The sequence below is a fragment of the Macaca thibetana genome, chromosome 11 (assembly GCF_024542745.1).
Source record: "Macaca thibetana thibetana isolate TM-01 chromosome 11, ASM2454274v1, whole genome shotgun sequence".
Lineage (NCBI taxonomy): Eukaryota > Metazoa > Chordata > Mammalia > Primates > Cercopithecidae > Macaca > Macaca thibetana.
Genome location: NC_065588.1, coordinates 27224256 through 27296344, shown reverse-complemented (window position 1 = coordinate 27296344; position 72089 = coordinate 27224256). Strand labels below are relative to the sequence as shown.

The 72089-nt window shown below is 38.4% G+C and overlaps 1 pseudogene; it reads right to left on the bottom strand.

Moving 5' to 3' along the window:
* Positions 1 to 23244: 23244 nt before the first annotated feature.
* LOC126930073 (liprin-beta-1-like) lies at positions 23245 to 61872 on the bottom strand (annotated as a pseudogene).
* Positions 61873 to 72089: the final 10217 nt, after the last annotated feature.

Here is a 72089-nt window from a genome sequence, read left to right as displayed (position 1 = left end):
GGGGAGGGATAGCATTAGGAGAAATACCTAATGCAGATGACAGGTTGATGGGTGCAGCAAACCACCATGGCCTATGTATACCTATGTAACAAACCTGCATATTCTGCACATGTATCCCAGAACTTAAAGTATAATAAAAACCAAAACGAAACAAACAAACAAAACATAGCCACAATATGGAAACATCCAGAGTATCCATCAACAGATGAGTGAGTTTTAAAATGTGGTATATATACACAATAGAATACTGTTCACCCTAAAAAAAAAAAAAAGGAAATTCTGTCATTTGCAACAACGTGGATGAACTAGAGGACATTATGCTTAGTAAAATAATCCAGGCACAAAAAGACAAATACCATATGATCTTGCCTATTTGTGGAGTCTAAAATAAATCAAACTCATAGAAGTAGAGGGTAAGGCCAGGGGCGGTGACTCACACCTGTAATCCCAGCACTTTGGGAGGCTGAGGCAGGCAGACCACTTGAGGCTGGGAGTTCAATGCCAGTAATCCCAGCTACTCGGGAGGCTGAGGCACAAGAATCACTTGAACCCAGGAGACGGAGGTTGCAGTGAGCCAAGATCTCACTAGAGGCCAGTGGGGGTGGAGGTGGTGGGGAAAGGGGTGGGGTTGGTCAAGTGGTACGAAGTTTCAGTTAGGAATAATAAGTTCTAGTAATCCATTATTGCATAGCCTGGTAACCATAGTTAGTAATACTTTATTATATATTTCAAAACAGCTTAAAAAAAGAGGATTTTTAATGTTCTCACCATGAATGAAAAATGTTTACAATACATAAAATGTTTACAATACAAAAGATACTTTTTCTTAAAGCAAAAAATACTTTACTTACTGTACTTCCCATTTTTCAAAAAATAGATGCATAAACAATAGTCTAGAAAGCTATGTCCAGATAGTAGGATCTTGCTTGATTCTTTCTCTGAAGTGCCTACATGTGTTTTCTGATTTTGGTACAACAACGTATAAATTCTATACATAAAAGTGCCACACCAAGCTCACAGTGTAGATGCGGAAACTAGATCTCACAACAGGGGCTTTATTTGGTAAGTGATCTCAAGGAATAGGAGAGGGGAGGTGGAAAAGTGACACTGGACTGGAAGGAAAGCCAAATCAAGGGTGGGTTATAAAGCTGACCACCACTATGGGTAACTGAGGTGTTCTTTCTAGAAATCCTTCCAAAGAGCCATGTAGAATGAACCTCATCATTATCTGCCTGAGGGAGATAAGATGGAAGGATTTATCCACGGCTTCCCTCCCCGCTGGTCAAGGGTGTTCAGTTCCTCCTATTTCCAGGTTTGCATATTTGACAGAAGGGCTAAGAAGCCTGCTGCCGGTGTCCCACTGACTACAGCAGAGAAGCCTCAGGGCAGAAAACAGCTTGACAGAGCAGCTGGAGTGAGCTGCTGGAACGTAACTGAAGCGAAAAGGAGGAGGCGAGAGGGTGAGTATACATGCACCTTATATAATATAATGCTGTGTAACTTTAGAGATGGAAATATCTAGTTTTTCCAGCTGTGACTTTCTTGTTAATTCAATGTTATAAGACCCATGAGTAAGAGCAATTGTAACAGAAAAGGCCAAATGGAAGCCCCTGAAACTGCCAAACCCCCATCCAGCCAAGACAGTAAATAAAAAGCATATCACATCTCCAAGGGGCATAAAAGAGATGACAGCCACCCTCAAAGATTTAAAGGATGCAAGGGTAGTGGTTCCCATTGAGTTACCATTCTGGCGTCTATAAAAACCAGATGGTAAATGAATGTGTGCTTTTTTAGTTTAACAAAGGAGTAGTCCCAATTGCAGCTACTGCCCTGGGTGTGATATCTTTACTAGAGAAGATTAACACAGCCTCGAGTATGTAGTATGCCATCATTGATCTGATGAAAATAGTCTTTTCATACCAATCAAAAAAGAGGATCAAGGCAGTTTGCATTAGCAGGAAATGACAATGGTATAAATTCACAGGATTGCTCCAGGACTATATTAGTTCTTCTCTTATTTTCTGTCATAGGGATCTATACTATTCAGTCATTTCACAACAATTACATTGGTCTACTATTTTGAGGATACATGATAATGAGCCAGCTGTGGCATGTACTGTAGATGCCTTAATAGATATGTATAATCCAGAGGGCACAACATTCACACTATGAAGACCCAGAGGCCTGCCAGATTAGGACAGGACATGTACTGATGGCCCCTTCAAAGTAAAAAGTAGTTTGCTGCATATTTCACTGCCTACTTGTAAGAAAGAAGCACACCACTTGTTAGGCTCCTTTGGTTTTGCTTGCAGAACATTCCACACTGGTGGAATGCAGTTCGTGGCAGGCCACTGGGCCCCTATAGGCTGAGTACCTCACCACGGGACACCAAGTGGCCGTGTGGCCAGACAGCTCATCATGAGCCAGATGATCTCAAAGCCCCAAGTTATAAGGATAGGTGGGTTCAGCCGGAATCTACTGTAAGAGAGTACATAGGAGAGTGTATTTGAACAGGTACATGAGGCACAGATAAGCTGCAGGACAGGTGGCCAGGCCTCCCCAATTCCCCTGCTGTGTCACTGACTGACATCTCTTCCTTGGCTCTCACCCATGACCTCATGGTGGTTTTTCTATGTCTAGCTAACAGAGGAGAGGAACTCAAGCTTGATTCATAGATAGGTCAGCTTGGTGAAGTTGGTAGGGGTTGATAATGGACTAATGCCCACAACACTCCCATTCACAAGTGACTTTGAAAGATAATGGTGTGGGCAAAGACAGCAGTGAGGCAAATCCTCTCAATGGAAAAGCCATTTTAAAAAAAAATATTAAATTGCCTTTGTATATATTTATGTATTAACCTTCTTATGTGTACTATCTCTACTTACAGATTTATATGGGGCTTATAAATATTTTTATTGAGTATTGTTTAAGTGATCTGGATTTAAATCACATCATCAGTTTGAAAAAATAGGCATTTTGATGTTATTATTAACAATGTTGGCTGGGTGTAGTGACTTACACCTGTAATCCCAGCACTTTGGGAAGCTGGGAAGTTGGGAGGATCTCTGGAGCCCAGGAGTTTGAGACCAGCCTAGGCAACATAGCGAGACCTAGTCTGTACAAAAAAAATTTAAAAATTAGCCAGGTGTGATGGTGTAAGCCTGTAGTCCCAGCCACTTGGGAGGCTGAGGTGGGAGGATTGCTTCAGCTAGGGAGGTTAAGGCTACAGTGGGCCGTAATCACACCACTGCACTCCAGCCTGGGCAACAGAGTGAGACCTTGTCTCAGAAAACAAACAAACAAACAAACAAAAACAACGTTAGTAGGAGAGAACAGAAGGAGAAGACTTCTAAGACCATATGGAAATCATGCATAAGAAATAATAGGCTCTTAGGGAATTCTATTATTATTGCCTCAGCAAGAGGAGATTTGGTAAATCTTGACAAAACAAGAAGGAAAATTGAAATAGGAGAAAGACAACAACATTTCAGAAACAAACAAATGCAGCTTTGAGTCAAGGCTCTGTCACTTCCTGAGAATTGAGTTTGGAAAAGTTATTTAACCTCTCTGGACCTTAGTTTCCTCCTTTGTAAAATGAGACTGATGATACTTTAACTAAGTTCTTGACAGGCATGCCAGGTACAGTTGTACAGCCTGTGAACAAAGGAACCTAGTGGAACAGGTGAGAAGGGACTAGCATCTCAGCTGGGCTCAGATCACTGGGCAGCATCTACCTCACAGAAATTCTGTTTCTAGTTTGCACAAGGCCTCTATAGGTTACCTCTTGCCTAGTTGTTCTAAGGATTTAAGAGACATCACATTTATAAAGCACTTAGTAAGGAGCAATCAATGGTAGCTGCTATTGTATTCTGTCAGTTACTGAAAACCTACACTGCAAATAGAAGTCAGGACCCAGCCCTGTGTGATAGAGACGGCCACAACAGGAAGGGCAGGTCTCTGACAGAGTCTGCTTCCCCAGGGACTCTAAAGGACAGAAGGGCAGGGACCTGTCTTACTCACCTCTGATGTTCCGGGCAGTTAGCAGACAATAAACTTTTGTTGAGTGATTGAGTAAATAGAAGGATCCTCTTCCTTTTTGTTTTTGAAAAAGTAACAGTAATAAAAGCATCTTTGAAAATACTATCTTGGATGTGTTCTTGAACACCTTCTTCTCCTACGTTGGTTTTCAGTTGGCCAGTTCTCAGACTGAGTTTTCTCGTTTTGAGGCCACTTACAGGGTAAATTTAGGTCTGTGTTCAGAGTAAGTCACTTCACTGTCTTACATTTAGAAAGAGAATCCTCCAATAACGAAACCAAGCGATAACAACTCCAGAGATTCTCTAAGCTTGTTCTTTGTCGTGTTTGCCATGTAATCAAACTTTCAGCCCCACAGAAGTGGAACTAAACCACCCATTATGTTATATTGATCAAACTTAAGTCTGATTTCTTTAGTCTTTCAGCTGACGCTTGTTGTCTCTTCCTTTCTTTTAGATTACTGAATGAGTCCGGCTCTTTAAATTACGCTTACTGAACTCTGTGATTGCCAAGGACAGCAACTAGGACTGGAAGAAACTGTCGGTCGAGATAAGTGGTAGAAGAGCTCTCTCATGGTCCCACCCAGACTCTTCCTCATCTTCCAATGTGCAGTGGAGACTCAAACCACACCATGACCCCGTTAGCAGCACAGGGAGGTTCCAGAATGGTCCTCTTCAGTGATAAAGAGGGGATGCATCTGAGGTATCATCGAAACTGTCTTCCCCTAAACAAAACTAGAAATAGAATCTAGCAAAATAATCTTTTCAGTTTAACAAATTTAATTTTTCTATAGCTGCCTCTGAGTTAGGCAACTAGCTCTAAAATACGACGTGATGCAATAAAATGCAATATGGCTTGCTAATATGGATCATTTATTCTGTGTGTGTCCTACCCCTGTTCCATTGCTGGGCTGAATCCCTTACCTTCTCTTAGTTCACCAGTGACTAGGCTCATTAACTTGTCAGAATTAAACTTTACGTGTTGTGCTGCTAGTTTTTTTTTTTTTTTTCTTTAACACAAAACTATTTTTATTTCTCTTTAAAAATTTCAACTTTGACTTTAGACGTATGGGGTACATGTGCAGGCTTGTTACACTGATATATTGCGTGATGCTGAGGTGTGGGGTACGATTGACCCCTTCACCCAGGTAGTGAGGATAGTACCCAATAGGTAGTTTTCCAGCCCTTGCCCCTCTCCCTTCTTCCCCATTCTTGGAGTTTCCAGTATCTGTTGTCCTTATGTTTGTATCCATGTGTACCCAATATTTAGCTCCCACTTATAAGTAAGAGCATGTGGTATTTGGTTTTCTGTTCCTGCGTTAATTCTCTTAGAATAATGGCCTCCAGCTGCATCCTTGTTGCTACAAAGGATATAATTTTGTTCTTTTCGTGGCTGCATAGTATTCCATGGTGTATAAGTACCACATTTTCTTTATCCAATCCACCATGGATGGGCACCTAGGTTCATTTCAAGTCTTTGCTATTGTGAATAGTGCTGTGATGGACATACAAGTGCATGTGTCTTTTTGGTAGAATGATTTCTTTTCCTTTGGGTATATACTCAGGAATGGGATTTCTGGGTTGAATGGTAGCTCTGTTTTAAGTTCTTTGAGAAATCTCCAAACTGCTTCTCATAGTGGCTGAACTAATTTATTAATACATTCCTACCAGCAAGGTGTAAGTGTTCCTTTTTCTCTGAAGCCTTGTCAGCATCCATTATTTTTTTGCTTTTTTAATAGCCATTCCAACTAGTGTGAGATGGCATTTATTGTGGTTTTTGACTTGCATTTCTTTGATGATTAGTCATGATGAGCATTTTTTAACGTTTGTTGGCTACCTGTATGTCTTCTTTTGAGAAGTGTCTGTTTATGTCCTTTGCTCATTTTTTAATGGAGTTGTTTTTTTGCTTGTTGACATGTTTAAGTTCCTTATAGATTCTGGATATTAGACCTTTGTTGGATGCATAGTTTGTGAAAATTTTCTCCCATTTCTGTAGGTTGTCTGTTTACTCTGTTGATAGTTTATTTTGCTGGGCAGAAGCTCTTTAGTTTAATTAGGTCCCACTTGTTAATTTTTGGTTTTGTGATTGCTTTTGAGGTCTTAGCCATAAATTATTAGCCAAGGCTGATGTCCAGAATGGTATTTCCTAGATTTTTTCTGGGATTTTTATAGTTTGAGTTCTAATATTTAAATATTTGACCAGTCTTGAGTTCATTTTTATACATGGTGACAGGTAGGGATCTACTTTTATTCTTCTGCATATGACTAGTCAGTTATCCTAGCATCATTTATTGAAAAGGGAGTCCTTTCCCCATTGCTTATTTTTGTCAGCTTTGTCAAAGATCAATTGGTTATAGGTGTATGATTTTATTTCTGGGTTCTCTATTCTGTTCCATTGGTCTGTGTGTTTGTTTGTACCAGTGCCATGCTGTTTTGGTTACTGTAGCCTTATAGAATAATTTGCAGTCAGGTAATGTGATGCTTCTGGCTTTGTTCTTTTTGCTTAGGATTGCTTTGGCAATTCAGGATCTTTTTTGGTTCCATGTGAATTTTAGGATAGTTTTTTCTAATTCTTTGAAAAATGACATTGGTAGTTTGATAGGAATAGTGTTGACTCTGTAGATTGATTTGGGCAATATGGCCACTTTAACAATATTGATTCTACCAATTTATGAGCAAGAAAGCTTTTTCCATTTGTTTGTGTCATCTCTGATTTCTTTCAGCAGTGTTTTGTAGGTCTCCTTATAGAGATCTTTCACCTCCTTGGTTAAAGCTGTATTCCTACGTATTTTATTTTTTGCGGCTATTGTAAATGGGATTGCATTTTTGATTTGGCTTGAACATTATTGGTGTATAAAAATACTAGTGATTTTTGTACATTGGTTTTGTATCCAGAACCTTCACTGAAGTTGTTTATCAGTTTCAGGAGCCTTTTGGCAGAGTCTTCAGGGTTTTCTAGGTATAGAATCATATCGTCAGAGAAGAGAAATAGTTTAACTTCTTTTCCTATTTGGATGCCTTTTATTTCTTTCTCTTGCTTGATTGCTCCAGCTAGGACTTCCAGTACTATGTTGAATAGGGGTGGTGACAGTGGGCATTTTTGTCTTGTTCTAGTTCTTAAGAGGAATGCTTCTGGCTTTTGCACACTCAGAATGATATTGGCTGTAGGTCTGTCATGGATGGCTCTTATTATTTTTAGGTATGTTCCTTTGATAGTGCTGCTTGTTTCAAACACTGTTGAGAATTCCAGTCCCTGTAACTAACAGTAAAATTTTCCACAGAAGAGCAGCCTCAGTGAGCATAAGAAGGGGCCTTTGTTCTTCCTCAAAACAACTAATCCGTCTTGTAAATAGGCCTGCCATCCAACCCCGGAGACTTCTAAAGAGTTTTGTCCTTGGAGCTTTCTTTAGTTCCTCTGAGCATGTTTCATTGTAACAGTGGGCTAGGTCTTCCGCTGGTTTGAACCGCCTGTTTTGAGGCTGCTTTTAGGACAGCTGCTTTTAAGTTAATCTTTACATTCACTGACTTTGATGGAAAACAAACAGTATAATGTTGTTGCTTCTATATGAGCACAGGATTTCTTAGGATTAACTCTATTCAAGCCTAAATAGCAAACTTTTGGGCAAACGTTTAAGAGAGTACATCACTGTAAATGCAGTTTATAATTTTTTTCTCATTAAATGAATTATATTCAGCAGATTTTCTTTACAGGAAAATGTTAGAAGAAAGTTTAAAAATTACATTCTGCACAATCACTATATTTTCGAATGCTGCATTCGAAAATCACAAAAGATTTGAAAAGAGAAGGATACCAATCCTCAGGTATGATTTTCTGTTTTTGATTCTAATAAAATAATGCCAGGTGTTCTGTTCCTGATCTATGGAGAAGTTCTAGGTTCTTTTAATATCAAAATCCTTCCCAATGCCTATCAAGTTATCTTTCTGAGATACCCCCCAGGTTTCCCAATTAACTTCACAAACCCCACTTCACAGATTACCCAAAATAACAGAAAGAGGCCTTGTAAGGGAATGATTAAGAGCATGAGCCTGATGTGAGACTAGCTCTACTCCTTACTACCTATATGACAATGAGCAAGTTGCCTAAACTCTGTGCCTCATTTTCCCATCGTCAAATGGGAATAGGAACAATACATGCCTCAGAGAGTTATCAGGATTAAATGAGTTAATATTTCTAAAGGGGTTAGAATAGTGCTTGGCAGGAATTACTACATAAATGTTGTTAAATTAAATTTTACCTAAGTCTAATCCTGACTTGCTTTTTCTCTCCAAAATCAGAAGGATTTATATCCCATAAATTTAGTGGAAAAAATTGTTAGTAATTTTTAATGCTGTTTATATAAATTACATATGTAATAAGTATCTTCAGGCTGGGTGTGGTGGCTCACACCTGTAATCCCAGCACTTTGAGAGGCTGAGATGGGCGCATTACTTGAGGCCAGGAGTTTGAGACCAGTCTGGCCAACATGGTGAAACCCCGTCTCTACTAAAAATACAAAAATCAGCCAGACATGGTAGTGTGCACCTGTAGTCCCAGCAGCTAGGAAGGCTGAGGCAGAAGAATTGCTCGAACCCAAGATATGGAGGTTGCAATGAGCCAAGTCGTGCCACTGCACTCCAGCCTGGGCAACAGAGTGAAACTCTGTCTCCAAAATAAATAAATAAATAAAGTAATAATAATAAGTATCTTCGTTATAGATTATAAACAATCTAGATATCCAACAATAAACAAATTGTTAAATATTAAGATATTTAATTTTAAAAAGTAAAATACAAATTTATTTTCAATATGTGTTTAAGTGGAAAAAGCAGGTTACATAAAATAATGTACATTATGGTTCAATTTTTATTAAAACAATATGTATTATAGAAGAAGTCAAAAGAAAAGTCTAAACAGATAGATACCAAAATGCTCCCAGTGTTATTTTGGGTGATTAAATGATGTGTGGTTCTTATTTTCTCCTTCTTTTTTTCTTTTTCTAATCTAGATCTTCTAAATTGTCTCCAAAAACATTCGTGATTTATGAATAAAAAGAACTTAAGAATTTTAATAAAAACATAGATTTATGATTGTGGAAATTTATTTTCTCTCCATGGAAATCTCTTAAGGAAAATGAAGAAATATACTGAATTCCTCTAATTAAATATAATCACAATTTTCATGAACCTCAATGTTATCAAGGAAGAGTTATTTTAACCCATTGCCTTAGATATCATAAGATATAAAAGGTATTTTAAACAATTTTGCATTTATCAGCTTGTATGTTTTAATCATTTGTTCTCATTTTTATCATACATTAGTTGTGGAGAAGTAGTGTAGTGTTGGTTTGTCTTATGTAATCTGACTTTTAAAACAACTCATTACACTAAATTTGAGAATTGAGGTAGATATTTTACCGATAAAATAATTTTTAATTATGTTTTTTCAATCTAGCAAGTAACAGAAATAAAAAGTTTTAAGGGATTATTTGTGAGGCAAGAGATAGATAACCACTTAAATTGGATAAATTTTCCAGGAGTCAGAGAGAAAAGTTATATATAATACCATCTTACCATTACTGTTATTAGGGAGATTTTATTAGGTCACTTCTGATTTTTGCCCTTCTTCAAGTGTGACTTTGTTTATTCTCAAACGGACTTGTTGGTTTCTTCCAATCTCATGTCAAGCTTAAGTAAAATCTTTGCGTGTTCCTCCTTTTTTTTTTTTTTTTTTTACTATGTTGAAGATTATCCTTCCTCTCTCATACTAAGAATCATAAACCTAAAAGCCAAAATACAGTACACCAGGAAACTAATAATTTGATATATTTAAAATGTATAGATTTGAGAAATGTCAACTGATTTTTGTTCCCCAGCAGAACTGAAAAAAAAAACCCATTTCTGCCTCTCGTTGAATCAACTGTTAACCTTCTAACTCACACATTTTTTAAGTATTAGAAATACCCGTTTTAACCTTGCTAAGTCTGTGCAATCATCTTTTCTAGCTATCTTGCTTCTTTGTTCCTAAGAGGAATTCCCACTGGATTATTGAAAACTTTCTGCCTTGCTTTCCTTAAATCTGTTCTCAGGTTTAGAAAAAAAGGTTCTGAAAAGAAGATGACCCAGTTTTCTACAGTGAATAAAACTTTTTTCACCATAGTAGAAATCTTACAGTATTTTTTTCAAAGTTGTAAGATGGTGAGGAAAGGGTATTTTTTTTCTTCTTATTAGAGGTACTGAATAAAACATATATAATGTCAAAATCTCACTTAGAAAATCTACAAACCAAAAATCTGCACAGACAGCCCAGAAAACTACAAGGAGGTTAAAAAAAAAAGAAAAAAGTGAGGCAAAGCCTCTTTCTCTTGTAATCTAGCTTCTCTATGTATTGAAAGACTGAATGTGGCTTTCTATTTCAAATCTTACACTATAAAGACATTTGATTAACCAGCGATATTAGGTTAATAAAATATTTTACTCAAGAAAACAGCCCTCTTATACCATATAAAAAGGGAAAAAATATTCAAATAGAACTCAGAATAGAAAGTACTAAACTCTTTTACTCTATGTAAGGAAATTACCAGTTTTTTTTCTGTAAGATTGGTAGTTTTTCATATTCTTTCTCATATGCAGTTCCCCTTAAATTTATTGCCCTTTTATCTTCTGCTAAATCCACAAGAGACATTTTAAAGATGTTCTCTTACAGTACCTAAAAAGTTAACTAAGTTTTTTTTACTGTCTCCATCCAGGAATCCATTCCAATTACTTACTTTAAAATTTTTAATTCATCCATTTATTGATTGATTCACAAATACTTAAGGAGTGCCCACGATGTTTCAGTGACTGGGTTAGGCTCTAGGGATACCATGCATGGTGAGCATGAACAGGCACAGCTCACACGCTTATGGAGCTGATAGGCAAATGAGGTATTCAGGTATGAATCAAATGATCACACTAGTTAGTGGAGGCAGAATTACAAGCTGAGGTTCATGTTCTGAAAAAAAGAACCGTGTCTCAGAAAGTGGACCCTCACTTAGAGTAGGAGACAGGGAGAGCTTCCCTGGGGAAACAAAACCAAATGAGGGCATCAAACCAAAATGAGGCTGAGCCTAAGATTTAATTTCTTTTCATAAAAACATTGCAGGAAGCCAACCAGACTATTAATTCTAAAGGTGAGCAGAACAAAATTTCATCTGAACCCATTTTCTGACCAAAAGTATTTCTTCTTTTCTCATAGGAAATGCTTAGCATATCTCATCAGAGCATTATACACAGTAGTTTTTTGTTCTCAGTCTGTTTCCATATATCTAAGTAAGAAAAAGAGTGAAAAAAATTCTCAGCATTTTTTTCACCATTTTGTTTCTCTGTCAAATAAATTATCTTTTGGAAATATTTTCTATATTAAAAAAAAGATGTTTCATGGATTCTTATTTGCAAATCTATTCCACAATATTGCTATTACAGATTCCAATTTATTCTTTCTCACCCTCTTAGGAAACCTGTAACTATATATCAAATTACTACTCACTTATGTTTCATTAAGTGGAACAACTTAGATAATTTTTATTTCTACTTGTTGCTTTATTACTATTTTAAATCATTGTGAAGAAGACACTTTTATTTTAATTTACTGTTTGAGACAGGGTCTCATTCTGTCACCCAGGCTGGAGTGCAGTGGTGTGATCTCAGCTCACTGCAGCCTCCACCTCCCAGGTTCAGGCAATCATCCCACCTCAGCCTCCCGAGTAGCTGGATCCACAGTCACGCACCACCACACCCGGCTAATTTTTTGTATTTTTTGTAGAGACGGGATGTCGCCACGTTGCCCAGGCTGGTCTTGAACTCCTAAGCTCAAGCGATCTGCCTGCCTCGGCCTCCCAGGGTGCTGGTCTTATGGGTGTTAGCCACATGCCCAGCCAGAAGATACTTTTACATCAGACTTTCTCTAAAACTCCAAATATATCTGATCCCTTTTTACCTGGTTACTTTTATCTGTTGTTTTTATTTTTAATTTCTTTTGAAACAGGGTCTCACTCTGTCGCTCAGGTTGGAGTGCAGTGGCGCAAATCATAGCTCACTGCAGCCTTCAGCTTCTGGGCTCAAGCAATCCTCCCACCTCAGCCTTCTGAATACCTGGAACTACTGATGCATGCTCCATGCCCAGCCAAATTTTAAATTTTTTGTGTAGATGGGAGTCTCGTTTTGTCCCTAAGGCCAGTCTTGAACCCTTGGCCTTAAGCAATCCTCCAGCCTTGGCCTCCCAAAGTGCTGAGATTATAGGCATCAGACACCGTGCCTAGCCTCTTTTTATTTTTTTAAAGTTTATTCTTATTACAAAGCAAATACATGTCCTACAGAGAAAATAATATTTTTAGTAGTAAAACACAATAAAACTTACCTATCCTGAACCAGAGATAATCACCATTAATATTTTGTTGTATGCCTACATATAACTTTATTTTTATAAAATTTGCTGTGTTTTCTCAGGATTTTCATGAGGTAGTTGAGTAAGCAAAAATGACAGCACTTTTTTTCTTGGTTATAATGATCTATTTATGGATTTTGTTTGTTTGTTTGTTTGAGATGGAGTCTTGCTCTATCACTCAGGCTGGAGTGCAATGGTGTGATCTCAGCTCACTGCAACCTCCGCCTCCTGGGTTCAAGCAATTCTCCTGTCTCAGCCTCCTGAATAGCTGGGATTACAGGCGTGTGCCACCACGCCCAGCTAATTTTTGTATTTTTAGTAGAGACGAGGTTTTGCTGTGTTCACCAGACTAGTCTTGAATTCCTGACCTCAAGTGATCTTCTGGCCTCGGCCTCCCAAAGTGCTGGGATTACAGGCATGAGGCACTGCCCCTGACCTATTTCTGGATTATTATTTGATCCAAATTTTTGTCAAATATCAAATTCTGTAAACCTTGAGTAGCTATTGTGTAGCTATTACAAAAATGGCATGATTCTTTTCTAAAACTATCACATAAATAATATTGCTACCAGGTTAAAAAAAATAGAGGTTTGTCTTATTTCAGTAATTTTACTCTAATTTTTTTATCTTTATTTTAAATTCTACTGGTTTTTTGCCTTATCTCATAAATTTCATATTTTTGCTATCAACACAGCATTTCAGTCTGTAGAGATCATTAGAAATCTCATTTTAGCTAACCCTCCTATTTTTGTGTCATCAACAAATTTGAAAATAATCTCTTCAAAGCCTTCATATAGATCATTAGTGAAAATGTTGAGCATTTTGTAGAATAAGTTAAGGTTGCCTAAGGGACAAAGACCAGGAGCAAAGTGGCTCCCTAGCACAACTCTAGTGAAGACAACAGAAGGAAAAATAAGAAAGAGGCCAATGGAAGCAGTAAAGACTTATTATGGTTGCATAGTTGGAAGTCCAGCATATGAGAAGGGAGAGAACTAAACCTACACTGCATATAAAAAATGGCACCCACGGTGAGAATCGGTGGAAGAATGCAGAAACCAATTCAAACAAATCCATACAAATATTTGATGGTACATCAGGAAGTGCTATATATGAAATTGCAAAAGGTTGCATGTAAGTTTGTCTGGAATATTACAATAAAAATACATGCTTTTCAGCCAGGCTCGGTAGCTCACGCCTGCAATTCCAGAACTTTAGGATGTTGAGGCAGGCAGCTGGCTTGAGCCCAGGAGTTTGAGACCAGCCTGGGCAACATAGTGAGACATCATCTCTACAAAAAATACAAAAACTAGCTGGGCATGGTGGTGCATGCCTGAGGTCCCAGCTCCCGAATACAGGAGGCTGAGGTGGGAGGATGGCTTGAGCCCAGGAGGCCAAGGCTACAATGAGCTATGATTGCACCACTGCACTCCAGCCTGGGTGACGAAGTGAGACCCTGGATTAAAAAAAAAAAAAAAAAAAAAGATACATGCTCTTCAGAGCCATTTAGAAGATGGAAGGAAGACTATTAATGATCTTTGCATCAGTGCATTTGCTAGCTTACATGACACCTCTCTGCGAATTTGAAAAAGATGCCGCCTCCTCCTGGCTGACATAGCCCACACAAGGACTTAGCGCTTGACAAGCAGAGCACAGGTGGAACCAGCCCTCACTCACACCTTAGCCAGGTGCCCCTGTGCACCAATCAGTGAGGTTTGCTGGGTCTCTCCACACCCCGTTTCAGCTTTGCTAGCTGGCTGTCTGTTAAGTTCTGATGATAGGGGCGCTAGAGGGAGACTGAAAGGTGGAAGGAGGAAGAAAGAACACACTTCATCCTGTGAGCTTCCTGTTTGCTTGTGATTCTTGCTACAGGCACCCTATTAACTCTGCTTCATCATAGCAGCAGTTGGGTCCAGTTTTCAGTTTCCCTACCACCTACAGAACTAACTGGACTGCACCCCACCTCCCCACCAAGAGACACCAGCACCAAACCCCTCCTCAGAGACAGATCCCAGCTCCAAGAGACACTGCCTCCAAACTCAAAGACAACACCACCAACTGAGCAGCACCTTTCTCCTCAGATGTCTGAGTTTCAGCTTCACGCCACCACTCCTCCAAGTTTCTACATTTTAAGAATTCCAGCCTCTTACTTTTGTTCCCTCAGACCTAGAAGTGATTAAGAGTTCCCTGCAGTTGCTACCTCTGTAATCTCTTAGATTTTTCTTTTCACCTTTTCAGTTACCAGGTTGACAATTTTATACTTTGTTGACAATTCTTTTTTTTTTTTTTTTTTTTTTTTTGAGACGGAGTCTCATTCTGTCACCCAGGCTGGAATGCATGGAGTGCAGTGGCTCAATCTCAGCTCACTGCAACCTCCGCCCTCTCCACCCCAGGTTCAAGTGCCTGGCCCATTGACAATTCTTTATATTAAATTATATTTATTGGTGGGGTGCAGTGGCCCACGCCTGTAATCCCAGCACCTTAGGAGGCCAAGGTGGGCCGATCACTTGAGGTCAGGAGTTCCAGACCAGCCTGGCCAACATGGTGAAACTCCATCTCTACTAAAAATACAAAAATTGGCTGGGTTTGGTGGTGGGTGCCTATAGTACCAACTACTCTGGAGGCTGAGGCAGGAGAATTGCTTGAACCCCAGAGGCAGAGATTGTAGTGAGCCAAGATCACACCACTGCACTCCGGCCTGGGCCACAGAGTGAGACTCTGTCTCAATAAATAAATACAAAAAATAAAAACTATATTTATTCAGGTAACTCTGTATAGTTCCTGTCTCTTGACTGAACCCTGAGTAGTACAAAGGAGAAGATAAATTAGAGTAATAAACCATCATAATCTACATACATTATTTTTCTTCAGGCATTACTTGGACTGTTCTAACATCCAAACTGCTCGATAAGAGGAAACAACTTTCCATCAGACTCCAGTTGGGGAATCTTGCCAGAATTAAGGCTGTCACATACTGAAGGGCTAGCTGGCTTAGTTGGACTCCTGGTAGGAGAATGGTAAAACCAGCCTATATCTTTCCAAAGGGGATGTACTAATCAGAAATAGGTTATTCTACAGTAAACACCAGTCCTGTCACTACTGATGGCTTACAGCAATACATGTTTCTCTCTCAGAGGTTTTATAGCAACTGAGGATCCATTGCCCCTTTGTTCCATGGCTCTTCTCCAAATATCTTTTTCATTTCACTGGAGACCTAAGCTGAAGGTATTGCCCCTAACCTTGTCTCACGGCAAAGGGAAGGGAATAAGAGTGGGATCATGCAATGGCTCACAAGCCTTCTGCTTTGAGGTGGTGTACGTCACCTCCTCTTGCATTCCATTGGTTAAAGCAAACCATATAGCCAAACCTGCTATCAGTGGGGCATTTTGGGTTAATAGTTAACAAAATCTTTTCTCTGCTGCATATGAATTTGACCTTTAGTTAACATTCTAGCTCTGTTCCCCATAACCAGATTAGAGTACTATGTTAACAGTATTACTCAGCAACATTGCTCATATTAAAAATGATCTCTGATTGGAAATTGCATCTGGACTGGAAGGAACCATAAATGCACTATAAATACTTGATGGAGATTGTAGCTTCTAGCATCCTTGAATGTGCTGACTGTTTTAATTGGGCATGTGTGGTGATGCCAGAAATGACATCTCTGAAGTTTGTTACAGGAGATATTGGCTCCTGAAGGGAATGAGACCCTAAGTCAGGGTGGTTCCAGCACTTGCCTCATATGGATCACACCTTCATGCATTTGAGCTGTCTCTGGGCAGCTGCATAATTTGGAAGGACACCTGACACCACCTGTAGTTAATTGTGATTCCTGTCTCATGTTTTCGTCTCTCTCTCTCTCTCTCTCTCTCACTCGTCTTGAGACAGAGTCTTGCTCAGTCGCCAAGGCTGGATTGCAGTGGCGCGATCTCAGCTCGCTGCAACCTCCACCTCCCGGATTCAAACGATCCTCCCACCTCAGCCCCCTGATAGCGGGAATTACAGGCACCTGCCACAAAGCACGGCTAATTTTTTATTTTTAGTAGAGACAGTGTTTAGCAGTGTTGGCTAGGCTGGTCTCGAACTCCTAACCTCAAGTGATCTGCCCTCGACAACCTCCCAAAATGCTGGGATTACAGGCATGAGCCACCAAGCCCAACCCTGACCCATGTTTTTCTGAGTGAATCTGATGCCAAAGAGGTCTACATTAGTTTTGTGAGTTTGAATGTTGACTTGAACATAAGAATAGGTTTGATGCCATTGTGGGCACTGCAGGCAGAAATTCACATTCTGCCACAAGACATCAATATAAAAATGGATGTTCTTCTAACTGAAAGATGAAAAGATAATTAGAAACAATAACAGTAGGAGGATTCTCCTAGAGGACCTAGGTACTTTTCATTAGACAACAGATTCATAGAAAACTACTGATCCACAGAGGAAAAATGGAAAGAGAAACAGGTTTGTGGCTCAGAGAAACCTCAGTTAGAAAGCTGGCTCTGCTGCATCCTGCCTGTAACCTGGGTGAGTTGCTTTACCCCTCTGAGCATCAGAATTCTCATCTATAAATTTACTATTATTTCAGGCATTTTAATTAATTTATTTATTTTTTAAATTTTTTATTATACTTTAAGTTCTATGGTACATGTGCACCACGTGCAGGTTTGTTACATATGTATACATGTGCCATGTTGGTGTGCTGCACCCATTAACTCATCATTTACATTAGGTATATCTCCTAATGCTATCCCTCTCCCCTCCCCCCATCCCACAACAGGCCCCAGTGTCTGATGTTCCCCTTCCTGTGTCCAAGTGTTCTCATTGCTCAATTCCCAACTATGAGTGAGAACATGAGGTGTTTGGTTTTCTGTTCTTGTGATAGTGTGCTAAAAATGATGGTTTCCAGCTGCATCCATGTCCCTACAAAGGATATGAACTCATCCTTTTTTATGGCTGCATAGTATTCCATAGTGTATATGTACCACCTTTTCTTAATCCAGTCTGTCATTGATGGACAGTTGGGTTGGTTCCAAGTCTTTGCAATTGTGAATAGTGCCTCAGTAAACATATGTGTGCATGTGTTTTTAAAGCAGCATGATTTATAATCCTTTGAGTATATACCCAGTAATGGGATTGCTGGGTCAAATGGTATTTCTGGTTCTAGATCCTTGAGGAATTGCCACACTGTCTTCCACAATGGTTGAACTACTTTACAGTCCCACCAACAGTGTAAAAGTGTTCCTATTTCTCCACATCCTCTCCAGCACCTGTTATTTGTTGACTTGTTAATGATCGCCATTCTAACTGGTGCGACATGGTATCACATTGTGGTTTTGATTTGCATTTCTCTGATGGTCAGTGATGATGAGCATTTTTTCATGTGTCTGTTGGATGCATAAATGTCTTCTTTTGAGAAGTGTCTGTTCATATCCTTTGCCCACTTTTTGATGGGGTTGTTTTTTTCTTGTAAATTTGTTTGAGATTTTTGTAGGTTCTGGATATTAGCCCTTTATCAGATGAGTAGAATGCAAAAATTTTCTCCCATTCTGTAGGTTGCCTGTTCACTCTGATGGTAGTTTCTTTTGCTGTGCAGAAGCTCTTTAGTTTAATTAGATCCCATTTGTCAATTTTGGCTTTTATTGCCATTGCTTTTGGTGTTTTAGACATCAAGTGTTTTGCCCATGCCTATGTCCTGAATGGTATTACCTAGGTTTTCTTCTAGGGTTTTTATGGTTTTAGGTCCAACATTTAAGTCTCTAATCTATCTTGAATTAATTTTCGTATAAGGAGTAAGGAAGGGATCCAGTTTTAGCTTTCTACTTATGGCTAGCCAGTTTTCCCAGCACCATTTATTAAATAGGGGATCCTTTCCCCGTTTCTTGTTTTTGTCAGGTTTGTCAAAGATCAGATGGTTGTAGATGTGTGGTATTATTTCTGAGGGCTCTGTTCTGTTCCATTGGTCTATATCTCTGTTTTGGTACCAGTACCATGCTGTTTTGGTTACCATAGCCTTGTAGTATAGTTTGAAGTCAGGTAGCATGATGCCCCCAGCTTTGTTCTTTTGGCTTAGGAATGTCTTGGCTATACAGGCCCTTTTTTGTTCCATATGAACTTTAAAGTAGTTTTTTCCAATTCTGTGAAGAAAGTCATTGGTAGCTTATTGGTGATGGCATTGAATCTATAAATTACCTTGGGCAGTATGGCCATTTTCATGATATTGATTCTTCCTATCCATGAGCATGGAATGTTCTTCCATTTGTTTCTGTCCTCTCTTATTTCATTGAGCAGTGGTTTGTAGTTCTCCTTGAAGAGGTCCTTTACATCCTTTGTAAGTTGGATTCCTAGGTATTTTATTCTCTTTGAAGCAATTGTGAATGGGAGTTCACTCATGATTTGGCTGTTTATCTGTTATTGGTGTATAGGAATGCTTGTGACTTTTGCACATTGATTTTGTATCCTGAGACTTTGCTGAAGTTGCTTATCAGCTTAAGGAGATTTTGGGCTGAGATGATGGGGTTTTCTAAATATACAATCATGTCATCTGCAAACAGGGACAATTTGACTTCCTCTTTTCCTAATTGAATATCCTTTATTTCTTTCTCCTGCCTCATTGCCCTGGACAGAACTTCCAACACTATGTTGAATAGGAGTGATGAGAGAGGGCATCCCTGTCTTGTGCCAGTTTTCAAAGGGAATGCTTCCAGTTTTTGCCCATTCAGTGTGATATTGGCTGTGGGTTTGTCATAAATAGCTCTTATTATTTTGAGATATGTTCCATCAACACCGAATTTATTGAGAGTTTTTAGCTCTCAATAAATTATGAAGGGCTGTTAAATTTATCAAAGGCCTTTTCTGCATCAATTGAGATAATCATGTGGTTTTTGTCTTTGGTTCTGTTTGCTGGATTATTGATCCGTGTATGTTGAACCAGCCTTGCATCCCAGGGATGAAGCCCACTTGATCATGGTGGATAAGCTTTTTGATGTGCTGCTGGATTCGGTTTGCCAGTATTTTATTGAGGATTATTGCAGCGATATTCATCAGGGATATTGGTCTAAAATTCTCTTTTTTGGTTGTGTCTCTGCCAGGCTTTGGTATCAGGATGATGTTGACCTCATAAAATGAGTTAGGGAGGATTCCCTCTTTTTCTGTTGATTGGAATAGTTTCAGAAGGAATGGTACCAGCTCCTCCTTGTACCTCTGGTAGAATTCGGCTGTGAATGTGTCTGGTCCTGGACTTTTTTTGGTTGGTAGGCTATTAATTATTGTCTCTATTTCAGAGCCTGTTATTGGTCTATTCAGGGATTCAGCTTCTTCCTGTTTTAGTCTTGGGAGAGTGTATGAGTCCAGGAATTTATCCCTTTCTTCTGGGTTTTCTAGTTTATTTGCATAGAGGTGTTTATATTATTCTCTGATGGTAGTTTATATTTCTGTGGGGTTGGTAATGATATCCCCTTTATCATTTTTTATTGCATCTATTTGATTCTTCTCTCTTTTCTTCTTTATTAGTCTTGCTAGCAGTCTATAAATTTTGTTGATCTTTTCAAAAAACCAGCTCCTGCATTCCTTGATTTTTTGAAGGGTTTTTTGTGTGTCTATCTCCTTCAGTTCTGCTCTGATCTTAGTGATTTCTTGCCTTCTGCTAGCTTTTGAATGTGTTTGCTCTTGCTTCTCTAGTTCTTTTAATTGTGATGTTAGGGTGTCAGTTTTAGATCTTTCCTGCTTTTTCTTGTGGGCATTTAGTGCTATAAATTTCCTTCTACACACTGCTTTAAATGTGTCTCAGAGATTCTGGTATGTTGTGTCTTTGTTCTCATTGGTTTCAAAGAACATCTTTATTTCTGCCTTCATTTCGTTATGTACCCAGTAGTCATTCAGAAGCAGGTTGTTCAGTTTCCATGTAGTTGAATGGTTTTGAGTAGGTTTCTTAATCCTGAGTTCTAGTTTGATTGCACTGTGGTCTGAGAGATAGTTTGTTATAATTTTTGTTCTTGTACATTTGCTGAGGAGTGCTTTACTTCCAAATATGTGGTCAATTTTGGAGTAGGTGCTGAGAAGAATGTATATTCTGTTGATTTGGGATGGAGAGTTCTGTAGATGTCTATTAGGTCCACTTGGTGCAGAGCTAAGTTCAGTTCCAGGATATCCTTGTTAACTATCTTTCGTTGATCTATCTAATGTTGACAGTGGGGTGTTAAAGTGTCCCATTATTATTGTGTGGGAGTCTAAGTCTCTTTGTAAGTCTCTAAGGACTTCCTTTATGAATCTCGGTGCTCCTGTGTTGGGTGCATATATATTTAGGACAGTTAGCTCTTCCTGTTGAATTGATCCCTTTACCATTATGTAATGGCCTTCTTTGTCTCTTTTGATCTTTGTTGTTAAAGTCTGTTTTATCAGAGACTAGGATTGCAACCCCTGCCTTTTTTTGTTTTCCATTTGCTTGGTAGATCTTTCTCCATCCCTTTATTTTGAGCCTATGTGTGTCTGTGCACGTGAGATGGGTCTCCTGATTACAGCACACTGATGGGTCTTGACTCTTTATCCAATTTGCCAGTCTATGTCTTTTAATTGGAGCATTTAGCCCATTTACATTTATGGTTAATATTGTTATGTGTGAATTTGATCTTGTCATTATGATGTTAGCTGGTTATTTTGCCCATTAGTTGATGCAGTTTCTTCCTAGCATCGATGGACTTTACATTTTGGCATGTTTTTGAGTGGCTGGTACCAGTTGTCCCTTTCCATGTTTAGTGCTTCCTTCAGGAGCTCTTGTAAGGCAAGCCTGGTGGTGACAAAATCTCTCAGCATTTGCTTGTTTGTAAAGGATTTTATTTCTCCTTCACTTATGAAGCTTAGTTTGGCTGGATATGAATTTCTGGGTTGAAAATTCTTTTCTTTAAGAACGTTGAATATTGGCCCCCACTCTCTTCTGGCTTGTAGAGTTTCTGCTGAGAGATCTGCTGTTAGTCAGATGAGCTTCCCTCTGTGGGTAACCCGACCTTTCTCTCTGGCTGCCCTTAACATTTTTTCTTTCATTTCAACTTTGGTGAATCTGACAATTATGTGTCTTGGAGTTGCTCTTCTCAAGGAGTATCTTTGTGGTGTTCTCTGTATTTCCTGAATTTGAATGTTGGCCTGCCTTGCTAGGTTGGGGAAGTTCTCCTGGATGATATCCTGAAGAGTGTTTTCCAGCTTGGTTCCATTCTCCCTGTCACTTTCAGGTACACCAATCAGAAGTAGATTTGGTCTTTTCACATAGTCCCATATTTCTTGGAGGCTTTGTTCATTTCTTTTTACTCTTTTTTCTCTAAACTTCTCTTCTCGCTTCATTTCATTCATTTGATCTTCAATCACTGATACCCTTTCTTCCAGTTGATCGAATCGGTTACTGAAGCTTGTGCATTTGTCATGTAGCTCTCATGCCATGGTTTTCAGCTCTGTCAGGTCATTTAAGGACTTCTCTACATTGGTTATTCTAGTTTGCCATTCATCTAATGTTTTTTCTAGGTTTTTAGCTTCTTTGTGATGGGTTTGAACTTCCTCCTTTAGCTCGGAGAAGTTTGATGGTCTGAAGCCTTCTCTCAACTGGTCAAAGTCATTCTCTGTCCAGCTTTGTTCCATTGCTGGCAAGGAGCTGCGTTCCTTTGGAGGGGGAGAGGTGCTCTGATTTTTAGAATTTTCAGCTTTCCTGCTCTGTTTTTTCACCATCTTTGTGGTTTTACCTATCTTTGGTCTTTGACAATGGTGATGTACAGATGGGGTTTTGGTGTGGAAGTCCTTTCTGTTTGTTAGTTTTCCTTCTAATAGTCAGGACCCTCAGCTGCAGGTCTGTTGGAGTTTGCTGGAGGCCCACTCCAGACCCTGTTTGCCTAGGTATCAGCAGCGGAGGCTGCAGAAGAGTGAATATTGCTGAACAGCAAATGTTGCTGCCTGATCGTTCCTCTGGAAGCTTTGTCTCAGAGGGGTACCTGGCCATGTGAGGTGTCAGTCTGCCCCTACTGGGGGATGCCTCCTGGTTAGGCTACTCAGGTGTCAGAGACCCACTTGAGGAGGCAGTCTGTCCATTCTCAGATCTCAAACTCTGCTGGGAGAACCACTACTCTCTTCAAAGCTATCAGACAGGGACATTTAAATCTGCAGAAGTTTCTGCTGCCTTTAGTTTGGCTATGCCCTGTCCCCAGAGGTGGAGTCTACAGAGGCAGGCATGCCTCCTTGAGCTTTGGTGGGCTCCACCCAGTTCAAGCTTCCCAGCCACTTTGTTTACCTACTCAAGCCTCAGCAATGGTGGGCACCCGCCCCCCAGCCTCACTGCCACCTTGCAGTTAGATCTCAGACTGCTGTGCTAGCAATGAGGGAGGCCCCATGGGCATTGGACCCTCTGAGCCAGGCGCAGGATATAATCTCCTGGTGTGCCGTTTGCTAAGACCCTTGGAAAAGTGCAGTATTACGGTCAGAGTGACCCGATTTTCCAGGTGCTGTGTGTGTGTCATGGTTTCCCTAGGCTAGGAAATGGAATTCCCTTTTCCTTTGTGCTTCCCAGGTGAGGTGATGCCTTGCCCTGCTTCGGCTCTCACTCGGTTGACTGCACCCACTGTCCTGCACCCACTTTCTGACATGCCCAGTGAGATGAACCCAGTACCTCAGTTGGAAATGCAGAAATCACCTGTCTTCTGTGTCACTCACACTGGGAGCTGTAGCCTGGAGCTGTGCCTATTTGGCCATCTTGGATTCAGTTTAGCCTTTTTTACTAAAAGAAAAAACTCAACTGGAACTCAGTTAACCAAAAAAAATATATATATATATAAAAGGGCACGAATGGTGCTACAATCTATGGACTTCAGTCTCCAGGACTCTTTCTTTGCCCCATCTGCAATTTTTTCAGCTTCTTGGCTTCATTCAATCCTACTCCAGGGGCAGAATTTCTCTGTAGGACAGAGATGCTGCCAGCTCTCGCTTACATTCTTACCACAGGTATATATGACCCTTTTTAATTAATGATTTCATTTTAAAATGTAACCAAATGCTCTCTTATTATCTTAGCTGTCTTCATTGAATTGCACTTCTTTATTTTAAAGGCTGATTGTTCTGTCAACAGATTGAAGACAATCCTTGCTAGAGAAGTTGGGAAGAAAGAGTAAACTGATCATCACAAAGTTCTGCTGTCTAGTGCATGAGTTCTGCCTTCATCAACATTACAGAATCTTTTCCAGAATGCTAGCCTATCCTTCACATGTTCTTGCTCAGAACATGGCTGGTGTCTCATAGTGCCACAGTCATCATTCATAATTACAAAGAAAGGTTAAATTTAACCTAGTGCTGCCAGATGTTATGCACGTTATATTTCCAAATATAATTTAAAAAAACATTTCATTCAGGCTATTTTCTATCATATACACCTACTTTATTAGAAATGATGGTCCATATAATACTCAGAACAAACTTCTTCAGTTATGAAAAAAAAATTGGATAAATTCATGCATTTTTCCAAAAACAGAATTAGCCTATTTTTGCTTTCTAAAATGTGGAGGGCTCAATCCCTGGTATAAATTTGCTACTAATTTTTACAAAGATACAGAACCATTTTTCTCTTCTGTCTAAAGGGCAGAACAGTTTCTAAGCCCCCTACTTTATCTAATTTCAGTTCTGAGGGCAACAATCCTGGGACACAGGGGTGGTTCTTTTTAACTCTTTTGGCATACATTCCCTTGCATTGCAATTGAAACAAGTCCATTCTTGTGATGAGAATTTACAGTCTAGTAATCCTAAACACCAAATGAAGTACAGAATTCCCCTTTTCCAGGTACTGAAGAAGAAGTTAATGGATTCCCAGTCACAGTAAAGAGTCTTGGAGAATTCCCTGTGGTTCTGCGCCTGGCTAGATTCTGCTACTCTTTCTTTGATGCTAAAACTACACATTGACTATCATCGGTTTCTTCCACAGATTTTGAGGACTTAAAAAAATGAGATGACAAATGTGAAATATATCTTCTTATCTCTATCAATAATTTCAACCCCTTCTCCTTTCATCTTGCAAACCAATTTTTCTTGTAGCCTTTTTACTTCAGATTCCTTTTCTTCTAGTTGTTCTTTTAAAGATGCCAGTTCATCCTACAAGTTACAAATTCATTTAAAAATAGCAGATCATGACTAAAAAAGAACATTCAGAGAGCATATTAGCTCTTTAAATCAATAATCAGGTTTTATGAATGAAACAAATCTACAAGAATTTAGAAGCAGCTGGGCATGGTGGCTCACACTTGTAATTCTAGCATTTTGGGAGGCTGAGGCAGGTAGATCAATTGAGGTCAGGAGTTTGAGACCAGCCTGGCCAACATGATAAAATCCCATCTCTACTAAAAATACAAAAAAACTATCCAGGTGTGGTAGTGCACGTCTGTAATCCCAGCTACTCCTGAGGCTGAGGCAGGATAATTGACTGAACTGGGAAGCAGAGGTTGCAGTAAGCCAAGATCGTGCCACTGCACTCCAACCTGGGAAACACAGCAAGACTCCGTCTCAAAACAAAAACAAAAACAAAACAAAACTCACAAAATTTACACGCAAGCATCAGAAATCAAGCAAGGGCAATAAAAAGCAGGAAGCAAGACTATCAGAAGACCAGGCATGGTGGCTCACGCCTGTAATCCCAGCACTTTGGGAGGCCAAGGCGGGCAGATCACTTGAGGTCAAGAGTTCAAGACTAGCCTGGCCAACATGGTGAAACTCCAACTTTACTAACAATACAAAAAATTAGCTGGAAGTGGTGACATGCACCTGTAATCCCACCTGCCTTGGAGGCAGAGGCAGGGGAATTGCTTGAAACCAGGAGGCGGAGGTTGCAGTGAGCCAAGGTTGCATCACTGCACTCCAGCTTGGGCGACAGAGTGAGATTCTGTCTCAAAAAAAATAAATAAATAAAGATTATTAGCAGAAGTCCCATTTATAACAGTTATTGTATAATTATTTCAAGTTTTTTTGTAATCAAATTAAAAAGAGATCTTTTAAAGTATAATTAGGGATAGGATAGCCCTAAGGTTTAAATCTTATATCAATTTTAAAAATATGACCAAGTTAGTCAAGGAAGATAATCAAATTAGATACTTAGTGTAATAAAAGCAAAATAAAATGCAAATTGGAAAAGACTAGCTTGACATTTATTCGGCATTTCAAGTTGGCACTCATGTTTCCTTGACAAGCACAGAGTTTCATTAATGGGTAAGGTAGCAAGTCATCAACAACTTTAGCCAAATCAGGGAATTAAATAATTCACTGTCATCACTAAGATGAAAGGACAGAATCTCCTGTAACAATGGGAAAAATAAATTAGAAAACAGATATTTAAGCCCTCTTTTAATTTTTAACCATACAGCTGTATATAAGATTTCAAGTTCATTGTTCTATGCACTAATGTTTAAATTTTCAGTTTTCTTTTAGTAAAGAATTAGCTTTAGCAAACAAATTTTGCTGGCTGTATTTAACACAGAAAACACAACTATGCAATGCTAAGATGTACAGCTTTATATTCAATGCCACATTTTACTTTCAGAATCTCTAAAGATATATTTACTACATTTAGTACTATGAGAAGATGTAGTTCTCCAATGAGGCGAGGCAGTTGGCCCTATAGTTTTGACTTCTGGTAGGAGCACAGTGGACAAGTACAAAAAATTTTCAGTAGCACTGGCAGGAAGTGTGAACCTGTTCTCACCGTGCTGCTTCTCAGCAGTCATTTCTATTTGCAGCCATGATAATGTCAACCTCTGTACATTTACCATCAAGAAAGTCCCTAAAGAGTAAAGTGACCTCTACCGTGGATACAAAACAGAATTCTTTCACAGGTGAATGTTTACAATTATTTTACTAGGCTTGGGTCTCAGTCTAAGAGAGTTTAATTTATAAATTCTTTCATTTTACCTGTTTATTATATTTCACTAATTAGTTCATGTATTTCTGAAAACAACATCAGGGATCCCATTGTTCCTTCAATCAGCTTGAGGTGATTTTAATCAACAGGTGACACACACAGAATGAATGCACATGCCACTAAAACATCATCACAGCAAAACAACACAAGCCAGAAAGCAACAGGCCATGGACCCCATCGCCTAACGTCTACTACACCTTCAGTGACTCCCATTTTTGTTCCATCCGCTGCTTTTCATACTGCATCTGACCCACCTTGATTTTCATGCTAGAAAGTTTGGCCATTAAAGACTGGTAGAGAGACAGAGGAGTGAAAGAAAACTACAGATAGAAAAAGACAAACTAAATAACCAAGAAAATAGTACCAGTTTATAAAGGAGGTTAGATACAACTTAGAGAAAGGGGATGTTATGTTCTGTCGGATGAGTTAAGCCTTGTTTTTAAATTCAGATCAGTGGTGTTTAAATTCAAGAAGGTTTCAGCTTGGGGGGAACTTCATTTACTTTTACAATACCTTCTTTATCATATACTAAGTAGAAAACATGTTATTTATATTATTGGTCATAGATGAACAGTGGAGCCATTTGTTTGAAAATGTTAACCCGTGAGAAAAACTTACTTTGGTTGATTTAAGCTTTTTTTCATACTGAAGTCTCTCACTGTCCATTTCACTGACTTTTAACCTCAAATCATTGATCTTCTGAATCAGCTCCTGTCCAAGAAGAAACAAGAAAGTGCATTAGGAAAGTGGTAACACAGTTACCTATACCTACAAAATAGCAGCTTGGACATCTTAAGAGGTCACCAGCTCCTAGAGTTAAAGTTGAATGAATCAGATGAGACAAATAGAAATAAATCTACCTCCTTAATAAACAAAGCATTGGCTGGGGGCAGCGGCTCACACCTGTAATCCCAGCACTTTGGGAGGCCAAGATGGGTGAATCACAAGGTCAGGAGATCAAGACCATCCTGGTCAACATGGTGAAACCCGTCTCTACTAAAATACAAAAAATTGGCTGGGTGCGCACGCCCATAGTCCCAGTTACTCAGGAGGCTGAAGCAGGAGAATCACTTGAACCCGGGAGGCAGAGGTTGCAGTGAGCTGAGATTGCGCTCTGTCAAAAACAAACAAACAAACAAAACCATTCCTTTAAATCCCCAATGCCTCTGTCCTAAAGTGATGGGTTTATGAAAATAAAAGGTGACTATAATTTTGATTAAGAAATGTAGCTTAATATCTATTATTTGTCAGATATTTCTATCTTAAAAATGACTCTATGAATGCTATTTCATAGAGTGCTACTTCTATTTCATAGAATGCTATTTTATATTTTAAATATATCACATTCTTTAGTAAAGCCATTTACCTTTTGAACCTTCTCAGTGATACATGGGTATTTTTTTTTAATTTGTAATTTCTTCCTTTGTCCACAAAAATATGGATTGCTCATCAACCCAATATGGGAGAAAGAAATGAAAATTAAATCCTTTAAGCCCATGAATCCTTAAGATTCATGAAATAGCCAGGGAAATATTTTATTTTTATTAAGTGGATGATAACAGGAACATGAGAATAGTCAAATCAGTTTTAATTTTGAGGACTATTTTAATTATTGTCATATATAACATCACAAAGTTTCTCAACTATTCTCTAATCTCTGGGTATGTGCATACATTTTAGCAATAGTGTTGGATATATATTAGAAGCTTATCAGGGATTGAGTTTACTGTAAGTTTGATGACAATTCTCAACTGGAAAGTGGATGAGAGTCCTGCTGTTCACCTAATTACATAATTAGAAAATAAAAGAGAAACCAATCTTAATGTTTACATAACACAACACAATTTTACACCTTTTCTACTGCCACTTTTTATTTTATTTAGTGTCACTTTTTAAAGAACCAATTTGCTCATAAAACTTGTCCAAGTATTCTGATAAATCGTGGTGTATTTTTGTCCAGAGCCCAGACAGTAGGAAACAAAATTAGAGTGTTAAGCAATATTAACTCCTCCAAAAGAGACACTCAAATACCCTGCATGGGAGATGACTTATTTTTTACTACAAGCCACAAAGATACCTACAATGGTTACTATATTTCTGCTTCTCTCTCCTCTCTTTTTTTTTTTTTTTTTTTTAATGATGGAGTCTTGCTCTGTCACCCAGGCTGGAGTGCAGTGCCACCATCTCAGCTCACTGCAACCTCAGCCTCCCGGGTTCAAGACATTCTCCTGCCTCAGCCTCCACAGTAACTGGGATTACAGGTGCCTACCACCACACCCAGCTAGTTTTTGTATTTTTAGTAGAGACAAGGGTTTCACCATGTTGACCAAGCTGGTCTTTAACTCCTGACCTCTTGGACTCCCAAAGTGTTGGGATTACAGGCGTGAGCCACTGTGCCTGGCCAGCTTCTCTCTTTTTACAAAGACATGCATGTATTCCTGGGTCACGAATTCATAGACTACAGGACAAAATTGTCCAAGAATGCCAAAAATTACAAGTAGAACAATGCTATAAGGAAATAAAACTTTGTGAATAGGGATTAAACTCCCAAGTATAAAGATTCAAGTTCACAAAGGCTAAGAGAAGGGATGCTGTAATGAAATACACTTCTCTGTAAACCTATAGGCTTTTAAATTGTGGTCTCTTATAAAATGGGCAAAATATTACCTATCATAATTATACAATTATTCCTTAGGAGTCACTTAATAATCATACAATATTTCAATTAGATGATATATATTTTCTTCTTATGAATTAGGTCAAGAGCTGTTGGACATTATTCAATAACATATTTGTGATTCGTCATCTAACAGGTCAGAATTCAAGTTCAAAGAAAAAAATCACCTTTTCCCAGTTAACCAATCATCCTTGCATAATATGAGTCCTTAGTGATATTCATCAATACGATCCCTCAAAAAGGCTCTGTGATTTTGTGATTATATAATGTAAGTATGTTTTCTATACAGATTTTTAAAATCCAATTAAATAGTAAAAATCAGCGTGCCTAAATAATAACCACTAGTAAAATCATGCATTTAAGCCCATTATTTACAAAATTAGGAAAACTAGTATGAATGGACAGATGCTCCAAATATCCTAAAGTCAAAAGTATTTCTAAAGGTTGATAAAAGGATTAATATTTCATATCAAAAGTCTAAAACTAAAAATTGTCATTAGCATTTTGTGATAAAAAGTCAATGCAATGAAAGATTATCCTTAAAATGAAGCAGGATGAGGGCACGTAGTAATGCCTTGCACACCTCCAGGGAATTTCAAATTTGCCCTAGGAATGCACGTGTATGAGAGACAGAGACAGGGGGACAGACAGAGAGAGAGGAGACACTGTATCACTCACCTCTGTGTCTCTGAACTTATCTTCATAATCCAATCTGTCCTTCTCTACAGCCGTCAGTTTCAGCTTCAGGTTAGATATTTCAGCCATCAGATCCAACTTCTGAGTTTCTAAGGATGTCCTACTTAGAAGCTCCTATTGGAATTTAAGAGATACATCCAATAATTCTTTTATTATAAACAGCCACATGTGAATTTACCTCATTTATGATTGTAAAGCAGCACCTATTAAGTAGAGGATGTAGTAAAGTATAATTACTGAATATACACACTTTTAAAAAATTATTCATTTTAGGCTGGGTGCTGTGGCTCACACCTGTAATCCCAGCACTTTGGGAGGCTGAGGGGGGCGGATCATTTGTGGTCAGGAGTTCGAGACGAGCCTGGACAGTATGGTGAAACCTCATTTCTACTAAAAATACAAAAATTAGCTAGCGTAGTGGCAGGTGCCTGTAGTCCCAGCTACTCGAGAGGCTGAGGCAGGAGAATTGCTTGAACCCAGGAGGCAGAGATTACAGTGAGCCGAGATCACACCACTGCACTCCGGCCTGGGCAATGAGACTCCATCTCAAAAATAAGATAAAATAAAATAAAAAATCATTCACTTTCGTTACCCTCCTTTGAGCAGAAAGAAACACATGTCAGTTTTCTGAGGGAGACATGTTACGTAGATACACATGCATAAACCATATATATACTTAAGTCTGATGATAACATTGATGATGATGATACTAAGTTTGTTATATGCCAGGCAACCGTTATGACATATACTGTTTCAGTCCTCACAAAAATCTTATCAGGTAGAAATTCTTATTATCCTTAATCAAAAGATGAGGAAACTTAGTAATAGAGAGGTTAGGAACTTGCCTAATGTCATAGAGCGGGGAGAAAAAAAGAGGCACAGCAGGAGTGGAAACCTACGAGGTTTTGCTCCACTGCATACTCCATCCACAACCTTACGGAGCCTGTCCTATGTGTTATAGATGGTGCTTAGCTTTTTTCTTTTTTCTTTTTCTAATTTTTAATTTTGTGAGTACATAGTAAGTATATATATTTATGGGGTACATGAGATGTTTTGATACAGGTATACAATGTGTAATAATCACATCATGGAAAATGGGGTCCCCATCTTCTCAAGCATTTATCCTTTGTGTTACAAACAATCCAGTTATACTCTTATTTTCAAATGTACAATTAGATTATTATTGACTATAGTCACCCTGATGTACTACTAAATACTAGACCTTATTCAAACTATCATTCTCTACCCCTTCAGCATCCTCCACCTCTTCCTTCATCCCCCACTACCATACCCAGCCTCTGGTAACCATCCTTCTACTCTATTTCCATGAGTTCAATTGTTTTATTTTTAGATCCCACAAATGAAAACATGAGGTGTTTGTTTTTCTGTGCTTGGCTTATTTTACACATAACAACCTCTAGTTCCATTCATGTTGTTGCAAATGACTGAATCTCATTCTTTTTTACGGGTGAATCATACTCCATTGTGTATAAGCACCACATTTTCTTTATTGAGTCATTTGTTGATGGACATTTAGGTTGCTTCCAAATCTTGGTGGCTGTGAACAGAGCTACAGCGAACACAAGAACACAGATACTGCTTTGATATACTGATTTCCTTTCCTTCGGGTATATATACAGCAGTGGCATTGCTGGATCATATGGTAGCTCGATTTTTAGTTTTTTGAGGAACCTCCAAACTGTGTTCTCCAAAGTAGTTGTACGAATTTACATTCCCACCAACAGTGTACAAGGGTTCCCTTTTCTCCACATCCTTGCCAGCATTTGTTACTGCCTGTGTTTTGGATAAAAGCCCTTTTAGCTGGGGTGAGATAGTATCTCATTGTAGTTTTGATTTGCATTTCTCTGATGATCAATGATCTTGAGCACCTTTTCATATATCTATTTGCCATTTGTATGTCTTCTTTTGAGAAACGTCTATTCAAATCTTCACCCACTTTTAAATTGGATTCTTAGATTTTTTTACTATTATTCTTTTTTCTTAATCATAAAACATATGCTTATAGGCGAGAGTTAGGAAACCATCTGAATGCAAAGAAAGAAAATTAAAATAAGCCACAATCCTATTGACATTTTGTTGCAGATTCTAATTACATAAACACTTTATATTGTGTGCATGTGTTTTGAGACTCTGCTACTCTCATTTTTTTTTTTTAATGTGCTGGTCTAAGTGAATCAAGAAACTTACTGCTGCATCAGAGCAAACACAACATAGAAATGTAGCATCTCAAATAGTTCAGCAGGGAAATGCTATTTTGGTTTTGGCCTCTGCACATACCTGCTGCAGTATTTCTTTTGTGGCATTCAACTTCTCTCTGTGCTCTTCAAGACAAAACTCCAAATCTCTAATCTTCTCTCCCTCATCCTCCACCTGGTCTGTTAACACACTTAGCTGTATTTAGAATAAAATACTGTGATGAGTGAAAAAGAATTTGGGTCCAACTGCATACGTTATTTCTCTAAATGGAACAAAAAAAGGAATGATCCTACCACTCATACGATCGTAAAGAAAAAAAATCTGAGAAGTACCAAGAAGACAGTGGTCCCTCGCATTCCTATTTATATATTGCTTTTTGATTTAAGGAGCCCTGTACAATTTCAGAGAAAATTTGTGTAGATTAGTAATGTACACTATTTTTTGGTTAAAGTCACTTCAACCATTTATGAGAGAGAGTGTGCACATCTTTTTTTGCGGGCAGGGCGGAGATAGGATTAGAAGAGAGGAAATGAAGTTAATGTTTCAAATAGAAATTATCAAGAGCTATTCAAATTCGATACTTCAAGAAGAATAAGGAAAAGAACCTAGGGAATTCAAGTTCCATGAGCTCTTTGAAGATGACACAGTTCATAGATGTGTTCAAAGCCAGAGGGCAACTTAGTATACTCAAAGGTCCATGAGGAGCTGTGGGGCTAGTCCTTCAACTCTAATGCTTAGAGCCGATCTCCGAGATTTTCCTCAATAATCATCACCCAGTAAATATACTTCAATTCATTTTGCTCAATATACCAAAGAAAAACATACTTCAGTTCATTTTGCTCAATATACCAAAGAAAAATGTTTGTCAAGCATTTAAAACATTATGAAGAAACAAACTCAAATTTAGCCCACAAGGAGGATTCTAGTCACTGTTGTGTTTTGTCTCACACAGGGTATCATTTTTGTTTTTTCTTGAGACGGAGTCTCGCTCTGTCACCCAGGCTGCACACAGGGTATCATTTTTAAAATTGAAAAATTAAATATATTTATTCAGATTTCAGATTCAGAAATATAAATTTACATATATGCAGATTTTATGCTATATTCATATATCCAAATTTCTGATACATATTAAAATATATTTTAAAGTCAGATCCAGCCAAGTGTAGTGCTGCACACCTGTAATCCCAGCTACTTAGGAGACTGAGGTAGGAAGATTGCTTGAGCCTAGGAGTTCAAGACTAGCCTGGGCAATGTAAGAAGACCCTGCCTCCAAAAAAAAAAATCGATCAGATCAGATGACAGATAAAATCAGATGACATTGCACCTGTATTCAGACTGGCCCCAGAAGAGCTGAGGTTAATGGCAGCTCCTTCTAAACTGGGTGTACAAACCATCATTTTGCCCCAGTCCACTACTCCCTATTGTGTACAGATGGCTTACCGTGCTTATTTCTATTAGCAGTCTGGTTGCTAATAGAACTGGTTTCTATTAGCAGTCAGGTTGCAAGCAATCTGAATTTGCCACCCCAATTTAAAACAGTCTTTGTAAGTATGCTGCAAGGAAAGAACAATATTTAAAAATCACTTGCCTGAAGAATGAGGGATACTTTATCATTTTCTAAACGTGCCAACCTTTCTTGCTATACATCTCCGTTCCCAGGTAGGTGTCCATTTGTCTGAAAAAGGAAATAATATGGGTAAGGCTGATCTTCTCTAAGAATGATATATTGTAGATACATGAAAATCACAAGTGTTCTTAGTCCAAGGGGCCTGAATTGAATCTGGCACAGCTGTCACTGTCAAACAGAAAATACGAGAATGCAATTTGGTTCATTTACCACAAAAGAGGTAAGACAGGCATGTTAAGCGTATAAGCATGTTTTTGCCAAACTAAACATTTCTTAACAAGCAAAAAATAATGACCCACAAGGCACAGTGGATACTGGTATCTCCACTGAGAGCAGACACACACCCAGGGGCAGGCAAAGCTTTGTGAGTGTGTAGGGGATACCCCTAGCTGTTGAGGTCTGTCTCTCTTCCTCCAAAAGCATAAACACTCAGGCCACAGTGACTTCCCCTGGTAGCTCCGACTAGCCTCACTTATCTGCATTTTAACACTTTCTGTTCTGACCTTATTAACTTCTTATGAGTTTGCTTGTTCATATAATGTTACCTTCTATTCCAGGGCAGAGCCTATAAATTGTTTTGTAACCTCCCCAGCATCTGGCTCAGTGCTCTGTGTATATTGACGCTTACTTACTATTTCTTCCCCTCCCTCATGCCCCACACGCTTTAAAAAAAAAAAATCATATTTGGGCATATTTATGCATGGTATAAATGCCAAAGGAAGTATAGACTGAGAAACGACATATAGATTGTTTCTTCCTCAGCTGTCTCATATGCAAGTCATGAAAGACACACGGAGAGGCTCACAAGAACAGAAAACCTAAAAACATCATTTTGAAATATATGCAGTAGTGTAGGCAGTATCTCTCATAATCTCAGCATAACCATAAAATATGTAATCCCAATAGAATTTCCTGATTCTTCATTCAAATGCAATAGAAATAAAAGCCAGTTGAAATTCAAAAGTGTTAGATGGGGCCACCCAGGGTTCAATTGAAAGAAAATAATACCTTCAAATTCAGAACCAGAAAAAACAGACATCTGTTTTTAAAATCCCATACAAGTAATAATATTTTAGAAACAGATACATTTAACTAAGTAGGAAAAAAAAAAAAAAAACAACTGCTGTTTAGTGAGGACAAAAAGCAAAACCGGCCAAGTGTGGTGGTGCATGCCTATAATTCCAGCACTTTGGGAGGCTGAGGATTGCTTTGACCAGAAGTTTGAGACCAGCATAGGCAACATGGTGAGACCCCATCTCTAAAATAAACACATAAACAAACAAATAAATAAAACAGCCAAGCATGTGCAGTGAGCCGAGATCACGCCACTGCATTCCAGCCTGGGCGATGGAGTGAGACTCTGTCTAAAAAAAAACAAAAAAAAACAAAAAAACTGCCAACCATGGTGTGTGTGCCTGTGGTCCTAGTTACTCTGGAGACTGAGGAAGGAGGATCACTTGAGCCCGGGAGGTAGAGGCTACAGTGAGCCGTGTTTGCACCACTGCACTCCAGACTGGGCAACAAAGTGAGACCCTGTCTTAAGAAAAACGAAACAAAAATGATCTTTTTTCTGGTTGGAGGAAATTATAGCAAGAAGAGAGCACCGTTTCCTCCCAAGCTACTTGGTATGATATGGAAGTGAGGTGCTCCAAAACCAGTTCTCCAAAATGAGCCCCAAATAGAAACAGATACTGAAAATTGACTCAAAATGAGCATATTTATGTTTCTCAATACTGTACTGATATTTACAAGCACTCATAATGCTCAAGGGTAGTTTAGTATATTAAAACTCACTATAGGAACATAAAGCAGAATTTAAGAGCGATCAATGTTACATCCTTGTGTTAAGTAGGTAAAGACTGTTCTGTCCACATGTGTTTATATTTCTGCCAATTCTGTTTCTTTGCATTAAGAATGTTGGCAGTAAGATCCATTAGGTAAATACCCTATTGTCTCTATTATTCCTCTAACTCCCATATTCTTCTACCTACCAGGTCACTCAAAACCTCCGCATATATTGCATGCTCTCTCACACACTACTTTTACTCCTTCTGCATGGACCGACTTTTCCCACCCTTTCTTCTTCTTTCCCCATTCCTTAAGGTCCACCTCTATTAGGGCTTGGTCTGTGAAGTCTTCCTTGAATTCACTGTTTACTATGCGCCAGCAACAGTATCTAGATGAACCTTCATTACAGCAGGCGTTACTCTGAATGCACTAAGGTTAGACTTGATTGCATACATGTCTCTCTCTTCTAATAGACTCTGCATTCTTTGCAAGTAGATTTGCCTTGGCATGTGACACACAGTGGGTGATAACTAAATGTCTGTTGAATGGAAGAATGACGACAGGTGTTCAATAAACACGGGTTGAATAAAAGATGACTGCAGGTTTGGTTTTGATCTGGCCTTCTTACTTCTCAGTGGGTCTTTATTTATGTCTCCTCTATAATCTGGTATGCACTCCATGGTTGACCTCTATCTAGACTGGCTCCTTTCTCCCCAAGCCTGTACTCTCTCTTCCCACTATGTTTAGGAGGTGATCTCAGAGCCTTTGTAATGGACAATAGTTAAGGCCATCTTGTGTGAGCTCCCCTAGACACTTTCTTCCTCAGTGTGTAATAGTATAATATATATTACCTCTTATTTCGTTCCTTTCTTTCTTCCTGCAGGCTTGGGAGAACTGATTCTTAACTCCTTCCTGAAAGCTCATCATTCCACTTCTAGTTTGGAACCTTGATTTCCTGTTTCACTGGGACTTGTAATCACCACTTCTACTTATCATTTTCCATTTCTTCCTTTTAATGAGCTTTCTTCCATTTTCCTTTACAACAACTATCCCAAGGTTTTGTACCCAACACTCTACTCACCTCCCACTCCTCCCTCTCAGGTCAATCCATCTTTCATAACCCATTTCTACCTCCTCCTCATTACATTGTGCCATTCTCCTTTCCCCATCTACTGGCTGACCTGGGTCTTGTCTTAAACTGTGCTCTTTAGTGTTTCATCCTATTCTGCCTCAGGTGGATGACTAATAATTTTATGTGAGTTGGTCTCTCAGCCTAAGTTTCTCAGTGCAAAACTGTCTTACATTTCTTTTGATTCTTCCACGGTGCTTATAAAATCCTGAGCACCTAATTTAAAATGTATTTAAGTATAAACTCCTGTTGAGTCAATCTGACTTTCAAAGCACGGAAGAGAAGCCTAAATCACTTTACCTTTCTACTTTAGCTCATGGTGCAACCTTTTACTGACCACATCCAATTCAGCTAAGTCAAAACTGGAATCAATGTGGGGATTTCAACAGTAAAATATCCAACCAATAGTGTGTGTGGAGAGTCAGGGAGGGAGATCTAACTCAACTGTAACAATGGTACTTTGATTTAATTAAGGAACTATGGCTTCTGCCAGGTTTTCCTGGCATGATGGGGAGAAGCACATCTGAAAAGCTTTATCCCTCATAGAATTACAGAATCTGAGAGCTAGCCAGGAACCTCACCTGGAAAACGAATTCCCTGACTCTACATGGCAGGTGGTACACATAACATCAGAACACCATCTACTTTTCCCTTCACCATCTAAGTGGAAAGCCTTCCTTTTATAACAACTTCCTTTTAATTATCAAGTATTACAATCAAGCATAAAGATGTAATAAATGTTAACATCTTTCCTTTGTGTCTGTTTAAAAAATGTTTTTTATTACAGAAAATTTCAAATAGATTTAAAGTAGAGAAATGAGCACAATGAAACCCCATGTACTCGCCGCTCAATTTCAAGAGTTATTAATTCACGGAAGGTAGGAGTCTCAACCGCTGTTTTTACTTGTAACATCACGCTGTGTTTTCCTTTGAGTTTCTGGGTTCTATTGGTTTGCATTGGTCTACAGTTGTCTTCTTCCCTGTTTCCCCTTTGTTTCACTTTGTTCTTTCCTGAGCTCTGCTGTCCTGTCTACATCCAAAATCAACATACAAGCAGTGATTTGCCACAATTATGCTTATTTATTTTCTAAAACAGAAGATAATTTTGAGAGTAAAAACTTCCCAAATCAGAATGGTAAGTACCTAAATTAAAATGGGGAAAAGAAAACAGCCCCCTTTTTGAGGACAACAAATATTACAACATAGCTGGATTAGTAATACTACATATACACAAATACACACACATACCATATTCCAGCCAGTCATTATTATACTTATTTTTAAAACTAGTTATTAAAAGTATCACACAGTCTTGATTTCATAATCCTGTTTTTAAACATTCAGTATCAAGAAAGGAAAAGTAAGGCTCAGCCCATGAAATCTCCTTTAAGTAAATGTTATCTCTAGTTACCAAAAGAAATAACTACTATGACAGCATTTTGTACTCAGAATTACACCTCTGCCACGCATGCAAACATTTACTGCATGCCTGCTCTGCACTAGACTCTGAACTAGGAGGAGAGATTAAGACTTGAATCCTTCAGCCGTGAAGAGCAGTTATATTGCATTTGAGTTCAATACCATAATAAGGCATCTTACACCACTACTGTCCAAAGAGTCAAAGAACATGATACCAATGATGCTGGAAACCAAGCAACCAGGCAGCGGCAGTACTCCACTCCCCTGTCCTCTCACTGGGTGTGATGGAAAAAGGGCATGAGTTTCACAGTGGGCAAGTTGGGGGCACACGTTTAGACAATAATATTACCCTAGTCATAGGTATACACCTAAGTCCCCTGAATTTGGGGAGAACAGAGAAAAAAGAAGATCCCAGTGTCCCTAGAAGCAAAGCCCCGGCTCCTATCCCAGTACAGCAGCAACTTCATTCATTCAATATCTTCATTCACTCGTTTATTCAACATTTGTTGAAAGCCAGCAACATGTGACAGGATACAGAGATCTAGAGAAGGAATCTGTCTTCTACTTTGGAAGGATAACATGGGACCAAGAAAAAGTCCCTATTGTTCTTGTCACTTTTTCTTTCTTAACTCACTTTCCTAAAGGAACAGGGAAACCTCTTTCCATTCAATCCTAACAAATACCAGTGGCCTAGGATTCCATGAAAAGTACGTCTTTTACTTCTGTAAACTAAGAATTCTGCTGATTTGGTCAATTTGTTTTTCTGTGCCTGTGAACACTTTCCATGGGAGTTTACTTGAAGCTTAATTTTAGCTAGGGTGTCTCAGTGAGGCACCGCATGACTCAGATAATTGTGATCACCTACGGGATACAATCTTAAGATGTACCTTGTTTGCCAAATGCTGAGAAAACATTTCCTAGAGGCACAGATGAAAAGCAAAGCCAGTCAGACAGCAGCAGGGATCGGAGGGTGGTAGGACGGGGACTGCTTTGTGGGGCTGGGAGTCAGGGACTCAGGGAGAACAGCCAGCAACCCTGCAGAGAGCACGTCCCATGGCTGAACTCTTTAAGTTATGAGTATTTTTATTTTTATAGCAACTTTTAAAAATACACATTTGGGATTAATATTATCTAACTTTTAATGTAAAAATAAGAGAGAAGTGTACTATGATGATGAACAGGTCTGAAGCCAGTCCAGAACACCTCATTCCCCCTGTTTACACTTTATCTATCTCCTGGCTGATGATGCCTGCTTTGGAGTTATTACCATTAGTATTCACCATTAGTATTTCACTCACTTTGTTGAAAATTGTATTTTTGTAATTTCTGCTGACTTTGGGATGGCCTCATAATTAAAACTGCCAAATAGTCAGACACCTTTGGGATTTCACTACCTGATCCACTGCTGACATGGATCAAGGTCATGATCCTCAGTTAAAAAAACATTATAAGAATGTTCTAGGGCAACTCATCAAGTTAGACCTAAAGTAAATAACTACTTGCTTGACTCAAACAATTAGACATATTTTTCTATTTGCCTTCTTAAATCTGGAGCCTCATAAAGCAAGTAATTCTCCATTATTAGTATCTGTGTTCACACATTATAATATCTCACAATCAAAACAGAAAATTCAGCCTCAGTAACTAAACAAATATGTCATAGTCTACAGTTTTCTTTCAATCACAGGAGATACACTTCTGAATTTTAAAAGAAATTTGTTCATTTCCAGAAGCCTACACCTATACTAATAAATTCATTCTTATAGATTTAATGTCCCTTCATGGTAACAGGTTACCAGTGTTGGTATTTGATCACATTCAGTGTCTGATCATATGAAACAAACAGGCAGTAGCAATTAGTAGTAAAGAAATAACCTGCATCCTACAAGAAACCAAGGGATCTCCCTAACCCAGGCAAAATGATCATTGGAACTGCAAATGCCCAGTAGCACTAATGAAAAGGTTAGTATCCATCTTAAAGTACAGGGCTTCTCAAGTTGGCCATCATTAAACATGAATGGAACAATAATTATATATCTGTATATTATATATCTATATATTAATAATAACAGATATATAATTATTTCCAAAAATTTTTGAATTTAAGTTTTTCTAAAATATTCCAGAAGCTTCTCTTTAGTCTGAGAAATGTTTGTACTCTTTTGTCACAAGAAGTGAACGATGTATGGGTGGTTTGTAACTTCATTCCCCTTGTAACTGAACCCAATTCTCTTTCCCTTATTGCAAAGGGATCGTGTTAAACATTTTCCCTCTATTCTCTTCTCTATGCTCTACTCTTCAGTATTGCCTTTCTGACTAGCCTTTTTCCAGGCGTATTCATAAGCCCTCAGCATACATTAGTTCATAGGATCCTTACAATCCTAAGTGGCAGTAACCATCATCCCCATTTTACAGATGAGAAAAGCAAGACACAGAACTTCAGACATTTTCACAAGGTCATACAAGCTTTGAAGAGTTAGGGTCAACATTAAAATTCAGGTCTGCTGTTACTACAGCCTGCATTTGAAACTGCCTAGATGCAGTCCTGCCTTATCATTAACTGCTTCCTTTTTTTAAACTTCACAATCTCTTTTATTGTTATTTGGGCAGTTTTCCCATGTTCAATATGAAGGGGGAATTTGCTAGGATTCTGTGTTCCTTAAATTCTAGGACGCCATCAATTTTAATTTTGTATTGTGGTAAAATATATATGTAAAATTTACCATTTTAACCCTTCTAAAGTGTATAGTTCAGTGGTAGTAAGTACCACTTACTACCACCGAAGTAAGTGGTAGTAGTGGTGATGGTGCAGCCATCACCATCATCCATCTAAATAAACTCTTTTCATCTTGCAAAACCGAAATTCTATGTGCAATAAGTATTATCTTCCCATTCCCTGCTCCCCTCAGCTCCTGGCAGTCACCAATGTACTTTCTGTCTCTAAAATGGACTATTCTGAGTATCTCAATAAAAAAAAAAAAAAAAAGAAAAGAAGGGCGAGAGAAAGGGAGGATGGATCTGAGCTAAAATGTATACATATCCGCATTTTAAGATCATAAAACACATCCCAACTTCTGAAATATTAAATTGGAAAAATCTAATATTATCAGCCAATCACTAATTATAAGCATATAATCTTCTACTTGTTGGATTCCCAATGCTGGCCCAAGTTGCTTTTTGGTTCTGAAATAAAGTCTAACATGGTAGGTGTGTGGTGACAACTCAATTTCACTCCTATGCTTTTATGGTTCCAAACAGCCAGTCCTGCTCTTTTTGCCTTTTGCTGTCTTTCTTCTTTCATCCTGTCATTCTCTGTGTGCTCGAGAAAACACACGTAATTTGAAAGGTTGGGGTCAAGGTGAGGAATTCTTATAAGTTAGATGGATATAAATAAATTTAGCAACAGCAACAAAAGTCTCTTATCTCTCTGGATCCACATCTAGTTTATTTTGTTATGTTACTTTTAGGATAAAAACTGAATCTTCATTAGTTCTGTAAAATATTTGTCATTTTATGGATTCTTATGGTTAAAACGTCAAATAATAAGATAGAACGCAACTAAAAACATTGGTCAACAAGACATTACCCATCCAAGGAATAAATTTAAAACAACTTCCATTCATTTAAACGTGTATTCCACTTTATCATCCATGGAGCATCATTGATTACAAACACAACTACTGAGCCAGGCATTCTTCTAAGCACTAGGGATACAGGAACTTTTTAAAACTAAGGGCAAAAATCAGATTCATGATGGTTACATTCCAGTTGAAAAGACAGAAAATAAATGATATAAACATTACAAATACATTGTACATAAGAAAGTGGTGAATGCTAAGAACAAAATAAAGCAGGGAGATGTAAGACAAAGAATAAATGGGTATAATTTTAGTTAGGGTGGTGACACACAGCCTCACTGAGAGAAGGACTTTTGAGTAAATACCAGAAGAATATGAGGGAGCTAGCCATACAAACATCTGGGGAAAGAGCTTTCCAGGCAGAGCGAAAAGCCAGTGCCTGAAAAAGCCAGTGCCTGGAAAAGCCAGTGCAAAGGCTCAGAGGCCAGTGTACCTGGCATGTTTCAGAATCAGTGAAATAGCCAATGTGCTTGGCGTGGAGTGAATAAGGAGATGTGTGATGAGAGATGAGGTCAGAAAGTCATGGGAAGCAAATCCTACGAGGCCTTGCAGCCCACAGTAAGCACTGTGGTTTTTACTCTGAGTAAGATGTGATGTCATTGGCAGTTTCTGAAAAAAGGCGTGAGTGTCATGATCTAACATGATGTAATCATCATTACTTTTTATCATTTCTCGACATACTTTCACAGAACAAATTAAGCACATGTTAATGGAAATGTTTTAGACACATGTCAAAAATTGAACTACAGGTATGCTTAGGCTACTATTGCCATTGGTGGCCTCTGGGTGTGGGATAGAAATAGATTCTTCTAACAATAGTAAAGTCCCTTTCTACTGCATGCTAAATGGTCAGAAGAACATGGAGTAAAGAAGGGGTGGGATAGGACATTGAAATAGACTAAGGAATATGCCAGGAAACACCAATTTCAGAGCATGAAGCAATCCCCAAAGAAATCAGCAAACCTGGACCTTTAAATCTCTGGAGGAGAAATTTGCAGAGGAAATATAAAGTATAATAGTAAGGCATTATGTGTTTTAACAAGTAAAATATCTCCAATGGTCAAGTGTGTGTAGCTGCACACCCGCTAAAGGATGGATTCTACTATTTGCACTCAGAAATGCAGAGGTAAACCAGGTGGGAACACAGAGTATTCAGCACAGGACTGGCTGGGAGCTCTAGTATTTGTGTCACATCCTATGAAAATGTTTTAGCTGTAGGATGTACTCTTAAGGTTCCCAAAGCAAGCAGTTTTCATGTCTACTACAGATCCAAAAGTAGATCAGGATTCTTTCATACAATTCTCATTAGTTTTTATATCAACACAGTTAACTCATAAGTGTATTAGTGCATCTTACTGAAAATTGAATATCCTTTAAGCACAAAATATCTCCTTTCCTCTGTCCTCCACTGAATCTGCTTTTGTGACACTCTTTAGATTTTATGTGTTCATCACAGATTAAAACCCTGGTATTTACTGCTGTACCCAGACAAAGGGTAGCTCTGCCACTTCACCAATTTTTGAGAAGGATGCCTAGAAAGAGACCTCGTTGTTTAGTGGGTAACACTATTAACCCATTTATGCTGGAGGTTGCGAATTTTTCTGTGAAAAATTAGAACTTGGCAATGACCTTGAGCAGTAGGATATAAATAACTTCCACAAGCTTAGCGTTCCAATAATGGAACACTATGTGTAAATGGGTTAAAGGCCCAAATCCACAATTTAATTCGAGAACTGGAACTGAAAAGATTGAAATAAACCACCAGGTGGCACTTCAGGTCAAATACTGCTGGAAACCGCTGTGACTTTTTGAATGTCTTTCATTATGCTTTCCACTTAGCATTGCCATTGGGTCCTTTATAATGAATAACCCAATATAACTGAGAAATCATCTATGTGCAAGATTCTTTCCCTTATAGGACTATTTGATTTAAGCCACACTAGGTCACTCAAGCACAATCTAAAAGCCAGTCTGTTTTTATGGGCAGAATCAGGTGCCCTGTTGTTGGTATTTATAAAATGTACACTAATAGCACTTTTTAAAAAGTTATCCTTAGAGTCAAAAGAAAGTTAAGATATCTTAAGGAATACAATAGAGCACATCTGCTGCCCTATACTTTTTTTTTGTTCTAATCAGCTACTCTATGTTCTAAATTTTGGAATAAGCAACAAAAGATTCATAATACAGAATTTACAACAGGCAGACACCTACCATTTGACTCTGAAGCCATTCAATAAGCATTTCTGCTGTTGAATCTGGGATCTGTCATCTCAAGCCTTCTTTCTCATCTGTTTCCATCATCTCTAACAATCCACACAGGTCTTCCACAAGGTGCAGAGCTCACAAACTTCCCATGAATGGAGAGGTGGGAGATTGGTAATCAAAAATCCCATTGGAATATTCCAGGGCCTTAGAACCTAAGTTAAACAAAATCACAGAGAGAGCAATGGGATTTATGTTAGATAAAAATATCAAAGCCAAAGGTGGTAAACCAGTCTAGTCACAGTAAGGAACAATCAAAAGAAACAGAAAAAAGAGAATTCAATCACACAAATCTCTCCAAGTCAGATTTACATGGTGCAAGAATTAAAACCATGTAGTTGATGGTAAATATCCATGGTGCAATTCCTAACAAGGAGGCCAATCAAGGGATATAGAAAGAAAAAGAGCCTGGTGGGCTTTGGTGTGAGGTGTGCTGGCATCGTGGAGATCATGGATAAGAAAGTGGAAGATCAGAAAATACAGATATTAGAACTGGTTCATTCTGGGCCAATACTGGACCAAATGATTTCTGGCTTAGAAAAACTGTGGATGAAGGGTTATGAAATGAACCCAGATAAAGGTTATTAGAGTAAATTCCAAGGAAAGATAATGAGCTCAATGTGTTAAATTATTATGCTGACGTGCCTATAGGACTTTTCCAGAGAGATATCTGGTTGGAAATTAGAGATAGGGACTGGAAGCTTAGCAAAGAATTGGGAAGGTAAATAGATGTGAACAAGCTGGGTGCAGTGGCGCATGCCTGTGATCGCAGGTACTTGAGGTGGGAAGATTGCTTGAGCCCAGCATTTCAAGGTTGCACTATGCATGTTATTCACAGGCAATCGTGCCTGTAAATAGCCACTGCACTCCAGCTTGAGCAACAGAGCAAGACCTCCTCTCTTAAAAAAAATAGATATGAGAGTCATTGGCAGAAAGTGAATTTTGAATTCAGGAAAATAGATCAGAACATTCATGGTTACTGGATAGAGCAGTGTCTCTCAAAGTATGGTCCACAGACCACCTACACCAGAACCACCTGAGATGCAGATTCTTTATCCTTGATTAGAAACCTAGGATGGAACTTGAATTTTTGATATTTTAAAATAATGTTTGAGAATAATGCTGGCAGAAAATGGAGAAGAGGAACAAAAACGAAATTACAGGGAAGCAAAAGACATAGGGCTAAAAAATGAAAATCAAGTAAAAAGATAATATGAAAGTTGTAGTGAAAAAGTGAAGTGAGCAGAGTAAATGTTGTGATTCTGTCTTTCACAGGATGCAGATCACCTGCTATGATACCATCCATCTGCTCCAATGCTGCAGCCAACATATCGCTTGCATCACTCCTCATTTTCTTATTTGTCAGGGGCAAATTCCAACCTAGATCTGGAAAAAAATAATGATGTTATTATTACATCCATTAAATGACACAGGCTTGCTAGTGGGTTTCCTAATTCTCCTTCAAGTGATAACTCTGTTGTGTAGTCAAACATGGAGCAAAAACTTCAGTAGTGGAATTGTAAGCTGTGGTCAATCACCTACTCAGTGCAAGGCCACATGTGATACCTGTATCAGTTAATAAAGAAGATTCCATTCTTGCACTTGAGGTGTTTAAAATCCACTAGCATGGTTTCCATGCTGTTCTCTAGAACTCTAGGCCTCTGTAAAGGGTAACAGGGATGGCCATGGAAGCTTGCTGAGGGCCATGACAAGCACTGGCCAGACAAGACTCCTTTCTCCCTTTACCAGCCTCACCCAATCTCTGTTCTCTCAATTTCGTTTTTTTTCTTTCTGTATAAGGGCTTAAGATTTGGCTAAGAAAAGGATTCACTAACACATACACTACACGTACGTATACACACACACAAACACACACATATACCCTACTGATATTCAACCTTTTGTAATGGAGCCATAGCTATCACATACTAAGTGCCTATAGTGGTTCCTACACATTTACATAAATTATCCATAATCCTTAGTCAACAGCTCTATAAAATGTGTAAATTCATCTCCACTTTATAAATGGGGATCAAAGACGTTTGATTTTTGCATGGAAACACAGCAAAGTAAATATAGTCAAGCTAACCTAGGTTAGCAACTTCCACTATAATATACAATTTCTGTTTACCTGATCCTATGTGAATATGAACTGATGCTGAAATTGTACAATGTACTCATTCGTTTACTAGTTAAAAATTATATTGAGATAATGCTTGCAAAAAATTTGGTCATTGACAGAAAAAAGTCAAGATAATGTGATTTTCAACATTCACTAACGCATTTCAGGTACCAGACTAAGCACCCAAATAAAGCTCTTACTATGTTATATATACTGTGATAGAGCAAATACCTGGGAAATAAAGGGCATATTCTCTTTCACAGAAACCTTTGCCCTCTGTTTCCAAGCAGCCAAATCTCACCACTTTATTTTCACAAATATATGTATAGTTCTGGTATAAGCTTCTTGGATTAGTTCCCAATTGTGCATTCATTCTACCATAATGCCATATAATTGTTGTAAAATATTATTTTGATTAAAAGCATTTCACCTGAAGATTTTCTAGAACTTCACTCATAGTTTATTAAAATTATATTAATAGATTAAATATAGATATATATATATAATAAAAATATTTATATTATTATATATAAAATTTAAATATAAATTAATTAATATTAATTATTATAAATATTTTAATAATAATATAGAATATAATTATTCTTAATTAATATTTTTAGATATATATATTATTTCTAATTTATATTTAATTAAATCAATATAATTTTTTAGATAGATTAATTATTTATAATTAAAATAATTATAAATTAATAAAATATTTTATTATATTAATAATATAATTTATAAATAAAATATTTATTATATAATAAATATATTTATAATATATTATTTTATAAATGAAAATTTATTGGATATAGAATTAAATATTATTATATAATATTTTAATAAAATAAATCTATTATATATAGAATATATTAACAAGGTTTTTAATAATAAATATTAATAATACTTATATTATAAATTTAATCATATAATATAATTAATATAATCATAATTATAGATTTTATATAAATTAAAACTTAAATATTATAAAAAATAATAATTATTTAATATAAATAAATTTTTAATATCATAATTTAATATTTAATATAAATAGTAAAAATAATTAATAATTTAAATTTTATAATCATATTATTATAATAAGATATATATAAATTTATTAAATTTATTTATTTATTATTTTGAAATAATTATAATATAAATTAGATATATATATATAATTATTTAATTATTTTATATAATTTTAAATATTAATAGTAAAATTAAATAAAATAAATAAACATTATGATTTTAATAATATAATATATAAATTTAAAATTTAAGTTAAAAATATTAAAATTTATATATAATAATTTAATTAAATAAATAAATTAATTTATATTATATTTATATGTATACACGTTCTGGTATAAAGCTTCCTTGATTAGTTTCCCAATTGTGCATTTTCCAAAGGTGAAAAATATCACCACCATTTATTGTGGAACTACTACAGCATGAGAATCCTCAAGGTATGTATCTACAGTTACTCAGAAAACAAGGAATCAACAAGTTAGTTTATGAACCTAGGTCATTCTAAAAAATTTACTCACATACTCAGCCAGTGCACCATCCAAAGAAATAGGACACACATTTAATAACCACACTCTAGTATGGGAAACTCAAAACATGAAAACTGAGAGCATAAGGGATTAAGCTGAATTACATAATTAAGTGGCTTGCATTCTCTTTCATTTAAAAAGTATTTTGTAGCTCCATTCCAAGATGGCCGAATAGAAACGGCTCTGGTCTACAGCTCCCACCATGATTGATGCAGAAGAGGGGTGATTTCTGCATTTCCAACTGAGGTACCTGGTTCATGTCATTAGGACTGGTTGGACAGTGGGTGCAGCCCACAGAGGGTGAGCCGAAGCAGGACGGGGCATCATCTCACCCAGAAAGGGCAAGGGATTGGGGGATTTCCCTTTCCTAGCCAAGGGAAGCCGTGACAGACTGTACCTGGAAAAACAGGACACTCTTGCCCAAATACTGTGCTTTTCCCATGGTCTTAGCAACTGGCAGACCAGGAGATCCTCTCCCGTGCCTGGATTGGTGGGTCCCACACCCACGGAACCTTGCTCACTGCTAGCAGCAGTCTGAGATTGACATGCAAGGCTGCAGCCTGACTGGGGGAGGGGTGTCCACCATTGCTGAGGCTTGAGTAGGTAAACAAAGTGGCCAGGAAGCTCAAACTCAGTGGAGCCCACTGCAGCACAGCAAGGCCTACTGCCTGTATAGTCTCCACCTCTGGGGACAGGGCATAGCTGAACAAAGGCAGCAGAAACTTCTGCAGACTTAAACTTCCCATCTGACAGCTCTGAAGAGAGCAGGGGTTCTCCCAGCATGGTGATTGAGCTCTGAGAATAGACAGACTGCCTCCTCAAGTGGGTCGCTGACTCCTGTGTAGCCTAACTGGGAGACACCTCCAAGCAGGGGCTGACAGACACCTCATACAGGTGGGTGCCCCTCTGAGATGAAGCTTCCAGAGGAAGGATCAGGCAGCAATATTTGCTGTTCTGCAATATTTGCTGTTGTGCAGCCTCCACTGGTGATACCCAGGCAAACAAGGTCTGGAGTGGACCTCCAGCAAACTCCAACAGACCTGCAGCTGAGGGACATGACTCTTAGAAGGAAAACTAACAAACAGAAAGGAATAGCATCAACATCAACAAAAAGGACATCTAAACCAAACTCCATCTGTAGGTCACCAACATGAAAGACCAAAGGTAGATAAAACCACAAAGATGGGGAGAAACCAAGGCAGAAAAGCTGAAAATTCTAAAAACCAGACTGCCTTTTCTTCTCCAAAGGATCACAGCTCCTCACCAGCAATGGAACAAAGCTGGATGGAGAATGACTTTGATGAGTCGACAGAAGTAAACTTCAGAAGGTTGGTAATAACATATTTCTCCGAGCTAAAGGAGCATGTTCTAACCCATTGCAAGGAAGCTAAAAACCTTGAAAAAAGATTAGACGAATGGCTAACTAGAAAAAACAGTGTAGGGAAGACCTTAAAAGACCTGATGGACCAGAAAACCATGGCACAAGAACTTAGTGATGCATACACAAGTTTCAATAGCCGATTCGATCAAGTGGAAGAAAGGGTATCAGTGATTGAAGAGCAAATTAATGAAATAAAGCAAGAAGACAAGTTTAAAGGAAAAAAGAGTAAAAAGAAATGAACAAAGCATCCAAGAAATATGGGACTAAGTGCAAAGACCAAATCTACATTTGAATGGTGTACCTGAAAGTGATGGGGAGAATGGAACCAAGTTGGAAAACACTCTTCAGGATATTACCAGGAGAACTTCCCCAACCTAGCAAGGTAGGCCAACATTCAAATTCAGGAAATACAGAGAACACCACAAAAATACTCCTCGAGAAGAGCAACTCCAAGACACATAATTGTCAGAATCACCAAGCTTGAAATGAAAGAAAAAATGTTAAGGGCAGCCAGAGAGAAAGGTTGGGTTACCCACAAAGGGAAGCCCATCAGACTAACAGCGGATCTCTCAGCAGAAATCCTACAAGCCAGTAGAGAGTGGGGGCCAATATTCAACATTCTTAAAGAAAAGAATTTTCAACCCAGAAATTCATATCCAGTCAAACTAAGCTTCATAAGTGAAGGAGAAACAAAATCCTTTACAAACAAGCAAATGCTGAGAGATTTTGTCACCACCAGGCCTGCCCTACAAGAGCTCCTGAAGGAAGCACTAAACATGGAAAGGAACAACCAGTACCAGCCACTGCAAAAGCATGCCAAATTGTAAAGACCATTGATGCTAGGAAGAAACTGCATCAACTAATGGGCAAAATAACCAGCTAGCATCATAATGACAGGATCAAATTCACACATAACAATATTAACCTTAAATGTAAATGGGCTAAATGCTCCAATTAAAAGACATAGACTGGCATATTGGATGAAGAGTCAAGACCCATCAGTGCATTGTATTCTGGAGACCCATCTCACGTGCACAGACACACATAGACTCAGAAAAAGGGATGGAGGAAGATCTACCAAGCAAATGGAAAACAAAAAAAAAGCAGGGGTTGCAATCCTAGTGTCTGATAAAACAGACTTTAAACCTACAAAGATCAAAAGAGACAAAGAAGGTGATTATGTAATGGTAAAGGGAGTAACTCAACAAGAAGAGCTAACTCTCCTAAATATATATGCACCCAACACAGGAGCACCCAGATTCATAAAGCAAGTTCTTAGAGACTTACAAAGAGACTTAGACTCCCACACAATAATAATGGAAGACTTTAACACCCTACTGTCTTTAATAGACAGATCAAAGAGACAGAAGGTTAACAAGGATGTCCAGGACTTGAACTCAACTCTGCACCAAGCAGACCTAATAGACATCTACAGAACTCTCCACCCCAAATCAACAGAATATACATTCTTCTGAGCACCACATTGCACATATTCTAAAATTAATCACATAATTGGAAGTAAAGTACTGCTCAGCAAATGCAAAAGAACAGAAATCACAAGAAACTGTCTCTCAGACCACAATGCAATCAAATTAGAACTCAGGATTAAGAAACTCACTCAAACTGCACAACTACAAGGCAGCTGAACAACTGGCTACTGAATGACTACTGGGTAAATAATGAAATGAAGGTAGAAATGAAGATGTTCTTTGAAACCAATGAGAACAAAGACACAACATACAAGAATCTCTGAGACACATTTAAAGCAGTGTGTAGAAGGAAATTTATAGCACTAAATGCCCACAAGAGAAAGCAGGAAAGATCTAAACTTGACACCCTAACATCACAATTAAAAGAACTAGAGAAGCAAGAGCAAACACATTCAAAAGCTAGCCGAAGGCAAGAAGTAACTAAGATCAGAGCAGAACTGAAGGAGATAAAGACATAAAACCCTTCAAAAAATCAATCAATCCAGGAGCTGCTTTTTTGAAAAGATCAACAAAACTGATAGACTGCTAGCAAAACTAATAAAGAAGAAAAGAGAGAAGAATCAAATAGATGCAATAAAAAATGATAAAGGGATGTCGCCACTGATCCCACAGAAATACAAACTACCATCAGAGAATACTATAAACACCTTTACCCAAATAAACTAGAAAATCTAGAAGAAATAGATAAATTCCTAGACACGTTCACCCTCCCAAGACTAAACCAGGGAGAAGTTGACTCTCTGAATAGACCAATAGCAGGCTCTGAAATTGAGGCAATAATCAAGAGCCTACCAACCAAAAAAGTCCAGGACCAGATGGATTCACAGCTGAATTCTAGCAGAGGTACAAAGAAGAGCTGGTACCATGCCTTCTGAAACTATTCTAATCAACAGAAAAAGAGGGAGTCCTTCCTAACTCATTTTATGAGGCCAGCATCATCCTGATACCAAAGGCTGGCAGAGACACACACACAAAAAAGAGAATTTTAGACTAATATCTCTGATGAATATCAATGTGAAAATTCTCAGTAAAATACTGGCAAACCGAATCCAGCAGCACATCAAAAAGCTTATCCACCATGATCAAGTTGGCTTCATCCCAGGTATGCAAGGCTGGTTCAACATATGCAAATCAATAAACCTAATCCATCATAAAAACAGAATCAACAACAAAAACCACATGATTAGCTCAATAGATGCAGAAAAAGCCTTTGATAAAATTCAACAATGCTTCATGCTAAAACTCTTAATAAACTAGGTATTGATGGAACGTATCTCAAAATAATAAGACTATTTATGACAAACCCACAGCCAATATCATACTGAATGGGCAAAAACTGGAAGCATTCCCTTTGAAAACTGCCACAAGACAGGGATGCCCTCTCTCACCACTCCTATTCAACATAGTGTTGGGAGTTCTGGCCAGGAAAATCAGGCAAGAGAAAGAGATAAAGGATATTCAATAAGGAAAACAGGAAGTCAAATTGTCCCTGTTTGCAGATGACATGATTGTATATTTAGAAAACCCCATCGTCTCACCCAAAATCTCCTTAAGCTGATAAGCAAATTCAGCAAAGTCTCAGGACACAAAATCAATGTGCAAAAATCACAAGCATTCTTATACACCAATAATAGATAAATAGCCAAATCATGAGTGAACTCCCATTCACAATTGCTACAAAGAGAATAAAATACCTAGGAATACAACTTACAAAGGATGTAAAGGACCTCTTCAAGAAGAACTACAAACCACTGCTCAGTGAAATAAAAGAAGACACAAGCAAATGGAAGAATATTCCATACTCATGGATAGGAAGAATCAATATCATGAAAATGGCCATACTGCCCAAGGTAATTTATAGATTCAATGCCATCCCCATCAAGCTACCAATGACTTTCTACACAGAATTGGAAAAAACTACTTTAAAGTTCATATGGAACCAAAAAAGACTCCGCATTGCTAAGACAATCCTAGGCCAAAAGAACAAAGCTGGGGGCATCACACTACCTGACTTCAAACTATACTACAAGGCTACAGTAACCAAAACAGCATGGTACTGATACCAAAACAGAGATATAGATCAATGGAACAGAATAGAGGCCTCAGAAATAACAGCACACATCTACAACCATCCGATCTTTGACAAACCTGACAAAAACCAGAAATGGGGAAAGGATTCCCTATTTAATAAATGGTGCTGGGAAAACTGGCTAGCCATATGTAGGAAGCTAAAACTGCATCACTTCCTTGCACCATACAAAAATTAATTCAAGATGGATTAAAGACTTAAATGTTAGATCGAAAACCATAAAAACCCTAGAAGAAAACCTAGGCAATACCATTCAGGACATAGGCATGGGCAAGGACTTCATGTCTAAAACACCGAAAGCAATGGCAACAAAAGCCAAAATAGACAAATGGGATCTAATTAAACTAAAGAGCTTCTGCACAGCAAAAGAAACTACCGTCAGAGTGAACAGGCAACCTACAGAATGGGAGAACATTTTTGCAATCTACCCATCTGACAAAGGGCTAATATCCAGAACCTACAAAGAACTCAAACAAATTTACAAGAAAAAAACGAACAACCCCATCAAAAAGTGGGCAAGGGATATGAACAGACTTTTCTCAAAAGAAGACATTCATACCAACAGACACATGAAAAAATGCTCATCATCACTGGCCATCAGAGAAATGCAAATCAAAACCACAATGAGATACCATCTCACACCAGTTAGAATGGCAATCATTAAAAAGTCAGGAAACAACAGGTGCTGGAGAGGATGTGGAGAAATAGGAACACTTTTACACTGTTGGTGGGATTATAAACTGGTTCAACCATTGTGGAAAACAGTATGGTGATTCCTCAAAGATCTAGAACTAGAAGTACCATATGACCCAGCCATCCCATTACTGGGTATATACCCAAAGGATTATAAATCATGCTACTATAAAGACACATGCACACATATGTTTAATGTGGCACTATTCACAATAGCAAAGATTTGGAACGAACTCAAATGCCCATCAATGATAGACTGGATTAAGAAAATGTGAACGGAGGCCAGAGTTGACAAATGGGATCTAATTGAACTGAGGAGCTTCTGCACAACAAGGGAGATTACCATCAGAGTGAACAGGCAACCTACAGAATGGGAGAAAATTTTTGCAATCTACTCATCTGACAAAGGGCTAATATCCAGAACCTACAAAAAACTCAAACAAATTTGCAAGAAAAAAACAAACAACCCCATCAAAAGGTGGGCAAAGGATATGAACAGACATTTCTCAAAAGAAGACATGCGTACAGCCAACAGATACATGAAAAAATGCTCGTCATCACTGGCCATCAGAGAAATGCAAATCAAAACCACAATGAGATACCATCTCACACCAGTTAGAATGGCAATCATTAAAAAGTCAGGAAACAACAGGTGCTGGAGAGGATGTGGAGAAATAGGAACACTTTTACACTGTTGGTGGGATTGTAAACTGGTTCAACCATTGTGGAAAACAGTATGGTGATTCCTCAAGGATATAGGACTAGAAGTACCATATGACCCAGCCATCCCATTACTGGGTATATACCCAAACGATTATAAATCATGCTGCTATAAAGACACATGCACATGTATGTTTATTGCAGCACTATTCACAATAGCAAAGACTTGGAATCAACCCAAATGTCCATCAGTGACAGACTGGATTTAGAAAATGTGACACATATACACAATGGAATACTATGCAGCCATAAAAAAGGATGAGTTTGTGTCCTTTGTAGGGACATGGATGCAGCTGGAAACCATCATTCTCAGCAAACTATCGCAAGAACAGTAAACCAAACACTGCATGTTCTCACTCATAGGTGGGAATTGAACAATGAGATCACTTGGACTCTAGAAGGGGAACATCACACACCGGGGCCTATTATGGGGAGGGGGTAAGGGGAGGCATGGCATTGGGAGTTATACCTGATGTAAATGATGAGTTGATGGGTGCTGACGAGTTGATGGGTGCAGCACACCAACATGGTACAAGTATATATGTAACAAACCTGCACATTGTGCACATGTACCCTAGAACTTAAAGTATTAAAAAAAAAAAAAAAAAAAAGCCTATGATAAACACCAAAAAAAAAAAAAAAAGAAAAGAAAAGAAAAGAAAAGAAAAGAAAAGAAAAGAAAATGTGGCACATATACACCATGGAATACTATGCAGCCATAAAAAAGGATGAGTTCATGTCCTTTGCAGGACATGGATGAAGCTGGAAACCATCATTCTCAGCAAACTATCACAAGGACAGAAAACCAAACACTGCATGTTCTCACTCATAAGTGGGAAATGAACAATGAGAACACTTGGATACAGGGTGGGGAACATCACACACCCGGACCTGTTGGGGGTTGGGGGTGGGGGAGGGAGAGCATTAGGACAAATATCTAATGTAAATGACGAGTTGATGGGTGCAGCAAACCAACGTGGCACCTATATACCTATGTAACAAACCTGCACGTTTTGCACATGTACCCTAGAATTTAAAGTATAATTTTTAAAAAGTATTTTGTATAGATATATTTATATATACGTGCACATAAAACAAAGAGACACATACCAGGCTCAGCTATAAACATGGGAATACCAATAACACAAAGTAATGCCCATGTTAGTTAGAAAAACATACCTTCTCACTAAATCAGAAAAAAAATTTGTCTTTGTTAGCAATTATATTTTGTGTAGAGCATAAACACTTTTTCAAGTCTGACAGGTATAATAGTTACCGAGTTATCTCTTCTGTTCAATGAGCCTTTCAAATGCTATTATGTGAAGGTATGAGATAATCTAGACCATGCTTTTCAAAGTAGTGAAGAACTAGTTTTTAAAAACGTTTCCAATTCATTGGAGACTAATCCCTTCATTTAATAAAAATATTATGACAATGTTTAAATTGCTTTGAAAGTTCAAAATGCTAACTCTTAATCTCTGTATTTATCGTGTAGCAGCCTACATGTACTACCAAGGGAAAGACAGTACATACAAGCAATAAACACGTATGTAACATGGCAAAGGTGGTAGGTGCTAAGGGGAAAAACGGAGTAGGATAAGGGGGCCCAATTTGGAAGGTTTTGCAAATTAAACAGGTAGTCAGGAACTGGCGATAGACTCAAAGGCCAAAGATTTCTCTAATAAGTTAAAAGTAGTCAAATATAAGTGGTCCAGTTCAGTGGTATTCCAAGTGTAGAATTCCTAGAAATCAATGAAAAAATGAGAGGTGTGAGGATATGAACAATCATTTGGCAGAAGAAATGTTTTCAACTAATAAAAATATGAAGAGGTGCTTAATATCATTAATAAATGAGGAATCTAAAGGAATGTGATAATGTTTTATACCCAATTAGTGAAAAAAAATTGACATAGCCAAGTGTTGTGGAGAATATGAATTCACGGAATCTTTACTTTTTATTTGTTTTTTGAGACAAGCTCTCACTATATTGCCAGTTGGCTGGTCTTGAATTCCTGGGCTCATACAACCCTCCAGCCTCAGCCTCAATTTTATTAAATCCAAAGGCAGTAATGAAGGAACAATAGACACATAAGAGGAAGAAAAATCAATAGCCAAGGTGGTAGACTCAAACTGAAGCATATAAATAATCAGATTAAGTATTGTGTAAGTTGGAGCTGAGAGAGAGTATGCAAAGGCATACAGAGTGGACAGTGGAGACTCAAAAGCAGGGAGACTGAAAGGGAGGTAAGGATGGAAAACTACCTATTAGGTACAATGTACACTGTTCAGGTGACAGGAGCACTAAAATCCCAGACTTCACCGCTATACAATTCATCCATGTAACCAAAGCCACTTGTACCCCTACAGCTACTGAAATAAAACAATTTTTAATGACATTTTAAAAATTACATTAAGTAGAAATGGAATAAACACTGATAAGAGCCAGAGACCATCAGATTAGTTTTTAAGTCCTAATTACGTGCTGTTAATAGAGACTTTAAATATAAAGAGATATAATAGTAAAAGGATGAAAAATGAGATAACATACATATGCAAGCATAGGAAAGCAGGAGCAGGTATATTAAAAAACTACAAATCAGGAAGCATGACTAGAAAGAAAGATATTTTACAATGATAAGAGTTAATTCATCAGGAAGTCATAACAAGTGCAAATGTTTTTGCAACTAATAACAGAGCTTCCAAATACATGAAGCAAAAACTGGTAGTATTAAGGAAGAATTAGACAAATTTAATCTACTTATATTTAACGTAATATAAATACGATTGACCTGGTTGGATTGAAGTCTACTGATAAAGTTGGATTTAAGTCTATTGTCCTGCTATTTCTTTTCTGTTTGTCCCATCTATCATTTGTTCTTTTTCAACCTTCTTTTGAATTGATAGATATGGTAGGGAAAAAACTCAGTAACACAGAAGATTTGAGCAATGTTATCAACCATCTTGACCTAATTCAATTTATAGAACAAAACACTCAAATGCAGAATGTACATTCAAGTCTACATGTTATTTTCACCAGGATAAGGCATATATGCAAGGCCACAGAATCAGTTTCAATAAATTTCAAATGGGTTTTGAAGAACTACACAGAAGAATGAGAAACACACAACTTGAAGTGGTGAAATACTAAGAATAGACTATTCATATTTATTAAAATTCTGCCTTGCCCATGGCTGGAGCTGTTTTAGAGACAGCCTAATTTGGCAGGCATCTGTGTTGATAAAGCTATGTTAATTTTCAGGGCTAGGTCAACGTATTTTTTAAAATAAAAAGGCTAAATAAAAAAGCTCTAGAATATCCCCTGGTCTCTAAAAAGACTTTCTTAAATCCTCAAAAACATTTCTGAGAGGAAGATTCCCTGGGCTTCCTCACATAATTAATATAATGAAATATTATTCTAATACAATGGAATATTATTCTACAGTAAAGAGAAGGAACAAATAATACATGCAACACTATGTTGAGCAAAAGAGGCCAGACAGAAAGGACCATGTACTATATGACACTTTTATATGAAATTGAAGAACAGGCAACCTATGATAGAAGGTAGAGCAATAATTACTTACAGAAAATGGTGAGTGACTGAAAGGAGACACCAGGGGAATTTCTGGTCAATATCTTGATTGAGATATAGATTACACAAGTTTATACATTTGCTAAAACTCATCAAACTATGCAATGGTCTTTAAAGCTTGTCAGGCATTAAGAATCCCAATGTCAATCCCATTTAAGTTCTTTATTTTAACTAGAAAAGAACCATTCATTGTTGGCTAAATATTGAAAGCATAAAATTCATTTATAACTTATTTAATCAGGAATTCCTTTGAAATATATGCATTAATAATACTATTTAGCTTCTAACTAAGGCAGATGTAATTGGTGCCCTCTAATTCCATGCATGCCAGCCCAACTTTTAACTGTCCCAGATTTCAAGGAGCTCTCTGCCATTGCATGTGGTGGTCTGAAAATGCCAGATAATTAATGTCCCTTTAAATTTTAAAGATATCAGCTTTAAATATTCCAGCACACTTTCCCCTAGAAAGAGAAAATTCTGATTCATGTAATCTACATTGGTTCCCAGAATTATTCAGACAATTAAGATCTACTCAGAGTGGTAACTTGTTTGATAATGCATCATTTATCAGTTCTCTTCTTCATTTCTCTAAGTCTTTCCTAGGATTACTTTCCAAATAAAACTTTTGTATTTGAAACATTACAAATGTTCAGGAAAGAGAAGCTTCAGGAAAGAGAAGCTGATGGTTAGAAATTAGAAATAGAAATCCCACTTTAAAAATGAACTAAATAAATAATGAATAAGGTAGGACATTCATGGACCTCTGCATCTAAGACTGTGATGACAATATGTCACAAATCAAGGATCATGAATAATCCAATTATATGAACCTATGGTTCAAAATAAAAGGCTCAGAATATCCAGCTCCATTTCTTCTCATTCATTCTTTGCTTACCCAGAAACCTGCTAGCTATAATTGAGTCCTTTGGGTGGACAAACCACTTAGAAATTTACAACTTTGCCACCCAAGCCAGGCAAAGTGGCTCACATCTATAATCCCGCTACTGTGGGAGGCCAAGGCATGAGGGTCACTAGAGCCCAGGAGTTTGAGACCAGCCTGGGCCACATAGTGAGACCCTGTCTCTACAAAAAATAATACAAACTAAGCTGGGTGTGGTGGCATGTGTCTGTAGTCCCAGCTGCTCAGGAGGCTGAAGTGGGTGGATCACTTGAGCCCAGGAGCTCAAGGCTGCAGTGAGCCGTGATTGTGCCACTGCACTCCAGCCTGGGTGATAAAGACCCTGTCTCAAAAATAAAGAAAAATAAAATCCCAAAGAACAAAAAATTTCACCATCCAGTAATTCTCACAAAGTAGTAAATTTATTTCCGGATTCTAAGTGGCTAACATATGCTTCTTTGAATGACTTGCTAAAGAAAAAGGTACCAGGAAATATATTAATCACTACCACAACAAAGGAGTGAAGCTGGGGTTCAAAGTCGTAGTTCAAACTGGGGAAGCCTCTTATTTGTTAGCTGATGTAAACAGTGAAATGAGCTCTGTTTGCAGGAATTCTCAGGCTAGTCGTTTCTTATTCCAACGGCTTAATAAAAATAAATTTAGGAAAGTTTTAGATAAGCAAGCTCTTGGAGATAAGATTCAAATATTACAGTAAAAGATTAAAAAAAAAAAAAGACCCAAAAGAAGTTTGTTAGTATGTTTAGGGTATATTTCAGGTTTGGTCAGGAACCATTTAGAGCAGATTTGAATGGGGTGAAATATCAAGGAAAGTTCCAGGCATGGGTGTGATGGGTGTGGTGGCTAAAGCGTTGGCAGGACACTGTAATTTTTTGCAGGGTTGCTGACTGATGTCTTAGGTCAGGCTGGCTACCCAGAATTTCTGTGAGGAAAAGAAAGGCCATAAGAAAATTAGCAAGTTTCTTTCAAACTTTTGTGAGAATTCATCTGTCCTAGCCTTCTCAGCTTTCTTTAAGTAAAATGCTTGGGTTTGAAAGAGAACCCTGAACTTCTTACCCAAGATAGATACAATTCACTGAAACCAAGACACTTAAAAGAAGAAATCTTCAGAGAAAGGGAGAAATGTTCACATACATTCGAGTAGGCTGGTAGAATGCCACAGTATTTTGTGGTCATTATGAAAATAGAATATGTTTTCACACAAATTACTCATACCTTTCTCAACAGTTTAGTTCTTAATTTTTTTTCCAGGAAGAAGCCGCTGCAGATGGTTAATCATTTACACAATGATTGCCAATGTGTGCAGCAATACAATCTTGGCAAAGAGAAACTATCTTAAAAACAGGTCATATTTGGTAGCACGACAGGGTGAAAACTGTCAACAATAACTTACTGTACATTTATAAATAGCTAAAATAATATAATTGGAATGTCCATAACACAAAGAAATGATAGATGCTTGAGGTGACAGGTATGCCATTTACCCTGATGTGATTATTATGTGATGTATGCCTGTGTCAAAATATCTCATGTACCCCATAAAGACACACACCTACTATGTACTCATAAAAAATTAATTTAAAATAAAAAACAAAACAGATCAAAAGGGAGAAGTAGGCACTAGTAGGTCTGCGTTTTGGAACAACAGCATCACCTGTGAGCTAGCAAGAAATGCAAATCCCGCCAGGCATGGTGGCTCACGCCTGTAAGCCCAGCACTTTGGGAGGCTGAGATGGGCGGATCACTTGAGGTCAGGAGTTTGACACAATCCTGGCCAACATGGCGAAATCTTGTCTTTACTAAAAATACAAAAATTAGCCAGGTGTGGTGATGCGCACCTGTAGTCCCAGCTACTTGGGAGGTTGAGGCAGGAGAATTGCTTGAACCTGGGAGGTGGAGGTTGCAGTGAGCCGAGATTGCACCACTCGCCACTGCACTCCAGCCTGAGAGACATTGCGAGACTCCATCTCAAAAAACAAAAAGAAAGAAAGACATGCAAATCCCTGGACCCCACCCTAGGTCTGCTAATCAGAAACTTCAGGGGCAGGCCCAGCAATCAGTGTTTTTCCAAGCCCTCCCACTGGCTCCGAGGCGCACTCAATCACTAGACACACACACTGAGGCCTTTCCTCCTAGGGACAACAAGCCCTGCCCAAATGAGGTGGAAATTGGCTACCAAAGTAAAAAATAAGGGCAGAATTCCTCTCCCCATGCCTCAGTTTCTTACTTTTGATCCAAAAATAATAGCTCTGAAGAAGCCATTCGGGTTTTAATTCAAAAAATCTCTCCCTTTAAACCTCAACCACTAAAGGTCCGTATGTCTGCAACATTTTAGAGATTCTTAAACACAACCCTCCTTGTTTTCTGGTTCCCTGCTACGTATCTGTCATCGCGTATTTTTTTCCTCCCCACTCCATGAGCCCAAACCCTTCTCACCACCAATCTGCTCTAACATCCCTAGAAAATTAATTCAGAATCACTTGCAAAGGGCAAAACAAGGGCAGGGGAAGTGATGAAACCAGAAAAGGTCAGGGGTGTTGGCAGCAGGGGTGATATCTAATGTTACAACACACATTTTTTTTTAAATGGGGTTTGGCTGTACTGCCCAGGCTAGCCTCAAACTCCTGGGCTCAAGTGATCCTCCCAACTCAGCCTCCTCAGGAGGCTTCAAACTGTAAAATACGGCCAGGCACAGTGGCTTACCCCTGTAATCTCAGCACTTTGGGAGGCCAAGGCAGGCGGATCCTTTGAGGTCAGGAGTTCAAGATCAGCCTGGTCAATACAGTGAAACCCCATCTCTGCAAAAAAAACACAAAAATTAGCCAGGTGTGGTGGCATGCACCTGTAGTCCCAGCTACTTAGGACGCTGAAGCAGGAGAATCATTTGAACCCGGAAGGCAGAGACTGCAGTAAGCCAAGATAGTGTCACTGCACTCCAGCCTGAGTAACAGAGCAAGAAAAAAAAAACTATAAAATAAGTTTAGAATAGATGGTATAACTGGAAATTTGAACAGTGTGTATTTGATATTAAGGAATTACCGTGATTCTAAGGTTATTAATAATGCTATTATACTTATCTTTTTTGAGTCCTTATTTTGTAGAGCCAAGTTGAAAAATACTCATGGATGAAATGATACATTTGGAATTTGCTTTAAAATAAAATAGAAGAAAATAAGGGTAAAGATATTGATGAAACAAGATTAGCCATAAGTTGACAATTGTTGAAAATGGGTGATGGTATGTGAGGGTACACTACACTATTCTATCTATCTATACACATAGTTTTTGAAACAGAGTCTCATTCTATCGCCCAGGCTGGAGTGCAGTGGTGCAAACATGGCTCACTGCAGCCTCAACCTCTCCAGGCTCAAGCAATCCCCCCATCTCAGCCTCCCAAGTAGCTGGGACTACCACACCTGTCTAATTTTTGTATTTTTTGTAGAGACAGGGTTTCACCAGATTGCCCAGGCTGGTCTTGAATTCCTGGGCTCAAGCAATATGCTCACCTCAGCCTCCCAAATACTGGGAATATAAGTGTGCACCACTGCACCCAGCTGGGTATTCTATCTATATTTTTATATATTTGAAGCTTTCCATAACAAAACATTTCCATTTTTTATCCATATATTTAAAACATAAAATTTTCAAACACCTTCAACCATGATATATTGTCTTAGATATTTTATTTCTCTATCATAACCTCAGGCATACTAAGGGCTCACCAAATATTTATAAACCAAATAATACAATACTTGTTATTTTAACCACCCTCACAAACACAAACACATACATGCACACGCACATTCAGAAAATGAAACCTCTGCTCAAAGAGGATTGTAAGGCAGAGTATAAAAGAGGGCGTATTAATGACAATACATTAGTAAAAGTTACTTCTCTTGTTCACTAAAATGAAACGCCACAAAATAAAAAAAGGCAAAGCTAGTAAGTAATCAAATAAATGAAACAGCAAGGGAAAATAGGGTGAGGTAAAAGGAAATGGAGCCTTCTGGCTCTCTGCTATTAATGCTTAGGAATAACCAGAAGAGAGCTGATGAAAAGGTTCATACAATAAGCCAAGATCGACCCGGTGTGGTGGCTCACGCCTATAATCCCAGCACTTTGGGAGGCTGAGGCGGGCGGATCACGAGGTCAGGAGATTGAGACCATCCTGGCTAACACAGTGAAACCTCGTCTCTATTTAAAAAATGCAAAAAATCAGCCAGCCGTGGTGGCGGGCACCTATAGTCCCAGTTACCCGGGAGGCTGAGGCAGGAGAATGGCGTAAACCCGGGAGGCGGAGCTTGCAGTGAGCCGAGATCGCGCCGCTGCACTCCAGCCTGGGTGACAAAGCGAGACTCCGTCTTAAAAAAAAAAAAAAAAAAAAAAAAAAAAAAAAGGAGCAACACAGGGAGTAAGAAAACCCCAACAAATGGGGAGTATGGTCCAGGTTTGTTCTCTTTCCACACATATAAAATGATGAAGATAATTAAACGGCAACTGGAAAACTGTTAGCACCGACAATAAGGATGTACTGCTACATTCAGAAGAGGTGACACAAAAACCATTTCTGTTTGCATAAAATTTACATCAGTTGCAGTCACATAGTTGGATGGCTTATTCGTCTAATTATAATGCATCATATCAGCAAAATGAGTATAATTCCTGATCTGCTTTAATTATACCAATAAAAGCTACATATTTTGTATCAAAGTTTTAGTTTGTCACATGGTCAAAATTCACTGTATTAAAAAGCTGGAAGAAACTTGTGAGCATATAAAATTGATTGGGAAAACTGGTAAAAACTGTGGGCTAGGAAACAGTTTTGTGGAGGAATAAGTTTTTATAAATAATCTTATAAACTAAACAATTTGTCTTGTAGTTAATTTCTGTTGGTTTCTATTCCAACTGGGAGTCAGTTACACTCTTGGCCATACAGTAAGAGGAATGCCAACCCGCTTGTTCCTTTATAGCATACGTGCTCCTGGCCAGAATCGCCAGTTTTCGGCTGCTGGAGAAGAGAAATGAAAACCAGAGCCCTGAAACTGTACAGCTGGAAAGTTCAAAATATAATCTTAATCTTATTTCCTATTACAATATTAAGAGACATATGGAAAATTTGTACAATTAGTGAATACCGAGCCAAATGCTAAGGGGTAATGTAATGCTTTTCAAGTTATTTATATTTCAGTTCTAAGTGAGTAGCACTAATTGCGGGCTGAAGGGAGGAGTAATGAGAAGGAGGAAAGTAAGGCCAAAAATTATTCCTCAACCCATGAGTTGGCCAACTATGACCTATGGTCAAATCTGGTCCACTGCCTGTTTTTATAAAGTTTCTTTGGAACACAGTCACATTCATTTGTTTACATATCATCTATGGTAGCTTTCATGCCACAACAGCAAAGTTGAGTAGTTGTAACTCACGAAGCCTAAAATATTTACTATCTGGCTGTTTGCGGAAAATGTTTCCAGCCCCTTCCCTAACCTACCTTATCCTATAACCTCCTGAAAGTGCACAGACTCTTCCCTCATTCACCCATTGATTACACAGCATTTATTGAGTACCTATTGTATATCAGGCACTATTCTAAATGATGAAGCTGGCAACTCAATTTTCTTTTTAAATTGAATTTAAAAAGTAATAAAGAAAAAGAAAAGAAAGAAAATAGAAAAGAAAAAAAGTAAAAAGTTGTTGCTCTGATGGTGCATACATTCTAATGGCAAGAAACCATTAAAAAAGTTTAAATACATAGCAGATGAGAGGGTGATTGATAAGTGCCATGGGAAAAAAAATGAAGCAAGCAAGAGAAATAACATTAACATTAGCTTACTATGTACCGGGTACTGTTTTAAGTGCTTTTCATATATCAATTCAATGAATCCTTATAATAACCCTAATGACACAATACTTATCCCCACTTTATTGGTGATCAAACTGAGGCACCAAGTCACATAGCTAGAAAATGATGTGAAGCCAGACAGTCTGGCAGCAGAGCGCATCCTCTTAATTATATACTGTGCCAGCTCTTTGTGCAGAAAGGGAATGGCAGGGACTTAGAAGTTTTGATCTGATAATCAGGGAAGGTCCCATTGGTAAAGTGACATGGATTAAAACCTTGAAGGAGGTGAGGGGAGAAAGTCACAGGAATATCTGGGAAGAGCTTCCAGGGAGAAACAACAGTAAGTACAAAGGCACCGAGGAGGGAGAGCTTCATGTAGCTGATGTTTGAGGTCAGTGGGCCGGAAGGTGGTGAGCCAGAGAGTTAGTAGGGAATGTGGTCCCAGAGGCACAGAAGGTGTGGTAGGAGTGGTGGGGTAGTGGGACCTGGGGCCTCACAAGCCATGGCAGCCAGGCTTTGACTTCAATTGGATGGAAGGCCACTGGAGGGTTCTGAGCCAAGGAATGACATGATGTGATTTCTGTTTTAAGAAGAATCATTCCTGGCTGGGTGCAGTGGCTCATGCCTGTAAAACCAGCACTTTGGGAGGCCGAGGTGGGTGGATCACGAGGTCAGGAGATCGAGACCATCCTGGCTAACACAGTGAAACCCCATCTCTACTAAAAATACAAAAAAAAAAAAAAAAATTACCCGGGCGAGGTGGCGGGCGCCTGTAGTCCCAACTACTCAAGAGGCTGAGGCAGGAGAATGGCGTGAACCCGGGAGGCGGAGCTTGCAGTGAGCTGAGATCGCGCCACTGCACTGCAGACTGGGTGACAGAGTGAGACTACATCTCAAAAAAAAAAAAAAAAAAAAAAAAGAAGAATCATTCCTAAGAACACACTGCAGGGGTGGCAAAGATAGAAGCAAGAACAGTCAGAAAACGACTGCAACAATTCAGATAAGAGGTGTTCTGTTGGTGGCTCGGGTCAGGGTGTGAGCAGTAGAGATGGTGACTGGATACTAGCTATGTATGTATGTGTGAATACACATATAGTAAATATGTACATATACATATATAAAAAGCATATTGCTATATATATATATTCTGAATATAAAATGTATATTACCATACATATTAGGATGTATTACACATATGAATTAAATTATAATTTAGAGAGTAAAATGCACAGATCTTTACTGCACAGTTTGATGTGTTCTGACAAATGCATACACCTATGTAACATATCCCTAACAAAATAGCAACATTTCTATTGTCCTGTGTATATTTTTGTTATAAATGATAACAGAACTTGATAAAGCATTTGGGAGAAAAGACAGACTCAAGACTATGGCGTAAGCCATAGGAAGATGGAGTGGCCATTTACTGAGGCAACTAACTGCCCACTGTCAACTTCAGAGTATGACAGCATTTCCTTCATCCACCAAAGGAAGGAAATAGAAGGAACTATAAAAGTATCATCTGGGTGAGTCATTACCCTGCCATCTTTTACACTGAAACTTGATGAAATACAGCCGGTCCTCCATATCTGTGGATGACCCATCAGTGGATTCAAACAACCACGAATAGAAAAATATTTGAAAAAAATTGTGTCTGTGACTAAACATGTACAGACTTCTTCTTGCCATTATTCCCTAAACAATACAACAAAGATTTATATAGCATTTATATTGTATTAGGTGTTATAAGTAATCTAGTGATGATATAAAGTATACAGGAGGAGATTCCTAAGTTATAGGCAAATGCGGTGCCATTTTATACCAGGGACTTGAGCATCTCTGGATTTTGGTATCTGTAGGAGGTCCTGGAACCAACTCCCCATGAATATCCAGTGACGACTGTGCCTGGATCTTGTACATAAAAACTGAATGTCATGGCAGAATCCTCAAGGAAGATCACCACATCATCAAGTACTCCTATAGCACTTGCTGTCTCTCCCACACCCATTCTCTCTCAGCCTCTGTTACCAAGTACCATATGGAACCATTGCTTATCTCTAATAGATGTTATACTTGGCTAAGGAAAAAGTATGTCTCTGGCAAGCAGCCTCGCTTAACCAGGTCCTTGGAGTGTTACCTGTACTAAATCAAGCTTTTTAAGGACTAAGAATGCACTTTTAAAATTTCTATACCAGGTCTATGGCAATGAAAAGGGTGAAACTCCCATGGAATACTATGCAGCCATAAAAAAGGATGAGTTTGTGTCCTTTGTAGGGACATGGATGCAGCTGGAAACCATCATTCTTAGCAAACTATCACAGGAACAGAAAACCAAACACCGCATGTTCTCACTTATAGGTGGGAACTGAACAATGAGATCACTTGGACTCGGGAAGGGGAACATCACACACCGGGGCCTATCATGGGGAGGGGGGAGGAGGGAGGGATTGCATTGGGAGTTATACCTGATGTAAATGACGAGTTGATGGGTGCTGACGAGTTGATGGGTGCAGCACAGCAACATGGCACAAGTATACATATGTAACAAACCTGCACGTTATGCACATGCACCCTAGAACTTAAAGTATAATAATAATAATAAATAAATAAATAAATAAAAGGGTGAAACTCAGTAAAATATCTTGAAAAGATTTATTCTGAGCCAAATATGAGGGACCAACAGCCTGTGACACAGCCCTCAGGAGATCCTGAGAACATGTGCCCAAGGTGGTCAGGCTACAACTTGCTTTTATACATTTTAGGGAGACATAAGGCATCTATCAATACACGTAAGATCTACATTGGTTCAGTCCAGAAATGCAGCACGACTGGGGTGGTTAGTTCCAGATCATAGGTAGATTCAATGAATTTCTGATTGGCAATTGGTTGAAAAAGTTGTTATTATCTAAAGACTTAGAATCAATAGAAAGGAATGTCTGGGTTAAGATGAGGGGTTGTGGAGACCAAGGTTTTATCACGCAGGTGAAGCCTCCAGGTAGGAAGCTTCGGAGAATAGATTGTTAATGTTTCTTATCAGACTTTAAAAGACTCTGTTCTATCAGTAATTCCAAAAAGGAGGAGGGAATAATGAGTCATGTCTGGCTCCCCTTTCCCATCATGGTCTAAACTAATTTTTTGGGTTAACTTTGGAATGCCCTTGGCCGAGAGGAAGGGTCCATTCAGGTGGTTGGAATTTTATTTTTGGTTTACACTTACCATCGTGATCATGAAATAAATAATAAATAACTATTTGTATCCATCAAAACAAAACTATTCCTTTGTCATTACCAAACATGCTTTGGAGTACTGCATAGGAAAGAATAGAATATTAATGGACTTGTTTGACTCTGACTCATGTCTTAGAATATCAACTTAGATTTTGTTTTCATTTCAATAAAAGTTCTGACAACCCATAACTTTCCGAAGAGAGGAAATGAAGGAGTCAGAGAAGCAGAAGGGAGTAAATGTGTTGAACTGTCTTGACAGGAACTTGAAAACTTGCTTTTACCACAGCTACATGTTGAGTGACGTGGGCAGGGCTACCAAAAGACCAATATAGTCAGGATTTTCCACATTTTACTATGTCTCATATGACTAGTGCTCCAAAGTGACATGAATAAATTCATACATTTACTCATATACATACAGATATATATAGTCAGCCCTCCATATCCATGGATTTCATGTCCATGAATTTAACCAACCACAGATTTAAAGCATTCAAAGAAAAACAAATACACATTTTAAAATACAGTATAGCAAATATTTACATAGCATGTGGATTGTGGTAAGTATTCCAAGTAATCTAGAGATAATTTAATGTATATAGGAGGATGTATGTAGGTTATATGCCAATACTACATCATTTTATATAAGGAACTTGAGCCTCTGTGGATTTTGGGATCCTCAGGAGAACCTAGAACCAATCTTCCATGGATACCAAGGGACAACTGTACTTTATTCACAGATATTTCTCATTTACCTGCTAAAGAGTATTTCTCCTTTACCTACACTTTATTCAAAGAGTATTTCTCATTTACCTACCATTTACCCATTTACCATATACAAGAAACTGATCTAGGAACTGAGGAGCTTCCGTTCAATTGACCATCTCCAATTCTGTATTTGCTTCCAATCAAGTCCATCTCATGGACCTGGTGAAGGGATCCTACCTGCCAGAAACATACCTTTTCCCTAGTAAAGTACAGCATCTGCCTTATTTTTAAGTGGCCCCCCGAAACTGAGTATTCTAAGTGATCGGGGTATACATTCTACCTAATGGGGTGTTTATTTGAGCCTAAAAATAAGGCTGGGGAACAATATACTTTTCAAATTTTTGCTATTTATGCCATCTATATTGGATGTCTTTGAATTATCTTCACCTCAGGATGCTTCAATTCCTGCCCTCTATTAAAGAGTAATAGAGTGTTAAAATTTATTTTTCCTTATAAAAAATAAGGAAGGCCCCAATGTGTAAGCAAAAAGTTAAAGAATTCTTGGACTAGCAGGTCTTTTATTCTTTCCTTTTTAAAAAAAATACAGTCTCACTCTGTCACACAGGCTGGGGTGCGGTGGCCTAATGACAGCTCACTGCAGCCTCAACCTCCTGGGCTTAAGTGATCTTCCTGCCTCAGCTTCCCAAGTAGCTGGAATCACAGGTGCGTACCACTACACTCGGCTACTATTTTTATTTTGAGTAGAGACAAGGTCTCCCTGTGTCGCCCAGGCTGCTCTTAAACTTGTGGGCTCAAGTGATCCTCCCATCTCAGCCTCCCAAAGTGCTGGGATTACAGGCATGAGCCACCATGCTTGGCCAAGGATGTCTTAATATAGTGATGACAGGAGAAACTAACAGCTGCCAGGGACAAACATCTGCTAAAACCATTTTACCAGGAGATAAGAAGAGAGATTCGTCCTAGAGTAGCCACCCTGACTATTCTGGACCTGGGGTGTGCAGTCCGAGGAGTACTGCTATATGGATGTGTGTGGGGAAGGCAAGGTTATTGTCTTCCCAAAGGAAGGAACTGGGAGCTATTTGATTGTGATCTACCCCAAGAAGAGAGGATCTAAACACAAGAATAGTCCCTAGTGCTGGAGAGCTAGCTCACAGGACTGACATCAAGGGCCAAATACATATTGCTGGGCCTGACACTTCAGGTCTCTGAATGAAATTTTTAAAACATCCTTACATCTAAGCTCTGATAGCATATCTACCCTGGAGAGAGTACTTTTGTCAATTCAGATATTGGAATTCATGTGTAATACCCAGGGTTTCTTATCTTCAGAGAGGTCAAATGCCAGAACCATCAGGTCACCAGATGGAAGATGGAAGGTCTGGGCTCCTCTCTTGGCTACCCAGCTCCTTGGGAGTTTTCATTTTCCTCTAGGATTTTCTCCAACAGAAAGCCAGGCATGGCAATCAGGGACAGTCTAATTGTAGCTTATGAAGGGGTTTTGGTCTTTGGTACTGAAATTGTGCAGATCTAAGATGGCCTCTCAAGCCACCTAATTTCTTCAGAGAGATGGGGTTCCAGACCTTCCTCTGCTCAGGTACAATCAATAGCTCATGCTATTCCACCCCGCTACAGCCTCAGAGAGGTATGGATGATGATGATGATGATGATGATGATGATGACGACGACGATGATGATGATGATGATGATTGATAATGTGTATTATCTAACCAACCCTAAATTCTGTTTTCTGAAGGGATAAGCCATTTTATTAACAGGTTACTGATATTTTGGAATATACTTGAGAAGAGAAAAAATTTGACTCATGTAATAAAAAGGAAGAAAATCTTCCATTCCACCAGATCTCTAAGGATAGGGGGAACAAAATATGAATTGCATTTCAGGGCCCAGAAGCTAAGAGGGTACATACCAGTCACATTAGCACATGACGTGCTGCGGGAACAGGGAGTGGGGTGAGTTTTGAAGTACAGATGGAGCCGGGCACCGTGGCTCACACCTGTAGTCCCAGCACTTTCGGAGGCAAAGGCAAGAGGATCGCTTAAGCCCAGGAGTTCAAGACCAGCCAGGCAACACAGTGAGACCTTGTCTCTATTAAAACAAACAAAAACTAGCTGGGTGTGGTGGCACACATCTGTAGTCCCAGCTATTCAGGAGGCTGAGGTGGAAGGATCACTTGAGTCTGGGAGGTTGAGGCTGCAGTGAGCTGTGATTGCACCACTGCACTTCAGCCTGGGTGACAGAGTGAGACCCTGTCTCAAAATAAACAAAAAACAATAAAGTACAGATGGAGCATACAAGTATGACTGATGCCAGTGGGCTGCAGAGAGAGAGGCCTGGCAGATGCCTTGACCTCCCAGAAACTGGGAAAGGCCCAGAGTAGAAAAGGAAGATAGTAGAAAAGGTGCTTCGAGAACCTGCACCTGTGACGGCATCCCTCGACAACATCAGAATGATCTGCTAGAAAAGTCATCTGCAAGTTCTTGGAATAAACATTCAGCCCAAAGCACTGGAGAGCTGTGAATGTCAAAACTGCACAACTAAACAAGGCTAACGTGGAAAATGAGGGATATGCAAGAATGGTGTAACTAAAGCAAGGTGTCAAGTGAAAACACACTACAGATCAACTAATTACATTTAAAATCCTCAGAACTGGAATGTTAGACATGTTACAGGTCACGGACTTGAGGGGGAAAGAAATGGTCCCCTTGTTCAAGGTGCTGCTGTCATATTTGCTTTCATTTACCTAACACTTTTTGGCCTAATGACTCATGAAACATATGAGAGAGAGAGTGAGCGAGAGAGAGAAAGTGAGAGAGTCAGGGAACACGAGAGAGCAAGAGAGCGAGCACAATGTTGACCGCAGAACCAATACCATGAGCTCTGTTGGGTCTGGAAAAAAGGAATAAAATTCAACTACTTTATGGAAATTGGTTCAGTTTATAGACAATTCCAAAATAAGTATAGCTGAAAAACACAAAATAAATACAGCTTGATTCCTGAGGCTAATTTGTGTTGAGGTTCAACTATGGTGAGATGGGTTTAATTATTTCCTTCCAAAACTTGTATGTTGAAATCCTAAGCCCCAGGACCTCAGAATGTGACCTTATTTGGATATAGGGTCTTTATATAAGCGCTATGTAGGCAACAATCTGCTGGCCACAATATATTCTTTTCAGTGACAACATTCAACCAACTGCCTTTCATGCCTCAGTAATGAAATTCGATTAGATACAGCATATTTGGTAATTCCAGTATCATAACAAACATTTACAGACTGATTACTTGCTCCCAGATACAAATTCTGTTCCTACTGAGAGATCTGACAATGACCTCCAGAGAGTGTCCAATAGCGTTTGAAATTACAAAGGAATTGTGCGTGTGTGGTTGTTTTTCATACTTTCCTATATTCCCCACCTCACCCTTAGTAAAATTTAGGCACTTCCATAAATATAAAAAACAGAAAAATAACAGAACCATATTCAACACAGAGTTAAAAACAAGAAACAAAACTGTCTCTAAGTCAAAGACAAAAGTATCAGTAATAAGCAAAATCATATTTATTCAGTGTTTGTTCAGGGAGAGATTCATGCTAGGATGCTGGCAGAGACACACAGATATATGATATACACATCAAAGCAATCTAATGATTGACAAATAGTTTTATACCAGCAATGAAACTGCTTTTAAAAGTGATCACTTTTAATTTGTATAGGATGATTCATGCTCAGCAAGAATTAAGTCTCCTCCCATGTTTTCTGCTGCCAGGACTCAAATACTTCAAGCCATTTCCACAAGAGCAAACATGTCAGATGAAAAAATGTTGTGCCTCTCCAACGAGGCCTTCCTCCACACAGTAAAACACCACAGTCTGGGGGCTTTA